Source organism: Schistocerca americana, chromosome 1 (genome assembly GCF_021461395.2).
Source record: "Schistocerca americana isolate TAMUIC-IGC-003095 chromosome 1, iqSchAmer2.1, whole genome shotgun sequence".
NCBI classification, from domain to species: Eukaryota; Metazoa; Arthropoda; class Insecta; order Orthoptera; family Acrididae; genus Schistocerca; species Schistocerca americana.
Genome location: NC_060119.1, coordinates 865,040,883 through 865,112,971, shown reverse-complemented (window position 1 = coordinate 865,112,971; position 72,089 = coordinate 865,040,883). Strand labels below are relative to the sequence as shown.

At 40.2% G+C, this 72,089-nt stretch overlaps 1 protein-coding gene across 1 annotated transcript; it reads left to right on the top strand.

The window, feature by feature from the left end:
- Window positions 1–19,387: 19,387 nt before the first annotated feature.
- LOC124547035 (glutathione S-transferase theta-1-like) lies at window positions 19,388–53,642 on the top strand. Its single transcript, XM_047125080.1, has 5 exons — window positions 19,388–19,499; window positions 41,647–41,734; window positions 41,822–41,972; window positions 52,574–52,754; window positions 53,479–53,642. The coding sequence occupies exons 1-5, from the start codon at window positions 19,388–19,390 to the stop codon at window positions 53,640–53,642; spliced, it is 696 nt and encodes a 231-aa protein (XP_046981036.1).
- Window positions 53,643–72,089: the final 18,447 nt, after the last annotated feature.

The following is a 72,089-nucleotide window of genomic DNA, read 5'->3' as shown; positions in this document are numbered from 1 at the left end:
ATTTTAAGACAGGTATTATTGCATACCGGTGCAAGGATTCTAAGAGCATAGCATGCTGTGGATAATTTCTTTGTCAAAATGTTGACATGGTTTGTCCATTTCAGTTGGCTGTCTACATTCATCCCTAAGAATTTGGTACTTGTTACACATTCTAATTCATTATTATTAACTTTTATTCTAGTGGCATTGTGTTTTTTGTTCAATTTGAAGTTAATATAGTTAGTTTTCTTTACATTTAGGGTTACTTTATTTTTTAATGACCAGTTGTGGACATCATTGAGAGCCTCGTTTGCTCTTTCTGACAGTTGTGTTGGATTTTCACCTGTTATTACTATGTTGCTGTCATCAGCAAAAAGTATTTTTTCGCCATGTCTGATACTTTGTGGGAAGTCGTTAATGTATATAAGAAACAATATTGGGCCTAATACACTTCCCTGTGGGACGCCTATATTCACATTTTCTGGGTCAGACAGGTGTTTTATAAGGGAATTGTTTGAAACTTGTGATATCTCAACTCGTTGAACTCTGTTTTCCAAGTACGATTTGAACCACTTCTTTGTCACACCTCTTATTCCTATTTGCCCTAATTTATGAAGTAAGATTTTGTGGTCAACTGTATCAAAGGCCTTGGACAAGTCTAAAAAGATACCACTTACATTTTCACCTTTGTCCAGTGCTTCTAAAATTACTTTAGTGAACTGTGCTATAGCATATTGTGTACCTTTTCCGGGCCTAAAACCAAATTGGTCATTGGGAAGAAGATTATATTTATTCAGGTAATTTAGCAGTCTCTTTTTGACTAGTATTTCTATTATTTTAGAAATGATAGACAGTATAGAGATCGGCCTGTAGTTCTCTACATTTTCCACATCTCCGTTTTTAAGGATAGGTATAACTTTTGCTTGTTTTAGGTACTCCGGAAAGTATCCATATTCGAAAGATTCATTAATTATGTTTGTTAATGGGCCCTTTATGGAGTCTATACAATCTTTAATTACGCAGACTGGGATTTCATCAAGTCCTACTGAAGTTTTATTTTTTAGTTGGTGTACTACTAGTGCCACTTCCCTTTCTGTAGTTGGCAAGAGCACCATTGAGTTTGTTGGCTGGTTCTGAGTAGGTAAATCATACGTATCTGGAAATTTCTGCTGTAATTTTTTTGCAATACTACTGAAATATAAGTTTACAAAATCAGCTAATTTTTTAGGGTTACCTACTGGTACATCTTAGTTTTTAATATGTGAATTGAGGTCCTTTTTAGCAGAGTTAGATGTTTCCTGTTTGACGATGTTCCAGGCTGCTTTGCTCTTGTTTTCAGCTTCAAGTAATATTTTGTTGTTTGAAAGTTTTTTTGCGGCTAGCAACACCTTTCTGTAAATTTTCCTGTACTTTTTGTAGGATTGCAGAACTTCTGGGTTAGATTGATTATTTTTTGTGGAGTTGAGATATCTAAGAGTTTCTGAGGATTTTTTGATACCTGTAGTCACCCACTGATTTCTCTTTGTAGTTTTAATTTGATAAAGAGTTTTGGGAAACATCTCTTCAAATCTGAGTTTAAAAATTGACATAAACTTGATAAATTTCTGATTTGCGTTGGTTTCTGCATAGACTTCCCTCCAATCTTTATATTCTAGCTGGGATTTAAACTGATGCAGGGCTGATTTGGAAAACATTCTTTTGTATGTGCAAAGTTTAGGAGGAGTTTCTACATGAATGTTAGTTTTTATGATCTGGCAGAGGTGGTCTGCTAGGCCCAGGTTTTGGACAACAATATGACATTTTTTGCTATCAATATCTGTAGCTACATGATCTATAGATGAGGAGGATTCTTTCGTTATTCTAGTTGGACAATTAACAAGGGAGGATATTCCATAACAGTTTAGAATATTAACATATATGTTGCTAGCCTTATCAGGCTTCATCATATTAATGTTTAAGTCACCACAGATAATTACATTTGCTTTTGGTCCAGAAACCTTGTCTACACTTTGATTCAGTTTCGAGAAGAATACATCAATGTCTCCACTGGGAGAGCGGTACACACAAAATATGACTAATTTTTTTGCTATGCCAGGTCCTATTATTTCAACAGCGGAAAGTTCGAAATGTTTGTCCTCACCTAGATCTAAAAGATCATATCTTACTTTAAATGACATACCTTTTTTTACATAGATACATGAACCTCCACCATTCATTGAGATTCTGCTATAGTAACATGCAAGGTCAAATGAGGCTAATGCAATGTGTTCAATTTGCTTCCCTTTGCACCAGTGTTCAGTGATACACAAAATTAGGCTATCAAATTTTTCCAATTCTACTTCTAGCTGTTGTGCTTTGTTCTTTGTGGCTTGAATGTTTTGGTGAAACACTGTTAGGCATTTGTTTTCACTTATCTTGGTGGCGCCTTTCCCTTTAGACCTGATGCTAAAAAATCCTTTAGATGAGCTGGTGGCATGGTTATTCTTCTGTTGATGACAGTGGAGGTGAGTCTGTTGCCAGTTTGACTTGGAAGTTGGTGTATCTGAAGGTATCTGCCTTATGTTAGTCTTGTAACTGAGGCCGGGTACCATATAAAGCAAAAGCTGTGACAACCACATTATAGCTGTTATAAAACCTTAGAAGATGGATAGCTATTGAATGGTTTTATTAAAAGCTATAATGTGTCCTTTTTGACATGGTTGTTTGAAAATAGGCTTCGCCTGAAACTAGTCACCACTTAAATAAATACCTTTTACCGCAATCCAGGCTACAATTTTCTACTAATATTCAGTAACAGATTGCTGTCATATTTTTCCAGGACACCGGATTTGTGAAAAAATTCTAGGCCTACACTTGGAAAGGGCGTCCGGCACACGTTGATCAGTTGCACACACTCACCCATTTCTGAAGCACAAAAGATCATTAGGAATTAAAGGTGATGTTTAATTAGGTAGTTTAGAAACTTGAGTATTTCCTTATCTAATTCTTAAACAAAAGTTATAAATCATTGTTTATTTCTATGGTACAATAACACTTGTGTCCCATATAAAAATAATTCAGAAATGTTGAATTTTTGATTTTGAAGTTTCCTTGGGGCTAATTTATTGGGTTAATGCTCTCAAAACATAGAGATTAGATTCAAAAGTGTGTCTCAGTATCCAGATGCTTCCCTCGAAGGTTGTTTGCAGGCGAATAATTGCGCTAGTACAGAAGAACATTAATATCTGGTCGTTACGGATTCTACAGCGTTTACATCGTAAGTTGCGTACAAAAATCTGATAATTAAGTGTCAGTATGCCAAATAAAACACAGATGTATACTGAGACCTTATGACGATTCTCAAGAACTAATTGCAAATGAAGGAAAGCCTTTGATGAGGAGTTAGCTGTTAGCAGCGTAAGCATTTTCAGTGTACATTAGGTCTGTCGAGCAATTCATATCCAGATTCAAAGCTGTGGGATAAGTATTCAGATATCCTGCATTTATTTGTAACATCTGCAATCACACTAACTGCGAGACTGTCATGACTGCCATGGTTCCAGAAATACTCAGGCCAGGGCGAGGACGCCTGAGCGGAGAGCTCAGGCACACGCAATAGTCCGCGGAAGTGGCTGCCAGTGCAGGTACATGGATTAGGTGGCCGCAAGGGCAGGCTTGACACGGCCAGTCATATGTGCCAGTGCAGCACTCAAAAGGTTAACTGCTTCCAGACAAGGGAAAGAAAGACAAGAAAGGCTTCTAGAAAACGATGTAGTTAAACAGTAGAAAGACATTTTTAAAGTACAGGGACTGTGTTACACAGAGCAAAAGTTAACAAGCTATTATTTGACCTTCACAAGCGTGTGGCTTTGCAAATGCAGAATTGTATCCACATGAGCCAAATAGTGCATAGTAAACTCAGTTGTGCCAGCATTGCAGACTGCACTGTGGCCACAATAAGGAAGAAACACAGTCCATCCATAATACTAAAGAATTCCAAGATCTCTGTATACATTGAATCTACATCCATGGCTTTACAGTTTCACTTGTGTATTTAAAGTAAAAAATTAGTGACTCTATTGTAAATACCTTCTTCTGGATTATCTCTGAACTTCTAAATACAGATGCAGAAGCAATAGGAGCTAAACTTCTAAGATGTTTCTCTAAGCATGGTATTCAAGTTATTTGAATGACTACAGATTGGAGCATGCAGTGATGGTGCTAGTGTAATGCTAGGTAAGAATTTATATGTTTGGGAATGACTTAAGAGCAAGCACAGCAAACTATTCAAATCACATTGTTTGAGAAACCAAATTGAATAAGGGGTTGCTGATGCAACTGAAGAGGTTCCTGGTGTGTGAATCATATTATCATTTTTATTAATAAGCTATATACATTGTACACTCTCCAAAGAATCAACGTGAACTGTCAACTGTTGCACAAGAGTAAGGTGCAGAACTTATGAAAATATCTATAGTGGTCTTGGCATGTTGGGTGGCCTGAGATTTTAGAGCAGTGCAGGCAGTATGAAAGTCCTACCAGGCTCTGAGTACTCATTTTAATAGATATTCAAACTGCATGACTAGAAAATCAAATGTATGGAAAGAATTCAAGGGACTGTAGAAAAAGCTACCAAGTCCCAAGTTTGTGTGCAACATTGCACTGTTTACTGACGTTCTTGAATAGATTAGTACCCTCTCACCAAATCTCCAAGGGAGTAGTGGTAATATTCCCTCATCATACAGGGCAGTTTTGAGGTTAGTAAGAGCGATTGAACAATAGAAGAAAATGTCAGGTGCTTGCATGAAGGAAGTAGACAGCCATTTGAGAAGGGTGCTAGAAGGGGAAGAAAATCCAAGAAAAATGTGTAATCATTTTCTTCTTTCTTTACCACATGTAAGAGAAGATTTCAGAGATCATGTAGACAGCAGTGGAGATAAAATTCCTGAAAACCTGAAACCAATTTTTGTTTGTGTTGGCGCACTCCATATGACGACACTGAACTGTGAAAAATGCTTCAGCACAATAAATTTAATTATGGCAACAAGGTGGAATTTGTTGTCTGTGTGCCATCACTCATATTTAATGTTTATTTCAATTGTGGTTCCTCTACTACATCTAGGAACCCCAAGGACTACATCAAAATATGGGTCAAAACATATACACATGCCTAGTACAACCAGGGCAAGAAGGCTAATCCACATGTACAGCAGTCTGAACAACATACCAATTAACTGGATCTTCTTTGGGTAAGTTCCCCACAATTTTTGTTAGGAATACAGCACTGACTGTATGTAAATTGATATTATTTATAAAGTCTGAGCTCTTGGGTAAAAATTGGTGGAAAAATTGAGCTATCACAACCTGCTAAGTGTAAGCTGTTACATTAAACCTGCTGAATGCACAGCAACCACCTGCAGAAAATACACTTACCACCTTGTTTCAACTACAAGCGGAATTTGTGATGCCTGATAGACATTAACAAATTTGGTCCATTGATGAAGGTCCAATGCATGAACGCGATGATCCCCAAGTTCCAGCACGGATGACAGTGGATTTTGTTGCACAGTCTGAGTGGGGCGACGCTTGCAGGCATCATCCCAGTGCCAATATTCAAAGCCATCAATTTATGTACATTTATACTGCTTCTCGAAGTTTCACCAGAAGTGGCTAACCAGTCCAGGGTTCTGCGAACATCATGTTTTCAGGAAGAGTTGACATCAGATCATCTGCATATGCAGTGCACGTAAAAACGAAGCCACCAAGAGACAAACCTGTGAGACAGTGTTGCAGACTTCACAACAAAGGTTAGAATGCTAAATGTTGTGACTCGCCGATCATTCAACGCGCCGCCGTGCAATTACGCGCTTCCTCTACGTGCGGCGCTGTCTGCCAGCCATGCAGCAGCTGCGCCACCTAAGCGGCCAGCCGAGCAGCGGCCGCTAGACTGGGACTCAGTGCTCATTCGAATGCTAACGTGTACACATGTCTTGCTTGTCAACTTACTCTGTGACTTATATGTGTTGTGTCGTTCTGAAATATATTTGTTAAACTTGACGTTATAACAATTGGCGACGAGGTAGTGGATTTTTCCTTTTCACCGTTGACCCACAGGGTTCCATGGCTACTGTCGAGCAACTACTGCAAAATCTCCTTGAACAGCAAACGCTTCTAACAGCGGCGATTCGCGATTTCGTCGCGGTGTCAAATGTGGGGCGTTTCTCGTCGTTGGCTGTACCTCCTTTTCCTCCTTACGACGAGACGGCAGAAGACTGGTCTGATTATGAAAAACGTCTTCGACAGCACTTCTTGGCATTTCATGTCACGGACGAACACGAACAACCATGTAAGTCTCTGTTCCTTTCCTGGATTTCACCTCAAATGTATCAGTTGTTGTCGCAATTGGCACCTTTGAAGGATCCTGCATCTTTGTCCTTTGCTGAAATGTGCTCACTTCTGTCTATTTTCAAAAGCAAACGCATGTGGTAGCCTCTCGTGTTGCCTTTTATCGTTGTCAAAAACAGCCACATCAATCCTATCGCGCTTGGGCTGCTGAACTTCACGGCCTCAGTCGAAAGTGTCAATTTGTTACTGACGTTCACAAAGAATCCTATGCCGATTCCATGGTACGGGATGCTATTATCCGGTCGGCGCCCGACAAAGAAGTTCGGCAACGTGCCCTTCAGTTGGCGATTCCGACTCTAGATGAAGTTCTCTCCATTGCGCAGTCTTCTGAAATTTCTCGCGCCGCTGGGGCGCAAATAGAGGCGTGGGGTGATGTCGAGGAAATACAACCTCTGTGTGCTGTTGACGACGCGTGCGGCGCGTCCCTGCCGGCCGACGTGGCCGCAGTGCGCTCCCACGCGCAGCCTCGGCCTTGCCGTAAACAACCCGCTAAGAAACTGCAGCAAAACCACCGGCAACTTCCTTCATGTCCGCGGTGTTTTACGAAACATTCACGCGAGGATTGTCCCCAACGTTGGGCTGTGTGTCACAATTGCAAAAAGAAAGGTCATGTGTCTTCCGTTTGCAAATCCGACCGCATACATGATGTTCATGAACATGACGCTGATTCTGATTCTGTGTTGTCTGTCAACTGCACTTCTTCCCTTTCAGGGAAGTTATTCCTCACTGTCCAAATCCTTGGTCGAGATATTCGCATGCAAGTGGATACCGGTTCTGCTGCCACCATAATTAATTCTCTGACGTATCTTCAGTTGGGTTCTCCACTCCTGTCACTCGGCAATTACGGACGTACAATAAACAGAAGATTTCTCTCTTGGGACAGTTTAATGCTGAGGTATCTTACAAATCCGTCGTTCGCACTGTTCCCATATTTGTGGTCGACCAGAGCAACGCAGAAAATCTTTTTGGTTTCGATGCCTTTCGCGTTTTTGGGTTCTCCATAGATGACTCTGTCAATATTGTGTCTGATGCTATTCCTTATGCTCAACTGGATTCCTTGTCGACGACATTTTCGTCCCTTTTTTCTCCTGGGTTAGGACGTTCAAACGACTTTGAAGCTCATATCACGCTCAAACCCACTGCTCGGCTTAAGTTTTTTCGGGCTCGGCCCATTCCTGTGGCCCTTCGTGATCGGGTAAAACGGGAGTTGGATCGTCTCACTACTTCAGGGGTCTTGCTTCCTGTCACTTCCAGTGAGTGGTCCTCTCCTGTCGTTGTCGTTGCTAAGCCAAATGGTGATATTCGTCTCTGTGGCGATTTCAAAGCCACTGTAAATGCTCAATGCCTCATCGACACTTACCCTACGCCCCGTCCTGAAGAACTGTTCACTAAACTTGCTGGAGACCAGTATTTTTCTAAAATTGACCTGTTAGAAGCTTATCATCAACTTCCTCTCGACGCTGCTTCCCTGCAGTTTCTGGTCCTTAACACGCCTTTCGGCCTTTATTAATACCAACGCTTGCCATTCGGGGTTGCTAGCGCCCCTGCTCTCTTTCAGCGATTCTTGGAACAATTATTACTCCCTGTCCCTGGGTGTATCAATTACGTGGACGACATTGTTGTCACTGGCTCCACCCCTGAAGAACATCTTCAAAATCTCCGCACACTTTTTCATGTATTACAGACTGCCGGTCTTAAGTGTAATCTTCAGAAATCACAATTTTTTCAGGCATCTATCACGTACTTGGGGTTTCAACTCTCTCAGGATGGTATTCGTCCACTTCAGCAAACTGTCGCTGCGATTGATGCCCTTCCTCGCCCTACATATGTTAAGGAACTGCATGCCTTCTTGGGGAAAATAGCATGCTATCACAAGTTTTTACCATCTGCGGCTTCGGTGGCTCAGCTGTTGCATCGCCTGTTGCATAAAAACGTGCCTTTTCACTGGTCCGCGTCATGCGATGCGGCTTTCCAGAAATTGAAGACTATGCTGAAACAGGCCCCGTGCCTGGCTACTTTTCGACCTGGCCAACATCTTGTTCTTACCACAGACACCTCTCAATACGGGGTCGGTGCAGTCCTTGCGCACCGTTTGTCTGACGGTTCGGAACAACCCATTGCTTATGCCTCCAAAACTCTCACGGATGCCCAACAAAAGTATTCTCAAATTGCAAAAGAAGCTTTGGCCATTATTTATGCTCTTCATAAGTTTGGTGTTTTTCTCTATGGCTCAAAATTTCATCTTGTTACGGATCACAAACCACTTGTTTCCTTGTTTCATCCATCAACGTCACTTCCCGACAGGGCTGCACACTGCCTCCAGCGTTGGGCTCTTTACTTGTCTCGTTTCAATTATGAGATTCATTTCCGGCCAACAGCTCAACATGCAAATGCTGATGCTCTGTCTCGCCTTCCCATGGGTCCTGATCAGGCATTTGATAGGGACGAACTTTTGTGTTTCCACCTGGATGTTGCCGAGCAGCGGGTTATGGACGGGTTCCCCATCACTGGGGACAGGCTGGCGGCTGCTACGGGTTCTGACCCTACCCTCTCCCGGGTTTTACGCTGTATTCAGAAGGGTTGGCCAGATCGCCCGTCTGCTAAGACTTCTGATCCATTGTGGAACTACTATGCTTTGCGCTACCACCTCACGGCTAGGGATGGTGTTATCCTCCTCTCCACTGACATTGCTTCGCCGCATGTTGTGGTACCTGCGTCTTTGCGTGCTTCGGTCTTGCACCTCCTTCACCAAGGGCACTGGGGTGTGTCTCGCACAAAATCTCTGGTGTGCCGTCATGTGTACTGGCCTGGTATCGACTCTGAAATAGCACACATGGTCGCTGCCTGCGGCCCTTGTGCGTCACAGGCTGCTGCCCCAAAGTCATCTTTGTCACCGTGGCCTTCGCCTGAGAAACCCTGGGAGCGCATTCATGCTGACTTTGCGGGACCCCTTTTAGGTACTTATTGGCTCCTCGTAATTGACTCCCACTCTAACTTTCCTTTCTTTGTCCGTTGCACGTCGCCTACCACTGCGGCAACCACCAGTGCTCTCGCCAGCATTTTTTCTTTGGAAGGCCTCCCCTCCACTCTTGTTACTGATAATGGTCAGCAATTTGCCTCTTCCGAATTTGCGGATTTTCATGCTCGTCACGGCGTTATGCACGTCACAGCCCTGCCGTTCCATCTACAATCCAACGGTGAGGCTGAACGACTGGTCCGCACATTTAAGGCTCAGATGCGGAAACTTCTGACTTCTTCTGCTGCTGATGATGCGCTTCTCCAGTTTCTGGCGTCTTACCGTTTCACCCCCATGGGCGACCACAGCCCGGCTGAGCTCTTACATGGCCGACAGCCCCGCACGCTACTTCATCTTCTGCAGCCTTCCACCTCACGGCCGCGGGTGCCTTCATTTGGCCGATTCACCGCCGACGACCTCGTCTGGGTATGGGGATATGGCAGGCGGCCAAAATGGAGCCCGGGCCGCATCTTAAGACACCGTGGCAGACGCCTGTATGAAATCCAGATGGACACGGGTGTTGCAGTGCGTCATTCGGACCAGCTTCGGCCTCGTGTGCCAGCAACGCCTGTTCCGAATGCCGCTACACTACTTTTGGCCCTACCTGACGCCCTCAATACTCACAACGCAGCCCTCTCACCGTCATCGCGATGCCAGCGCAAGAACGGACGCCACCAGGAGACGTGCCCATGCAGGAACTGGATGACCATCCTCTGTCAGAGCAAATCTACTCGCCTCCTCCTGCAACGGACGCCGACACATCTCCCATGTCTCCTGTTATATCAACTGGATTTGCCGCAACGGGCAGATTGGTGCAGGGGGCCCCAGCAGATTTGACCCCTACGTCTCCTGTCATCTCGACCCGTTATCATCGGGGACACTTCCGTCCGTACGGGAAGCCTCCTCCTCGAGACTTTACGGCGAGTCAAACAACGCCTATGAACATTAGCCATCTCCAGGACACCTCCATCAAGACCCATGCAACAATTTCAAAGGGGGGAAAAGTGTTGTGACTCGCTGATCATTCAACGCGCCGCCGCGCATTTACGCGCGTCCTCTACGTGCGGCCCTGTCTGCCAGCCATGCAGCAGCTGCGCCACCTAAGTGGCCAGCAGAGCAGCGGCCGCTAGACTGGGACTCAATGCTCATTCGAATGCTAACATGTACACATGTCTTGCTTGTCAACTTACTCCGTGACTTATATGTGTTGTGTCGTTCTGAAATATATTTGTTAAACTTGACGTTATAACACTAAAGCATACGGTATTGTTGATAATGGGCATCGCTGTCTAACAGAGCAGCGAATTTGCAAGGTGTTTGACAATCTACCATTGACAAGCACTTTCAGTTTTGCACCACGTCAGAGACAGAGTACCTCCTTGACAAAAGCATCCAGGTAATGCATATTCTGAAGAACAGCAGTTAAGTACATATGACTGACGCGATCAATTGCTTGACTGAAGTCTATCGCCACCAGCACTCCCAGTACGCGACACACCTTAGTGAGGACAATCAGTTCCCTGTAGCGGCACAGAGCAGTGTGGATGTTATGGATCCTACCTATTGATGCCTGATCCACTGATAGGACACACCAAATTGGAGATGCCAGTAGATGTGTGAAGATTTTCATGCCACAATTCAACAAAGTTAATGGTCAGTAGTCCATAATACGTGATCCTCTGGGAGATTTATGGATTGGGATGACGATACCGTTCACAAATGCAGACGGAAGTTGCATCTCTGGTGTCATGAGCTCCTGACATATAGTAGTCTAATAGGTACCAATAGTCTCTGGAACATCCTATAAAATTCCAAGGGTAACCCATCCGGTCCTGGTGACTTACTGGGTGCCCCTTTTCCTATGGTATCCAACACATCTTCAGTCACCAGTTCTAGCAGTTCCTGTTGGAGTTCTGAATTAATTGTTGCGTGTGTCAAACCAGCGAAAATAGTAATACAGTTGAGAATAATGGGTAAAACATGCACTGCTTATGTCTCTTTGCGTGATACGACAGACGCCGTCTTCTGTCATGGATCAATGTCCTGTGCCTGTGATTTCTTTCCATGGTTTTATGGTACATGGAGGGCTGTTCGTTGGTGGTTATGGCCATTTGATGTGTGTGAATGATGGTCCCTTCCAGGTATTGACATGTCGTCAAAATCTTGGCTTTTGCTTGGTTGACAGTCATCTGGCAGTCTGGTGATGGAGGCACAATGGAACACTCCCTGAAGATGGTGTAGCAGAACTCTGTAGTGCTGCACCTCCATGGCACAGCTTCCCTACTAAAAGTCTTGAAGGTATGTCAAAGGCTTGGCTTGGCAAAGTCCAGCCATAGCTGTAAAGCAGAGGTACATGCTCCTTTTTGTTGTAGGCACTGTCTCCACATGTCTCTGACTGCTGCTTGACATTCTGGTGAGGCCAGGTGAGCGGTGTTAAATTTCCATGGGCTGTGACTGGGCCACACTTGTTGGTGTCGAAGCATGATGGTACTGATGTGAGCAATGTGGTCAGTAAATGCTGCTGGCCATAACTCAGCTGCCGTTACTGCATCCCTGAGAGAGCAGGAGGTGTATATCCTATCAATTCTGCAAAACAAATGTTCCGTAAACTGTGTGAAACGCTGCCTATCAGCATAGATGATGTCTCAGATCTCTTCTACCAAAATGAGCTCATGAATGACAGTGCAAAGTGCTGGGCATGGTGAATGCTGAGGAATTTGGTTCTTGGGAGACTGTGTACAATTAAAACTGCCCCTGATCACCATATCACCCATCCTGCCTTGGCATAATTGTTTTAATTCCTCAGTAAAGAACAGTGAACCTTCACGCCTCTTGCTGGTAGTGTACAGTGCGTGAACGTTGATGAGGTGTATCCCTTGTACCATAAACGCCAAGCCTCTAGCATTCAGTAGGCAATGTATATCAGTGGCTGTTAACCTTTCTTTGAGAAGTATTGTGATGCCACTGCCTGTATCCGACGTGTGTGATATGCATGCCATGTATCTTAAGATGTCCTGGAAGCCAAGAATGTATACCTCCTGCAATAAGGCCACGTCAATGTCAGCCGCATGAAGTGTGTCACAAACTACTCGCGCAACCAGATGATATTTATGTTAATTGTTGTGAATTGATATGACTGTCATTTGCCTTCGAAGGCAGCAGCAGTCATTGGTGTATGCAATGGTGATGGGTTTGGTCACTTCCACGGCATCCTGTCATTTCTATTATCATGCTGTCTGCAGGAAATGGGGAGGATTGTGTAACTCCCACTCTCCCTGTAAGTGACCTGCCCGTCAAAGAGTTGTCTTCCACATTGTCAGCCCATGAGTTACAAGAGAGAGGCTGTTGGTGTGGCTCATTGGCTGCCAAAGAGGCCCTTGTTGTGATTCCTCATGTCTACGACGGTGTTCCTTCACCCCCTCCATCTCCGAATGGGTGTCTAGCAGGAGAAAAGTCCATTGCCTCAGTTCCTAAAGAGGTAGCAGTGTCGGTTGATGCCTCTGGAGCAGGGGCATCCATGACAATGTCAAAATCAGTACGATAGTGCGTATCTGTCTGCAAGAGACAGTTGTCAGATGGCATTCATCGGCATTTCTTGTGCTTGCGGGTCAAATGCTTCTTCCAGACATGCGTCCCTGAGTCAGAATGTGAATCTAGATCTGACTCCTCTGTGCCTTCTGAGCGGAAAACGTGGGTTGGCACAACTCTTGGATCAACATCCATCTGTTCATTGTGCAGTGGCAGCACAGGATTGTCTGGTGACTCCTTCTGCAGAGAGCAGATGGTGTGTGCCTCATCAATAACATGTCTGTCTGTCTGCGGTGGTAGACTATCCTGATCCCCACCGTCAAACGATGCAGGTGCTGCCACTTGTGCATCAGATGTCTTACGTGACATCATTTGTACATCAGATGTTGTAGGTGCCATCACTTTTGCAGGAGTAATTGGTAGAACTGATCGAGGAACATGTTGCACCACTTCTCCTGATGGATCTGGGTGATCTGCCACTGCAAACAGTGTAAACATGACCCTACTGTTCACATCCAGAGCACATGTGCAGTTGTCCACCATACATAATAATTGTGTGACAACTGCCAATGTTTAAGTATGAAGGAACATACTTCATCAGTTTGATTTTGACTTATCTTACTCCGTTGAATATGAGACACATTGTAAAAGTCTGCCACCTCTCAGCCAGGTGGCTAATGACTGTCCCGTATGGCTTAAGAGCGGAGATAACAGACTCGGGGTACCTCAAATGGTAGCTCGAATACCCGAAGGGTCCTCATGCCTAAGCCTGTGTGCTCAATGGTAACACCACCAATATGCCCATCTGAGTGCCTAAACTGGGGTTTGCTGGCATCCATGATTCTTAGTTAATCATGTTAACATTGACTACACTGGCCGTGACTGAAAAGTGAATACCAATTATGTCCTGTGAATCATGCAAGAACTTTTCTACTTCATATGCTCGCAGTCTTGGATATTTGGCTTGGAACGTAATCTTGATAGTCTTCTTCCTATATGAGTTCACCGTGTCACTGCAATGAGCTTGTAGTAAGTGACTTGTGCTCGCGGGAAGTAAAAAAACTAGTTTACACCACTAGACTGGTGGGACAGAAAGCACACATCCTCACCACACCATCAGTGACAGCCAACTGCGCATTCAAAAACAGGCAGCTGCTCTCTTCTCTGAGATGATCATTTTGTGGCTGACTGTCATTTCAGCACTCAACACCAGTTTCTAGCTATCATGAAAGACAGCATAACAAAATATGTTTTTGTTCACTTTACTTGCATCCTAGCATGCATCTGAAGAAAACTGGCGTTATTTTAGTGTGATTTCTAGATTGCATTTCAGTGGAAGTGACTTAATTTGAGTGCGATATTTACAGTATGCTGTAGCACATTGACACATGATCACCAGCTGCCACAGTGATCACCCTCAAGTTATGCTATCAGTAAAGAAATGAGGTGTTGTTATTTTGTTTGTTCAACAGAAACAAATCTTGTGCCATGGTTATTGCTGTTACTTCATTAAACATGACAGTTGGTGCAGTTTTTTTGGTGGCTCTGTGCAGCTGCTCAGCTGATTTTGTATTCTGCCACTCATCACATCAGTGTATCCATCGAGCACTGTTGTGACCTTTCTGGAATACAGACACATACTATGTAATTATGGAAAAAATAGTTCTTTTGTCTCCAATACCAATCTATGCAAAAGAAATCCTCCATCCATAATGAACTCTGCCTTTTCAAAGACAGTCATGCCTTTAGAGGCATCAAACAACTTGCAAAACACAGCTTTTTGTGTTTCCTGGACATCTATTGAAGATACTGAAGAACCAAACAAATATATGTGGACCAGCGTAACATACAAAAAAGACAGAAAGAAAAATTATAATAAGACAGAAAGTGAATTCTTTATTATAGGTGACACATTGTTGAAAAACATAGTTGTACCAAACTCCAAAATCGACGTTCGACCTGGAATCAGGATGCATCAATTGCATACACACCTAAACGTCTTAAACTCAAGAGAGAATGCAGCAGATAAGCATAGCAGAAATCCAAAAGGTGTTTCTATCCATGTGGGAACATATTCGCTTCAAAACAGTGAGGAAGAAATTGTAAACCACACAAGGAACCTCGTCTGAACGGCCAGGAGACTCCACCCAAATTCCAGTATAATAATAAGTGGCATTGTGTACAGAAGATCTGTGAGTGACAACTATGTGCAGAGAATAAATGGCAATATTAAAGAACAGTGCAATAAACTAGGAGTGCAAAGTGTCTTGCCAAAGATGGTCTACATCTGAATAGGTTAGGCTCAAAAATATTCAGTAAGATGTCCACAGATACTTGCCAGATCATAAAAAATAAGGGAACATTATAAGTAGTGATGGGGGTGAAAAAACTTGTTTAGCATTAAGAAAGACAGAACCAAACCAATATCTGGCAAGAAATATGCTAAAGCCTGTAAGTGATAGTCAAAGTAGGTATGTTATCCACTGGAATACAAATGGCTTAAACACTGATGCTTCTAACAATAAAAGCTCCAAAATAGATGAATTGGAAATCATTCTGTCAGAATGTGCAAATATTAAAGTTGTTTGTTTAAATGAGTACTGGTTTACTGAGGTCACAATTAAAATTCTAAACAAAATAGGGAACTTCAGATTAGCAAGTAGCTTTTGCAGAAGAAACAAGTCACGTGGAGGCTCATGTATACTTCTACATAGTGATATAAATTATAAGACCAGAAACTGTTTTAATTATTTAAATGAAGTATGTGTGTTCGAGAGCTGTTGTGTAGAAATAGTGGGCGCACTAGCAAATGTTATAATGATCTCAATATACAGAATTCCAGGGATGTCAACAACAGAACTAGTCTTATCTAAGCTTCAAATTATGCTAGAAGACCTTTGTAGAAAAAAAAGAAAAGTTGTAATAGATGCGGCTTTTAATACTGATATCACATGTGATAGTAGCAAAGAAATATGGTTTCAAATTGAATTTCTTTGAATCTACCAGAGACAATGGGCAATCAGCAACATACATTGACAATGTTCTAACTAATTATGTATATGAAGATGGGTATAAATTTTGTCTAGATCTAGGTATTTCAGATCATTGTGCATTGTTCATTGAGCTGCCACAGACAGACAGGAACACTTCATGTGTGAGAACCCATATCAGCAGGAACTTTAGCAAAGAAAACTTGCTAATATTTAGTGAAAAGCTAAGAGATAAAACATGGCCTTTTGATTATTGTAACTCAAGTGATGAAAACTTTGAGAAGTTCCTAAATAGTTTTCTTGGAGACTTTAATGAAACATTTCCACCTAGACTCTGCAGCAGTAAAATAAGAAATACAGTAAAGTGGAAAAGGCAACTGCACAGAGAACTAAAATATAATAAAGATATTGATTTCATTAAATATGTTAGACTCTATAAAACCATATTTAAAAGAGTCGTCAAGGCAGCAAAACAGCTGGCAAATAACAGGCTAATTTTAAATCATAAAAATAAGACAAAGGCTGTGTGGTCAGTCATTAAATCTGAGTTAGGTGTTTAAGCCTGTAACCAAGAAATTCCAAAAATTGACATTGAAGGAAATACTATTGTAAATCCAACTCAAATACCAGAGTACTTTAATGAATTATTTATTAATGTAGCAAAGTCTGATGTAGATGTAACAGATTATCACAACAAAGTAAATCCCTTTGGCCTAGGCGAAAAGTCTGAAAACTACAAAATTCTCAAAAGTTTCTGTGGAGGATGTAGAAAATGCTCTTCTAACATTAAGAAACAAAAAATCTACAGATTGGGATGGAATACCCACCAAAGTTATTAAAGTGGTACACAATAGAATTGCAAACCCACTAACTCAGATAATAAATCAATGTTTTGAAGAGAGATGGTTTCACATAGGTACTGAAATATGCTGAAGTCAAACCACTCTTCAAGAAGGGATCAAGAGAGATCATGGGAAATTATCATCCTATCTCGATTCTCCCAGTCCTACCTAAAATATCTGAAAAACTTGCTGTTGCACAAATCCAAAACTTCATTGCAAAATATTCTGTTGTTCTAAACAGTCAATTTGGTTTTCAGCAGGTGAAAAACACTATTGATGCAGTAAACAGTTTCATTGAGAAATGACAAGACAAGAGAAACAAGGTGTCAGGAATTTTCTGCAACCTCACAAAGGCGTTTGATTCTTTAAACCATGCATTGCTTGTTTACAAACTTGAAAAGTATGGCATTAGCGGCAGCGCCCTACAATGGCTTAAATCCTACTTATCCAACAGAAAGCAAAGAGTTAGCATTTCTTCATATGGCACATATTATTTTTCTGCCTGAAGAAAAAAAAAATCTCAGGGTGTTTCACAAGGCTCCCTCCATATTAGGCCCAGTCCCATTTCTCTTTTATGTTAACGACTTACCATTAAACATCAGCTCTCCATCAGTTCTGTTCGCAGATGATACTTCTGTGTTATTTGAAGCTCAGGACTCAGAAAAAAATTCCCAAATCTGTGATCAGTACCCTCAGTAGCTTAGAAACTTGGTTTCAACTAAATGCGTTGAGTCTAAACATATCTAAGACTCATGTGATGCAGTTCAAAACCAAACAGTCAAAATGTGAGCAGATTAAGATTGTACACAACAACCGAGGTATAGAAGAAGTTGACTCAATCAAATTCTTAAGTTTAAATGTAGATAAAAATTTGAGCTGGCAGGCACACTTTGAATACCTGGCAAACAAACTGAGCAGCTTTGCATTTGCAGTCCACATATTACCAACTGCAACTGACATGGACACACAGAAAGTAGCATATACAAGCTACTTCGAATCCATTATTAGATATGGTATTGTTTTTTGGGGTAACTTGACATACATATTGCGGACACTAAAAATACAGAAAAAAAATCATACAAAATATGTGCACTGAAAATCACAAAGAACCATGGCAACCATTATTTAGAAAACTTAAAATATTAACTCTGCGATCCTTATACATGTATGAGATTATTATATTTTTGTACACCGGACATGAATTATTTGAGGGAAACCATTTTGTCCATTCACATGATACCAGAAACAAAGAAAATTTTATGCTCCACACCCACTGCCTCAGACTGTATGCCCAGGATCTCAATACATGGGAATGAAAATTTGTAATAAATTAAAAGGGAAAAAGTTGATACAGATGAATTTAGGTTCACTTAAAAGAATGCTATATGAGGTACTGACACTGAAGTGTTATTACTCAGTGGGTGAATTCATGCGGGACAAACTGGAAATTTGAGCTGGGTACAATGTGTTACATATTCCTAGAAATATCCCTATAGTGTTGTTATTTATTATAGTGCTATTATTTATTAATGTAAAAATCATTGTAATTGTTTTATAAATTTTTGACATGTCTCCTGTACGCAAACCAAATGGATTGCAAATGTACGTCATAAGATGAATAAAACACAATTCTATATCATCAAACGTAGACAGAGGATATGGGGGTCAGCTTATATTCCAAATAGTGATGATGCTCTTGTTTGTTGGACTTGTTGTGGAAAGTGATTCTGTGAAAAATTGTTTCACCACTGGTAAGATGACCTCTTCGTGTGTTGTGACTTTAGATGTCATATACTTAGAGGTTGGCACCGATTTCTTCTTTGAAATTTCACAGTTTGATGCTCTGCAACTTTCCTTAGATAAAACTTTGTGTCAGTTCTTCTATGCTGCACATTTTATTATGACAAAATCAGTGTTTTTTGAAACGCATAAAAAATTACTGTTTTCTCACTTACCTTTTCTATAGGAAATTTTAATCAAATAAAAAAGTCTTGGTTCCCAATCGATGCAGAATTTAATGCTCTACATTTCTGGTAGATGAGGCTTTTTTGATTAAGAGATTAGTTTCGGAGTAATTTGAAATAACTGAAAATGTCCTAAATTTTTGTGGTTTTCTTTTCATCATAGCTGAAGCTCCACTCCGAAATTAGGGCAATCTTGGATAATTCATACCAGAGGCCTACTTGAGTGATTAAAACGGTTTCCAGATTTCCACTAATTTTTGGAAGACAGAACTCTAATTTTCATACCCAGTTTCAGATGGAAACTCATTAAGGGTTTAGATATTTTTGTGTGCTTAAAATAAAGATGTTGCATGCTAGGTATTTTTATGTTTGGGATTGGACAATGATTAGAGGCTCCAAATTCAGCCAAGTAAAGTATTTTTTTTGACTAGAAATTTTTGTGTGCTTAAAATGAAGATGCTTGCCAGGTATTGTTATGTTTTGGACTGGTCAACAGTAAGAGGCTTCAACTTCAGCCAAGTAAAATATTTGTTATGACAAACAGAACAGCTCCATAACATCTCAAGTTGTTTTTGTAATTTTTGCAGCAGTGGTGTTCTCTGTAACTAATGAAACTTTTTTTTTTAATTTTAGGATCACTGGTATCTATACATTTACGTGTACTGACAAAGGAGAAGTTTCAATATGTCACTGAAAGTTTACTATGATTTGATTTCACAACCATCAAGAGCACTTCTCTTGTTTTTGTTGACAAATGACATTCCTTTTGAGGCACGAGAGGTGAAACTCCTCCAAGGTTAGTATTCTAGAAATATGTAACATTATTGCATAGAAACTGGGATGGAATGGCAGAACGAATAACACCTGATTGGAAGATCTACTGAACAAGTGAAAAACATATTAGAAATGAAATATTCTTGTGTTTATTCAGGAGACTGTTAGAAAGGAATGCACTTGTTTTGTCACTGTCAGATCTTCTCAGCAAATGAAATGTGTGCTTTCATTTGTCATATTTCCATAGTCTGACATGTAGGCGTAGTGGTTTAGCACTGATATTTTTAACTTGAGAATATTCATAGTTATTCAATGTACAAGGTATTCCATAGGTGTGGAAGCACCTCTCCAAACCAAAATAAGAGGATAAACAGAGTCTGACATGTGAGAGGAAGAAAACATCTGAGGACATGTCATCGTCCGCAGCTCGTGGTTGTGTGGTAGCGTTCTCGCTTCCTGCGCCCGGGTTCCTGGGTTCGATTCCCGGCGGGGTCAGGGATTTTCTCTGCCTCGTGATGACTGGGTGTTGTGTGCTGTCCTTAGGTTAGTTAGGTGTAAGTAGTTCTAAGTTCTAGGGGACTGATGACCATAGATGTTAAGTTCCATAGTTCTCAGAGCCATCTGAACCATTTTTGAGGACATGTCATCAACATGGTGGCCATTTGGAAGCTGCCATCTTGAATGCAACTCATAATTTTCAAATGGAAAGAGGGTCAGGTGACACATCTGACAGACAGAGAATTATTTGAGAGAGATAAGGTTTTCATTTGAGCATAACTTTATTCATTTTTGAGTTATGATTGACATTTCTCCCATGTAGGTGATGTGAAAGTTGATAGCAGTAACACAAATCGAACACTGTCCTGATTTCAGGAGAGAGCTGCACCATTGTTATCACAGAGGATTTCAACCACTGTCATCCAGATAGACTTTCCATTATCTGTGGTGCAGAGGTGAATCTTTTTGTGAACTTCTGTGAAACTCTCTGTACCAAACAAATTGCTTCAACGATGCTATACACGAAGAAACATCATCTGCTGTCCTGGCATTGTTCAGGAAGGATCCAGAGCACAGACTTGCTGCGTCTTGCAGGAAACTGGGGTCGGTCATACATCAATAATGAGAATTTTGACCACATATAAATGGTACCTTTACAGAATTCAACTGTTACAATATCTCACAGAGGATGGTCCAGACCATCAGGTTAACTTTGCTTACACAACCTGGACAAAGGCCATCATTTTCCCTGTGATGTACTATTTGGAGATGGAGCTTATTTCTACATGCTCATAGAGGCAAATAAAAAGAGTAACAGATACTGGTCAGATGTCAGCCCTTGGGATGAATCCACCAAAGATAGTGTGCTGAAAGTGATGGTTTGGTGTGGAATATCAAGTTTTTGTATTGTTGGGCTCATCTTGATTCAGCTTACAGTAACAGCAGCCCATTATCTGCAGTTATTAAACGAATATGTGCAGCTGTCACTATTGACTAAAACAGGACATCTCCCACTTTCTTTCAGCATGATGGTGCCTCAGCTTATTATGAGCAAGCTGTCTGGGTATATCCAGTTCCCCTGGAGATGGGTAGGTCACAGAGACCCAGTGGAGTGGTCACCCAGATGTAAATCCATTAGAGTTCTATCTGTGGAGATAAGTGAAGGCAGTTCTGTAAGTGGTGAAGTTTAATAACTTTGCACACCTCAGGTAATGGATGATTGTTTATGCTTAGTCTCACATTCTGGTACAAGAGGAACGGATGAAACAGTTAAAAATCATCTTACCACTTGCTGGACAACATATTAAGCACTTTCTTAGCCTTTGTTTTATACCAGCATTTGCCTTCTACACAAAATGCAACATAGTATGAGAAGGAATAAAGCTATGCTCAAATGAAAGACACCATTGGTTTACTTGTGAAATTCTCTATCAGCTTGATTTACCAAATGACTCATTTCCCATATGAAAATTATGAATTGGATCCAATATGGTGGCTTCTAAAATGGCTGCCATGTTGGTAACATAGCCTTTCAGGTGTCACCCCACTCCCATCTCATACAATTTTACTTTAAATTTTTATATACCGACCTCTTTTTGTCTAAGAAAAGTAGTTCCACAGATGTAGGCCACCCAGTAGGTTTAAGATTAGTAGATATTTGTGACAGTCATAACAGCTTCAAAGTGAGAAAATGTTGTGCTAAAATGGCAAATTTAATACATTCAAAAAATGAAACACTGCCCATGCAAATCAAAGACCTGATGATCAGAGATAATGGATGTCACCAGCCGGGTTGTGAATGGTAGTGTCTGTTCTTAGATGGACTCGAGCACATATTTTATACAACTGAGGTAGCAACATTGCACTAATTTTCAGTCATAAAATACATTTCCTAACAAAAAAAGTGAAGTGTCCAGAAGAGGAGGAGAAAATACAATTAAGCTTCACAGCTGGGGAGAGTATGTGATATTATTGCAGTATTACAAAATAAAATTTACAAAGAACTTGGCACTTTGAGTCCACTTATCAGTGTGCCATTTTCCCCCTATAGCTTCGATGCATAAACTGATTCAGCTGGGGAGACTGTCATAAAGCCATTCTATCTCTTCTGAGGCAAGATGGTACACAACTGTTGTAATTGGTCCTTGATATCCCATTTACTGACACTGGGGAGGAATTGATAGCTGAGGCAGTCCCACACATGAGCTATCAGGGAGAGATCTGGGGATCTCACTAGCCATAGGAGTACCTCAACATCACACAGACAGTGCCATGTGTAGATGAGCAGTGTCCTGTTGATAAATGGCACCACGATACTGTCACATGAGAGGTAACACATGAGGATGCAATGTGTCCATGACATACCATTATGCCATCAGAGTTCCCTCAAACACTACTAGCCATGACATGAAGTTATACCCAATGACTCTCCATTTCGTGAAGCCAGGACTAAGACTGCTGTGCCTCTCAAAAACAGTTGAAAAATAAGACCTTCTCTCCAGGTCACTGTTGACCCAGTGGCAATGGTCACCCACAGTATGGCAGAACTGTGATTCATTGCTGAACAAAATATGATGGCATTTGTCAGCAGTCCATGCTTCCTGGTCACAGTGTCACTCTAAATGCAGCCTTTGACGTTGTGGTGTTAATGGAGCCTATGCATAGGATGGTAATTCTCTAGTCCATCTGCAGCTAGTCCATTACTTCTTCATGGATGATGGAGCAGATCTGAAGGGGTTTTGATGGGCTGGGCACACAACTGATGATCCTCCCTTTTGTGGTCAGATATGGTTGATTGGAACCTTGGTGAGAGATATCCCTGCTCTCACTTTCCCATGCTGTCCAACACTGGGCCACTGTCATAGCTGAATGCCCCAGAAATCTGGATATTGCATGATTTGAGAAGCTGGCACAAAAGAAGACCCACAGTGACGCTCCTTGTAAATTCTGTCAGTTGCTGATAATACTGTCTCACATGAATATGTGGCACCTCTGTGTCCTTCATTGACAACACAACATCTGACACTGTTCACTCCCCTTATGTAACCTACCAGGTCTAGTAACACCACCAGATATAAACAACTATAATGCAATCTGGTGGTTCTTCTGCTTGTCAGAGACAATTGAAATTCTAATCATTTTCATAACCCCTGATAGTGCGTAAATGTACAAATTTACATTGTCATCTGACCATGTCTTCTTGGTGCTTTACTATTTTTGTCAGGCAGCATAAATAGACTTCAAGTTATTAAAATAAAATTGCATGCAGTCTTTGCAATGAGGAAAAATGTTCTTCAGACAAGACATTTGTCAGGGATCATTGCAGGTATGAGGAGACAGGTTAGGGAGAAAAATCTCATAATTCAAACAACGCTGTTTTTCACAATAAGAGAGATTGAGAACTAGGAACTGGTGTAATAAACCGAGGATGCAAGACTTTTTGTCATGTTTTTGTTTGCTGTTTATTGTGTAAGGGTAATAAAAAAACTGCAGCTACCGGAAGAATGAGGATTTTTTTAATGCATTTCATTATTCTCTGGTAGAGTATCATCTAGATGCCAAAATATACTGTAGTACTGCTTTAATGTTTGTTTATTATACAGAGTGAATGTGAATTAGACTGACAAAAATTTGGATGTCATTAAGAGATATTTTCTGAGTATTTTGGTATAAGGATGCAAGGTCTCTGGTGACTCATTGAAGAGTAATAATGTAATTATGGTTTATTTACTTTTGTTGCCCTATTTACCTTTGTTTTTGTGAAAACACCTTCACAACAATGAAAAATCTAGTAATAGGCAATTTCCAAAAGCTAAAACATAAAACATAGAGTTATGGGAAACGGAAATACAGATAACTGTATATGCAACCAACTGTTCCCATAAATGTCTATACATACATATATTTCAGCACAAAGAAAGATACACGTGTACACCATACAAGGTACAAAGGCTGACTGGAACATTAACAGGTTGGCTCATCAGAGCAGTTCGAGTTCAAAGATCATGCTTTATGTGGTCAATACAACCTATCGACGCCACCCCCCCCCCTCCCCCGCTCCTCGTAGCGTGGAGTATGGCCTGTGAGACCTGAGGGAGGGGAGGTCATATGGGTTTCGGCTTCGGAGTGAGTAGTGTGAGGCAGCAGGCGCATGACTGGATGCTCCATCTCAGTCAGGGCAGCATGTGAAGGCACAGTGACAGGCTGCAGGTCCACATAATAATCAGACAGCCAGCAGGAGCGGACAATGCATCGGCCGGAGGTGTGGGGAGGGGTGCGAGTGTGCCTGCCCCTAATGCAGATCGAGCCATCCGAGGAGATCTCTTGATGGATCACACTCTCGGGGGAGGGACAGGCTATGCACTATCTTGACATCTAGTTACTCATTGAGTGTCAAGTCTGCAGTGTCTGTAAGGAGCACGAGCACACGGTCGTCGAAAGCGACAATTGACATGTCGTCGACGTGGTTAGGTGGTACACTGCAGCGCAAGTTGAAAGTCGGGGAGCAAATCTCGCCAGTAGATGAAACGTCATAACCTGCACATGGGGTTGATGACGACATGCTTGGGAAACCCATAAACTGCTGTGAAGAATCATCAGAAGAAGAAGGCCCTACCATGGGATGAGCCAACTCATTACCGGTCTCAGAAATGGAAAATTCTGGATGTTCTGACTGGGACGGCAGAGGGGAGTCGGAGTCCACAAAAGCAGGCTTGAGCCTGTGTAGTGGAATGGTCTGCAGGCAATCTTCAACCATAATGTCGAATGTCATCTCGCCCCTCTGGAGTACTTCAAAGGGGCCGAGGTATGGGGGTTGCAGGGGTTGTCTAACAGAATCGTCCCTGAGCATCACGTGGGAGCATATGTTGAGTGTGGTTGGCACGTAACTGACCGGCAGGGAATGGCTAACAGGCGAGTGTAGCTGTGCATGTCTAAAGTAGGTGCGCATTCTACTAATAAAGTCTGGGGAGGTGGGGAAATCCTTGGGTGCTTAAGGCAGGATAAGTTCTCCAGGTAGAACCAGGTTCTCGCTGAAAATGAATTCGGAGATGATTCCCTGTAAGTCAGGTTTAAAGGTCGAATGGAGACTGAGTGACACCCAAGGAAGTGCCTCACAGCAGAGGCAGTCATGGCAACTGAGTGCTGTTTTAAGGGTGCGGTGCCGTTGTTCCACTAAACTGTTGCTTTGCAGGTGGTAGGCTGTTGTATGAATTTTTTTAATACCGCAAAGGTTAACATAGAATCTTGAAAAACGCAGACTCGAACTGTCGTCCCTGGTCGGTGGTGATGGTGGACGGGCAACCAAACCTAGCGATCCATGATGAGACAGATCCCTTGGCCACGGTTTCTGCTGTGATGTTGGGTAAATGAACAGCTTCCACCCAACGAGATATGTGGTCGATTGTGGAGAGGATATATCTGTGGCCCGCTGACAGTGGCAGAGGGCCGATAAGGTCTATATGTACATGACAAAAACATCCTTGCGGAATGTCAAATTTGCCAAGGGGGGAAGAGGTGTGGCATCCGATTTTGTTGCATTGGCAGGAAATGCAGCTGTGTGCCCAGGTTTGACAGTCCTACTTAACATTTTTCCAAACAAGACACATGGTGGCGAGGCATGTGGTGGCGCAGACGCAAGGGGGGGGGGGCGAGATTATGCAAGCCATCGTAGGCTTGTCGGCACAACGTGGGAGGGATTAACAGCCACAGAGTGCCAGTAGAAGAGTTGTCCAAAATGCCGGGGAACTTGGCTTTGGTAAACACAAACGATGTCTGAGGATCTGTGAGGATAGCTTGAGATTCCTCGTCAGAGGCCTGGAGAATGTCGAGATTGGATAAATTGATGATGTGTGAGACAGTATTGATATGCGAAAACAAATCAGTGGGGATGTTTTCTGTGCCTTTGATGTAGCATACGTCTGTAGTAAATTGAGAGACCAGGTCAAAGTGGCGGAAACGCCGAGGTGGTGGGTCCTCGGGAGGGTTGCAGAAGGCATCCGCCAGTGGTTTGTGGTCAGTAAGGATGAAGAAAGAATGGCCCTCGATGTCAGAGTGAAAGTATTTGACTGCTTCATGGACTGCCAGAAGTTCTCTATCAAAAGCGGAATATTTCTTCTGTGCTGTAGACAGTTTTTTAGGGAAGAAATGAAGGGGTGAAACTGTCGCCTTTGCGTTGCTCTAACACTGCCCTGAGTACGATGTCAATGGTGTCCGTAGTGATGAACAACTCGGCAGATGGATCGGGCTGGGCGACTACCACAGCATGAGTCAACACTGTCTTTAGGGCCCTGAAGGCCTCTAGCATAGGTTCAGTCCAATGGACTGGCTTAAGGCCCGAAGTCTGTTTGCCAGACAGCGATTCCGTCACCGGGCCTGCACGTTGGCGGCAGAAGGTAAATGTTGGTGGTAGTAATTTGTAGTACCCAGGAAACGTCGGAGTTCTTTGTACGTAGCTGGGTGTGGCAATGACGTGATAGCCTGCACGCGGGATTTGGGGTGCTGTATTCCACCTGCGGAGACGGTGTAGCCCAGCAATGTAACAGAAGGCTGGCGCAATTGGAATTTATCTTTGTTGACCTCGACACCATTGGAGTTCAAGGTCTGGAGGACCTGGGATAAATAATCTTCGTGGTCCTCAGTCGACTTGCTGAAAATCAGGATGTCATCCAGGTATGCAAACCAGAACTCGAACTGTTGTAAGATTGAGTCACTGAAACATTGCCACATTTGTGCCGCATTCTTTAAGGGGCTCCGGAACGCCCTATACTTGCAATGTTAAAATAACGCTTATAAATTACATCTTTTCTCACAAAGTATTTGAGGTAGGAAGTTGAACTTTTTACAGATTATTTATTGGAATATGGGCTACAACTTAATACAGGGATTTTACAAAATTTTAGTTCAGTTATTAAAGATGATTTTTTTTCAATTGTAATGAAAATTCACAACATTTTTTTGCAATTTTTTATTTATATATTCAAAAATATACAGTTTTTTGGAAAAAGGCTGTGTTAAATTATGCAGAAGGTACTGTGTAACATTTACTGAAAGTTTGAAACAAATATGTTTGGAAGATCCTTAGAAAACATGTAATTAGTATGAGAAAATAAAAGTTTTGGGAATCGAGCGACAAAGATTGGATTAACTTTTTAGTGCATTCCAGGTCCATAGGATGGATTATCTTCATCCTCTGCAAACTCCTCCTCCAGCTTCCTCTTGTTCCTCCTCCTGTTTACTCTTGCTTGTATTTCTAGACTCTTTACAGCCCTGTCTGCAGCCCGAAGGCGTTCCTTGTCTAAAGCAAGCATCGCTCGTTGTTGTGTTTGTAGATTTTGCTACCATTTTCTTGAGTTGCAGTTACTGCAACACTGTTCCAAAAGGTGGTCATGTATGAACACTTATCACATTTCAGTTGTATTTCACTAGCAAGTCCTACGTGCTTTATTATGGAGAGTTCCAGACCAACTTCACTACAATGAATACATCTTACACAGTTTGAAAAAATTCCTTTGAGAACCGACATATCAAAATATTCCTTTGAGAACTGACATATCAAATATTTCATTCACATCCGATTCGACCATAAAACATTCATAGTTTTCACTCATTGAACCAAGCTTCTTCTGTGAAGTATTTTCTTTCCCACTTTGACTGCTATGGGCAGGTGTACTTGAGAGGTTAGGTTCACTCACTTGGTTATCGTCTTTATTGTTTACAGTAATAACACATACCTTTGGCTTTCCAACATTTCTCCTTTTCTTAAAAGCCTTCAGAGGATTTCTAATAACTTTACTTTTACTCATTACTATACTTCAACAAAACAGAGACTCAAGAAACAGAGTTAATTACGAATATTTTCGAGATAACGACTGACTAAAGAAACATGAAACAATCAACAATCACACCAGCGATATATATTGAACCATCACAGGTTAGCCACAACACACACTTTATCTCACATCACTAAAATGTACCTGATGAACACGGACATTAATAATAACACCATTTGACAGCAGTTTAACAGCGCCACAGTGGGTCACGCCCATGTAGAACACATTTCAAAAAAAATTTAAAAATAGTTGTAGTCTTCGGAATTGAATAAATTATATATCTATTAAAAGGTAATAGTCTGCAGATTTAGAAAACGCAAAAAAGTAAAAATTGAACTTTTCATGATTTTGAGCCTTTCCGGAGCCCCTTAAACCAAATGGCATGAAGTTGTATTGGAACAAACCGAGCGGCGTGATGATCACTCTTTGGAATGTCTTCTGGCACTATGGGGATCTGGTGATAGGCACGTTTACAGCCAATCACACTGAAGATTGTGGCGCTCGATAACATGGGTGAAATTATTTATGTTCAGCACTGGGTAATTGTCCATGACAGTATGAGCGTTTAAGCATCTGTAATCACCACACATTCGAAAAGAACCGTCATGTTTGGTGACGAGGTGAATCGGTGAAGACCAATTCCTGTCGGATGGCTGTAGAATGCCCGACTCCAGAAGTTCAATAATTTGCTGCCGGGCTGCACGCAGGTTAATGGGGTTGAGGCATCTAACCTTGTGCCTAATAGGAGGGCCGGCAGTGGTAGTTATCTTGTGTGTCATTCTGTCACTGATGAAAGAGACTGAGAACTGCACACGAGGCTGAGTAATGTCCTGACGTGAAGTTTTAGGATGAGTGGGGCGCAATGAGGTGTAGCCGTTAACACGAGTGGGAAAAGGCAGCATGAAAGTCACATGCCTATTATGTGAGCGCGGCGTGCACTTGTATGGAGATGTCAGTTGCATGCACAGCACGGAGCGGATGGGGGCGCACAGTGACTGTCTGTTGTTAGCTTTGCCTTGAGTAACCGGCGCGTGTGAGAGAGGCATTGGCGTCGTGCAGGGAACGGCGATGGCTGCCGAATCACGTGGTTGGCATGCGAGAGAGGGGGAATGTTTACCAACACCCGGGGCGGCTGCCTGTGCGGTGGGCACATTTCCATCGCACTTGCAACTGTCATTAGAAGCACTGTTTGAAACACATGGCACTGCACGTAGCAGGCATGTGGTGGGTGCAGAGATCACTGAATGCAAATCGTCAAATGCAATGAATGTTTTTGAACTAACCTGCTGAGTGTCCATGCTGGTGTCTGCTGATGAAAGTCAATTGGGTGAAGGAACTGTGGATTGCAGATGCAGCAGCAAGGTACGAGCTGCGGTGAGATCATCGAAAGTGTGAGCAATGCGTTATTTCAACTTGTCATTTTGCCGACGGAGTTGCGCCGCTCCGTCGTACTCTTACAGTAGATTATTGGTGCAGGTCACAATTTTGTCCATGAGGTTGGAGCACTCATGAACCAAATCACATGTTGCAACAGAAACGGAATGACAATCAGAAGTGCCTGAGCACGGTATCTGAGTGTCAGAAGGGTGGTGTAGCACTGAACCTTGGACTATGTTTGGGGAGAGTTTGTAATGGGACAAGAAATCCGTACCGAGAATTGGTTCATCAATGTCAGCGATGTAAAAAGTCCAAGGGAAATGTAGAGAAGGAGATAGATGCACCATAACTTTAGCAGAGCTGACAGATTGTATTGTTGATTCATTGACAGCACATAGAAGCGACTTCGTCAGTGAAAAAAATGGGACAAGCCAACGATGTAGGTATGATGGACATGTCAGTGCCTGTGTCAACTAGGAAAAGAAGCCACGATGAAATGTCAGTCATGTATAAACAACTGCTCGGCTGAGAGGATGAGTGGATGGAGTACAATGTTTGAAGACACCTCTGAAGTTCCCCACAGGACTCAGTGTCTTTTAGATCCTGCATAAGGCATTTGGGTGCTGGCAAGGTAATCTACACTTCTTGGCCTCATCCCTGAATGTCTTGTGGTACCAACAGTATGGATGAGCCGGATGTGGTGGTGGCGGTGATTGTGACAGCGGAGGAGGTTTGTCCTCGTTGATCTGTACTGGAATGTCAACTGGGACCTATGGTGCGTGTGCGATTCTTGAGTGCTTGGAAAGGGGAGAGAGTGAACGAGTACTGCCAGGTGGTGTAGATGGCGTGGAGGCAGAACGAGCCCTGCCTCTGCCTGCAGACAGCCGGTAAACAGGCAGCGTAGTGCTCACCAGCGGTGAGAGGTGTGCTGGTTGATTTTGTCGCAGTAGTGCATACAGCAGACATGCGATGTGAAGGCGAGAGCGGATAGACTCGAAGGAGTGTGGTAGAAGGTGTATCTGCAGGTCGGTAGGTAACTTGGCAGACCATACTGCCCACAGGGTAACGTCTGGTATCATGTGTTCACTCATGAGTAGCCGAAGGCGGCACCAGTGTTCTGACGGAGTGCGGGCCCCCAGGTGTTCCTCGTAAAGGATTTTCATTATTAATTCCTGTGGTGAGCAGGTAAGTCAGTCCAATATTGTCTTCTTGGCAAACTCATATTTTTGCGGCGGTGGTGACGAAAGAAGGAGGTCACAAATGAAATCTGAGTGGTCACGGAGGTGCATGACAAGACATGGAAATTTATAGTTGTCGTCGGTCACCTGATATAATTCAAAAAGGTGCTCCACAAGCGCGAACCATGAAACGGGATTGTCCTCGTATAAAGGAGGTAGCTTCAGCAGACGGCCGGGGGGAGGGGGGTGGGGGGGCAGTGGCTTTGGGCTTTGGCGTATCTTGGAAGGCCTGCTGTCCCCTAATAGGATAGGCTGTCCTGCAGTAACCCAGCACTACTGGCGTGGGCATGTTACTAGCAAACACGTCCTGAACAATGGCCAGTTGCAATGTCCATGATGAGTCACAGAAGCACGACATGGCGGGCACCCTCCACCTCAGAAATGACGCGGAAGGCCGGCGCGGCAGGTGCAGACGGTAGTGCAGAAGGAGCGTGTGGCTGTATGGTCGGAATTGGGGCCCCCCGTGAGTGAGGGGGGGGGATGGTTTGGTACTTGGTGAGGCAACAGTGAGAGTTTTCTGTGCAAATCAGGAATGCACCCCATGTGGTAGGACCATAAATCACTGGTGCACCCCATGTGGTAGGACCATAAATCATTGGTGAAACCTGCTGGTGGTCACGTTGACATGGTACAATGTTCCTGGATGGACCATAAATCATTGGTGAAACCTGCTGGTGGTCACATTGACATGGTACAATGTTACTGGATGGCAAAGTGCTGTCGGGTGTGCTGGATCTGGTGGTTGAGCCTGGCGAACTTGATGTACTGGCATAGCTTGATAGCAGTTGACTGGGTGGGTGTGAGTTTTGCATGAATGGCGGCGCTGCACACAGCACTACTGGAACTGACCTTGTGGCACATAGAGGATCAAAACACGTGTGTGAATTTGGGTCTCTTTGAACACTACACGAGCGATCGACTGTTACACAATTCTGGAAATCGTCCACCTCACCTTTCACATGTTGGTGTGCACAGTCCGGTGACACGAAACATGAGTCCATTGTTTGAGGTAACTGTGTAACACTCGGCTGTTGTAGAGCTGAAAAGTTTGAGGTTAACTTTGTTGGAGATCGCGAATCACTGTCCGTTAATGGCAAAACAGCCATTGGCAGGGGATTGGATTGGCCTGGTAGTAGTAGTTGAGCCTCCCAATCCTCATACAAAATGTTGGGTGAGGCATCCATGGGGTCAAACGTAAAACCTGTTAATTCCACACAGCCGTCGCAGAAGTCATGGAAGACGTAGAAACTTTGGGGTCACAAATATGGGAAATGGGAATACAGATAACGGTATATGCAACAAACTGTTCCCATAAATGTCTATACCTACATATATTTCAGCACAAAGAAAGATACACATGTACACTGTACAAGGTACAGATGCTGTTTTGAACATTAACATGGCAGTTCGTCAGAGCAGTTAGAGTTCAAAAATCATGCTTTACGTGGTCGATGTGACCAATTGATGCCACAGAATAGTGCAACAACCCTCTGATGCAAAAGCCTGCTCAGTATAGTGTCATTGTGCCACTCTTCCACTGCTTTCAGTGAACCCACTTACACTGAGATGCCAAAATTGTGTTGGGACTTCCTTCTGCCCAGGCGCAGTACAGCAACTCAATGTGGCATGGACTAAACAAGCCCCCTGCAGAAATATTAAGCCAGGCTGCCCCTTTAGCCACCCATAATTGTAGAAATGTTGCCAGTATAGAATTTTGTGCACAAACTGACCTCTTGATTACGTCCCATAAATGTTCGATGGGCTTCATGTCAGGCAATCTAGGTGGCCAAATCATTGGCTTAGATTGTCCAGAATGCTCTTCAATCCAATTGCAAACAATTGTGGCCCATTAACATTGTGCATTGTCATCCATAATAATGCCATTTTTGTTTGGAAACGCGAAGTCCATGAATGGCTGCAAATGGTCTCCAAGTAGCTGAACACAGCCCACACCATTATGAAGCCACCAGAAGCTTAGAAAAGAACCTTGTTGACAACTTGGGACCATGATTTCAGGGGTCTGTGCCACAGTCAAACCCCATCATCTGCACTTAACAACTGAAATTGGGACTCAACTGACCAGGCCATGGTCTTACAATCATCTGGGGTGCAAGCAATATGGTCATAAGCCCAGGAGAGGGGCTACAGGTGATGCCATGCTGGTAGCAAAGGCACAAGCATCAGTTGTCAGCTGCCATAGCCAGTTAATGACAAATTTCACTGCAATGTCTTAATAAATATGTTTGTCAAGTCCCACAACAAGTCTGTGAATATTTCATGCAGTGTTGCTTGTTTCTGATCACAGAAAACTCTTCACCAACACCACTGTCTTCGGTCATTAGGCAAAGGCCATTGGCCACTTTGTTGTCCATGGTGAGAGGTAATGCCTGAAATTTGGTATTTTCGACATGCTCTTGACACTGTGGATCTTGGAATATTTAATCCCTAACGATTTCCAAAATGGAATGTCCCATGCATCTAGCTCCAACATGAATCACCTGAGTACAAATGAAAAATGATGTTAATTCCTGTCGTGTGCCCATAATCACATCAGAAACATTTTCACGTGAATCATCTGCATACAAATGACAGCTCCACCATGCACTGCCCTTTTATACTTTGTGTATCAATACTACTGCCATCTGTATATGTGCCTATCACTATCCCAGTACTTTTGTCACATCAGTGCGTATCAACCAACTGTTCCTCAGTAAACCTATCCACACAGCTGTGTATCACTGTTAACTTACAGTTAATATTGACAAGAACCAACCAAGCCATTCTGAGCTTGAGGGCGGAAAGTAACGAGGGCATTACTGTTGTCAACAGCAAGTATCTTGTTTTCAAACAATACACGTGCCACATATTGTTAAAATTTGCTCTGTTGTGTAGATATTTTCAGTGTATTCCTGATACAGAGATAGATGGGGGCAAGAAATCAAATGAAAAGTAATTACTCTGTATTAAGCCACTGGAGACTGTAGATCATTATACCAAAATACTCAGAAAATGTCCCTAAACAAAATCCAAAATGTAATTTGGTTTAGTTCTGGTTCAGCCTGTGATTTACATGTTTATAGTTTTAACAGTTCTATTTTCACCACATGTACCAGTTCTTGTGAATATGTAGCCTCACATAAGACAGGTTTTTATTCCTACCACAACAGGGCAGGCCCCTGCATTCTGTCTTGTATATGAAGCTATCAAGGCTTTAACAATGTATGTATCAGTAGGAACCTTGAATAATTAGTACAGTTGAAATTATGATTCAAACTATTGTGGTATCATTTACAACATAATATGGTTGGAAATATGAAACAATAGCAAAATTTCAGTAAATACGCAAAAATTTTCACTTATTTGACATTGGAGATATTGAAACAGTAAATAAGTAGCAGCCATTAAGAGAGAGGATTCGTTATTTCATTCTAAATATTGAATTTCCTATGTATAGTATCTGCCAATGTCTCTCAGAGTTCCATTTGATTTTATCACAGTAATGGTGTCCATGGCACAGACAACTGTTGGCTTCAAATGTTAATGTCATCAGTAAGTGAAATTTTGGTAGTTCCTTCCCTTTATTGTGTATCATTTCTTTTACAGTTATCTGGGGTTGACATAACCCATCACTTTATCCATTTGATACATTTAATATCTTCTGATGAGATCAATATTATTACTGCATACTATAAATTACCTCTTGGACTTTCAGACACATTTTACAATGTGCCATGCGGAGTGGCCACATGGGTTGAGGTGCCACGTCATGGATTGCACGGCCCCTCCTGTTGGAGGTTCGAGTCGTACCTCTGGCAAAGATGTGTGTGTTGTTCTTAGCATAAGTTAGTTTAAGTAGTAAGTAAGTCTAGGGATTGATGACCTCAGCAGTTTGGTCCCTTAGGAATTCACACCCATTTGAACTTTTTTACAGTGCTGCGTTGTGCCATATCTTATGAAAAGCAGCATGCAGGTATTCTCATCCAGCAAGTGATTGATTAAAGACTTTGTTTATGCACTACAGCAGTAAGTGTCATAATGTGGCTGTTGCTCAGCGATTTCTGCACGGTGTGACCTGTCTTTACGTCACACAGTGAGGTACTAGAGACACAAACATTAGACTCTCCATTAAGCTTAGCTCCACATCCACATTAATATGCAGACACTGGAACAAATAACTTGCTTGAAGCTGGTGGTAACTGCTGCAAATAGTGATGGCACAATCCTATCCCCAGGTATGAATGTAACACACACATCAGATGGTGGGAATGACATGCCAACTGCGACAATGAAACATGGAGAGAGAACTAATAGAAACTGTTGATGACGTTCTTGCAGACTTCCAAGCTGAATTAAAACAAAAAAGCATAACCTCAACAATCACAGTACCTTTTAGACAAAAAATTTGGTCACCTGCTCTTGTTCAGGTCAAACTTGCAGGTAACAATGCAGAATTAAGAGTGGAAAATGAAAGACTAAGAAAGGAACTTGCAATAGCCAATGCTCATATGTATCATTCAGAATTGCCAAAATACAAGCATAAATCAAGGCACTCAAGGAAGAGAATTACAAACTCTGAAAGGAAATACTGAATGTTCCAACATATGCTGCTGTAGGTTCTACTCCTAGTGTCACAAAACTGAAAAATGAAATGGCTAGTAAACTTGAGAAAGTAAAGGCAGACAAAACAGTGTTCTGTTTTTTAAGCCAACAAACAATCAGGACACAAGGGCAAAGTGATTAATCCATGTCAGGATAAAATCAAAATAAAGGGGATCAGATCAACTAGAAACACAATCGGTCGGGCACACAGTTTTAATCTGCCAGGAAGTTTCATAGAAACACAATGATTATCAAAATGGAGATGAAGACAGAGGCCATGAAAATTGCAGAGAAAGCATTGCAGCTAAAGGACATCAAATGCAAAGAGGATCAAAAAAACAGACCACTAGTGACCATATACAACGTCCCCATGTTCATTTCGGACAAGGATTTCATAGAGAAACTGTACGAGGTTAACCTCAGTGAGGATGTCACCAGAGAAATGGTTGATGAAGAAGTGAAGCTTAAGTTTAAAACAGCCCCAGAGAACAAGTGTACGGTGAACAACAGTATTGAGGTTAGCCCTCAAATATGGTATGTCCTTATGCAATGATAATGGGTATACATCAATTTCAAAGCACTTAGAATAAATAACTTCATAAGGGTTCAGAAATGCTACACTTACCATGACTTAGGGCACCAAGTTAAGTGCTGTAGGCAAGGTACAGCAGTCTGCTACAAATTTGTCAAACTGGGACACTACCAAACCAATTGTACTGAAAAGGCGGTTGGTTACATACCATGTATGTACAGACACTGTACTTGTAATAAAGCTGGCAGTCCAGAATGCCCCACATACAAACAGTTACTTGAAACACTGATCGCTAACACAGACTACACTTACCAAAACTATGTCTACTAAGACCACTACCTGTCAAGAGACCCTTCATTCCACATATCACAACAGTGCATACAAAGACATTCACCACTGGGAACACAAGTCTCCAGCTACTAGGGTGAGGCCAGGGCGCCACGCAATTGCACAGCAGCAACAAATGGGCTTCCTCTTGGAGACATTCGATGATACTGAAAATCTCCTGTCATCGGTTTCCAGTGACATGGTTCAGCATCATTACTTACAGGCAACGGAACACATAGCCAGGCACCTAAAATGTGAAATATATCTATGGGCTACCATGCACACATGCTTATTGTTAAGAACAGAAGAATTAGAAACAGCATTAGTAAAGATTGTGGAAAGCATATACATCACAAACAAGAACAATACGAAATTAATGATGAAATGTGCACCAACAACTACACATCTCATGAAACTTGACAGACACACAAGGATACAACCAAAATGCAGACATAGGAAAAATCACTATGACAGAACACAAACATGACACACAGAAACACAACAGGGTCTACAATATTGAAAAGTGCAAAACCTATATTGAACCAGTGATGCTCATTTCAGGGGGGTTCATGAACATAAATAACACAGTACAAAATATCATAATGCATGATGATGAACTGCATGGAAGGAAAAAAAGTGAAAACTTGAGGATTCCAAAAGAATGCAAACAGACAACTCAGTACAACTTCAACCAAATAAGCTCAAACGTAAACATGAATACAACAAAAAACAGGAAATACAGACACCTGCAACACACTCACAGCCTGAGCTGACAGTGAGGGAATGTCAGACCCATACAAAGAACACGGAACTTGGAGAATAGACAACATTTTAATTCTGGAAGAAAATATATGCCTTTAGGGGCTAGAAAACAGTGGCAACTTCCAAACATCACTGCGACTTGTGACTAAAATTGGCAACTCAAAAGGTGCCACAATTTGGTATCTGACATTTCAGTCAAAGTGTTTGTATGCTTCTCAACAACAGATTCAGTGACCGATGGATTGGTAGATGCGGACCAATTCCATGGCCTCCATGCTCTCCTGACCTCAACCCTCTTGACTTTCATTTATGGGGGCATTTGAAAGCTCTTGTCTACGCAACCCCGGAACCAAATGTAGAGACTCTTCGTGCTCGTATTGTGGACGGTTGTGATACAATACGCCATTTTCCAGGGCTGCATCACCGCATCAGGGATTCCATGCGACGGAGGGTGGATGCATGTATCCTCGCTAATGGAGGACATTTTGAACATTTCCTGTAACAAAGTGTTTGAAGTCATGCTGGTACGTTCTGTTGCTGTGTGTTTCCATTCCATGATTAATGTGATTTGAAGAGAAATAATAAAATGAGCTCTAATATGGAAAGTAAGCGTTTCCGGACACATGTCCACATAACATATTTTCTTTCTTTGTGTGTGAGGAATGTTTCCTGAAAGTTTGGCCATACCTTTTTGTAACACCCTGTATATTCTAGAAAATGTGTCCATAACTGTGAAGGGCATTTCATATGCCTCTGGCATTAACCTCAAGCAATAATTCACTCTCTGTTGAAATTAGACCAGAAAACTTCATTTTAATATTGACATTATCCAGATCCAAGAAGCTGCAAATTTTCTACAGGGAACTGGCAGCTGATTTTCTTCTAGAGCTGAAGTTTCCATGTGTTAAGATTTTAAAATTAAGTTCGCTTTGCACAGAATTCATCCTAAATAACATGCAGTGATATCTCACTCATCTCTATCATCTATCAATAATTTGTTCTTTTTTTCTTCTTTTTTTAGTTATACAATTAGTCACACTCTGTGTAACTTTCAGCTTAGGCTTTGCAGTCTGGCCTCAGTGGACCATGAGCTGGCCCTTTTGACCTGTTGGCCTGGCAATGTGGATGCAGCCCACTGGGCCAGAGACAATGGGATAGCAGAACAGTCTTCCAGTCTATCAGATTGCCACTCCAGTGCACTATACATTTTGCTCACAGTACTAACCACTACAGCCCTTCTAATGTGCTAAGGGATGCCTTGCATGTATCTGTATTGTCCTAAACTTATGGGGAGAAAATATGACTCATTAATATTTTGTTGACTGATAAGGGATATTTTCTTGTTGATAATCAGCCCTGCTGAGCTAAAATTTCTTTTTGCCAATGCACTTATTGAGTGGACTATTAGCATAGTTAGTGCTGATCTGAAGAGCCTCAGAAACTTTTTGTTGCGGACTCCCCACCATACCAGCAACTACACTGGATCCCCATTTTCAGAGTATCCTGTTCTAAGTAAAGTGAAATTTCATCTTATACTGCTGCTCGTCCTCTTGTAAGGGTCCTCTAGTTCATCTACCCATTCCCAAATCTGATTGTCTTTGTTTTCACTGAAACTGAAAGTAATTTATAAAGTAAAAAATACTGTTTTTGTATTTCCAGATGTTTGCAACAATTAATTTACAGAGAATGACTAAATAAACAGAGGCAAACAGTAAATTAAAAGACAGAGAGCAAGGGAGAAGTTTGAGATTGGGTGGGAGGGAGAGAAAAATTTCAACAAATGGAGAGACACTGAGAAACAGAAGAAAAGGTGGGAAAATGAGTAAGAGAAGAGGACACAGAGAGGCAGATATTTGCTTGCACTGATGCTAGAACACCACACTGACAGCACATTTAAGTTGCACATTCCTCTAATGCATCAGACAAGCTATACTTAGTACTGTGCACTTCCTTCTTTCTTCTGGCTTCAAATTTGTATGATTTTGAATGTTTGAACACTCAAGTGTTGAAACAAGATGCTCTTCACAAATCTCTACTTCCTCTTTCAGGGAAGATTCTGCTCTTCACTTGAGAGCTATGATGTCTGTCTCAAATGGACAATAAGACATTAATAATGATGTCCTTTGGCATCAATGAATGCACATGAACAATGAATTCATTTGGATATCTTCTGAGTATACTTTTTTCAATGATGCATTGTGGTTCCTGAAAGGGTGCAATGAGCAAGCATATTGTAGTACCTTGTTAAAATAAAATGAAGTGTTGAGTGCTTCTTTGCTTGAAGCTCATTAGCAATATCTTGAAACTTCAATAGGAGGCCTTAACTCCCTTCCTATCAAAGTTTCAAGACATCACTAATGAGCTTCAAGCAAAGACACACTCAACACTTCCACTTTGTTTTGTCAAGGTATTAAGATATGCTTGCTTCTGTTCTGTCACCACAACACTAATCTTGTCAATGGCATTTACCACAGTCTCTTATCGTATTAACAATAATATTCCAGGGTGTGTCTATCAGGAGCTGTACTGATTTGGTGAGAAGCTTACTTAAACAAGTTTATTTAAAAATGTAATTCATATTCATCTTTCAAGTTGTTATTAATTTAAGTATCCAAGGTGCATTTTCTTTGAGAAATTTCTGTGTATCTAACTTGTGTCATAACATAATGCAGTAGAATTTGCTTAAATGGTTGAAGTGTCATCTTGATGTTGGTTGACTGGTTTGTTACAAATGTTGCACCTTCCACATCTGTGACAAAAATTTCGTAACTTTGTAATTCAAACAAACTTTCTCTCTGAATATTGAGACCAGGTGTAGCATCTTCATCAGGAAACTTCATGATGCACAATATGTACAGTTTCATCTGCATTTTGGGAGCAATATAGTGACCAATGGTGGTGAAATGCTTAGTTTTACTATATTAATCGGACCATAAACCATCTCAAAAGCACATAAATTGGTTGCTGCACAAGCTTTGGTTTTCTATTGGACATACCTTCTCTGATTTATTCAGCAGTATCAGAAATCGTATGGCAGTTGAGGAAGGACTTCATTAACATTAATGCAGCCAGATTTTGCATTTTATGCATCTATGTCTATAAGTTTTGAAATAAATTCATTAACACAACATCTTAAACAGTTTATAAGAATGTAGATCCTGGGTGCATGTGAAATGCAACTACCAGTAACAATGCATTTTTTTCTTGATGGGATGCCTCAGTTTATCAAGAGTTTCTCACTATTAACTCATTTTTATCTGATTAAAGATGAAATTGCTGCCACTTTCGTGAAGCAATAAACAAAATGACATAAGTTGCAATCTACAAAATCAACATAGTCAGTTGATTGTGTACGGTGTACAGCCAAAAACGTTTCCATATTGCTAACAAGAAAAAATTCTTTTTGAATTAATGTTTCCTTCACTAACTGCTTGGTAAGAATACCCTGTGGTGCTGGTGATGTTAACACATAAGATGAAGGTGGGAGTGACAACTGTAACTTAAGCCCCATATTTAAAATTTACAAAAGCTCCATATCTGTTCTTGAGATGTGTGAGCCAAGTTCCAAATCTGCTCTGTGAGATACGGCACCTCCACCAACTGATGCAGCTCCACAGTTGGGAAGTCAATTGGCAGGTGGATGGTCTCACTTCAGCATGTGACTGTTAAGGTACTGGAGTCACTTGTGGCCCAGAGAGATGTTGACTGACGCTACTATAGCATAACCAAATACAGGTTACAACAGCATGAGGTAGAGAAGGACTCCAGGCTGTGCTGGCAGTGAGGATGATGGATTCCAGCCATTGTGCTGCTGTTGCTTGAACATGGTCTATGTGAGAGCTCCACATAAGGTGCCTGTTTGAAGTTACACCAGAAAATTTGGCTGTCTTCATCAATGGGAGAGGGATGCCCTGATTTGTGTCTGCTGGTGTCTTCTGGGATCAATTCCCTGCAAAGGGCATTCACTTTTGTCATAGGGGCATTAAAGGACAGGCACTATTTCGTCCATAGTGGGTGGTGGGGTTGCATGTCCACTGGAGACAGCATCCACTGGAGGTGCCCAGCACTCATGCCATGTGAGCACCACTCGTACTGTCAGCAAAACAGCATGGTGCTCATTCTGGACTCAAATATTCCCAGTACTGGTTGTTGATTCTGTTGTAAAGGGTTCTGCTGTTCACATCATGCTGATTACATATCTTGTAAAGTATGGTATATAAATAAATCTTCAGTACACTGCATTCATGAATTACAAATTATTTTATTTGAAAATGGAAGTCATTGATGTTTTAAGTCATGAGATGGCAATAAAACTTATATCAGTCGGTAAATGTTGCAAGCATCACCTTGAGGTTTTATAAATGGTTTTGAGATACAGAGTTTGAACATTCATTCAAACTTCTGGCAACCTTTGCCCAATTAATTGAAATAACTATAGAGCTGGATAAACGCAGGGCTTTATAGACAGATACAAAATGAAATCTAGCAAAGGCAACAGGCTGGCCCAGTGAGTAGCCTCAGCATGTAACCCACTGGGCTGGAAAAGCATCAGGCCATTGGGGCATGTTAACACAGCATGGCTGTGTAACACTCCAGATTGACCCCTCTCAGCAGTTTTGCACCAACTGCCTTTCCATTTCTTGATTGTCTCGTTTAGGTACAAAAAAATTTAGCTGTTAAAAATTTAGCTGTTGTGGCTAATGTTGGGAGCTTTTGTTTTGCAGTGATTTTCATCACAAGGCAGATAATCCTTCCATATGTTGGGAAATATAACTGTTTTTCTTTTTATTGTTGTTGTACATCTCACCTTTCATTCTTATTTTCTTGTTTGTAATTTTTCTGTTCAGTTTCCACATATTTGTTAGCATTTTAAAATCAAATGTTTACAATACAACTCTTTAAAATATGGGGATTTAAATTTATTTGAAAAAAAAATCCTTTGGTACATCCATAGTTTTATCATATCTACAGGCATAATTAAAATTTTCTGTTGAAACTTTCTGATAGGTGAGCAATTTGGTGAAGAATTTTCAAAACTGAATCCTATGAAAAAGGTTCCTATGATCATAGATGGAGATTTCACATTGACTGAAAGGTAACACACAGTAAATTCTGAGCTTTGGCACCATAACTTTGCTGCCAACAGCAATTCATTTAGACTGTGAATGGATTTTTGTTTCAGTGTAGGAATTTTAAGATACTTGAGTCGGGAGAGAAATGTTCCTGACCATTGGTATCCTGCTGACAGCAAAAGACAGGCAAGAGTTGATGAATATCTGGAGTGGCAACATACAAATACAAGGAGTAACTGTTCACTGTATTTTACTAGCAAGGTTAGTAAGATAAGTGATATGTGCACTTTAGTAATGTTTTAGTTCATGGATTTACAATGTTCTACATCCTGTTTGTCCTTTTTTTTAGTGAAAGAACTTCTGAAGAATATAGAGGTTGATGTACAAGTCTACATTTTTTAAAGCTAAGGTGGTAGTAGTGGTGGTGGTGGTGATTAGAGGTTTTGGGTGCTAAATTTCATGGTGATCAGTGCTTGTTTAAAACTAATGATGAGCATTTAATCACCTATAGGTGCACTAATGGTAGGACACAAAGATGCTGTACCTACTATAATACAAGTCCAGTGTAAATCAAATCAAAGACACCAAGGTGATCACTGGGAAACCTCTCACCTAAAACATAACGTTCGCTTGCAGCTTTAGAACTTAGTTAAAGAAAACAGCATAATAATGGAAAAAATAAATAACACACACACAAAAGAGGAAAAGGGGCCATAGCAAGCAATAAAATACTAGATTTATTCAAGGAAAATAGCCCAAAATGGCACTCTTTCAACTGTGCTTGATCGTAGTTGAAAAACTGCTAGTTCATACTACAGTAACAGGCTTACAGGTCATCAAAGCAGCATTACATAACACCAAAGACCTCAGCGGGTGGAACAACTATACTATACTTTAAAAAACAAAATTCTGTTTAAAATTTGACAGGAAACAGTCTAGAATGAATATCATGAAAAATACAAACATGCTAAGAATATGGGAAAACAGTTGCAATATCGAAAGATAAAGCTGACAGGATTCTTGTGAATATCTAGAACATGCAAGATTTAAAAATAATAATAGCAACAATTTCAGAACAACTAAATACATAAAGAATGAGGAGGACATGTTATCTTACAATCAGATAAAGCTATACATAGGCAATGGTATGGCTATTACAAACAGTGACACAAGAAAGAATTCTGGATTAGACTAGAAGTCAAGTTTTACATTAGCAGATGGAGACAATCACTGCATGCTATTTATGTAACCTGTACTTCACTGCTCTTCCACTTACACTACTCAGCAGCCATGTTGCCTGATATGTGAAACAAAACATTTAAGGAACTTTACGTAGAGCATTATCAGCTATCTATAACCTGGCAAAGTAAATACTTACTTATTAGGAACATCAGAATAGTGGAATTTACATCCCCAAATTGAAACGTCCAGAAAAATTGTGGAAGTAGTGGCTAATAAGGTATTCTTTTAGTTTGTCCTGCCCAATGTCTAACCACAATTTGATACAGGCTTTTGTGCTACAATATAGAACACCATTCTAAATCATAGATAGTGACATAAGGTCTACACGGAAATTAGTTTTGTGGTTACAAATTTCACAATTCATCCTAAACCCACTCTTGCTATTAATTACAATTACCATTAGGGAGAGCATGAACTGCCACTTGAAAGAACCTCAAGGTTTTTTTTCATGCGGCTTCTGCAAGAATACGGCTATGAACTTTGTACAATATTCTTACTGCATTCTGCTGTAGAAATAATAAATCTTGACCTTAGCTACATTACCCCAGAAGATTATACTATTTATTTATTTGAATTTCATAGATCTATATTGTGATGAATCACAAGGATGTGGAATGAGTCAGGTTTACATTATTACATAGGTACAATAAACTGTCTACAATAAAATAATGTACACTATTGAGAATATTTTAGGGTACAAAAAGAAAAGTATGTATATTTATAAATTGACCATCATATATCAGAAAGACAAATAATGGTTAGCACATTAGAGATAGAGTCTCAAAACATAAATAGAAATTGCAATACTAGTTTACAAAAACAATCATTGATTAATCTTCATATTCTCATCAAGAGAGTAAAATGACTTAGCCATGGATATTTTCTTAATTTAGATTTAAATGTAGATGGGTCATTAAAGTGGACTTTAATATCTGACAGAAGATAATTGAAAACTTTTTTAGCAGAATAGTGAACACCTTTTGTGCAAGACTTAGATGTTTTATAGCCCTATTTAAATCATTTTTAGACCTTGTATTGTGATGATGGTATGCACTATTAGATGTTAAGAGAGAGTGCTTATTATAGCCAAATTCCATCAGAGAAAATAAGTATTGAGAAGTGGTCATTAATATTCAGAGCTTATGGAACTGGTTTCTGCAAGAACATCTTGGGTGAATGACACTCATGATTCTAAGTGCTCTCTTTTTCACAAAAGAGATTATTTGGCTAAAAGTTGTTTACCCAAAAAAAATATTGTATGATATGACAGTATATTACAAAGACAGTACTGACTGAAACTACTTAAGCAACCATTGTGCAGCTTAACTCAGTAAGAGTGATTTCTATAAGCAAAGAAGGCAGAATTGAGGTTTTTGGTTTATGTTCTGTGTGCTGGCATCAGCTCAATTTATCATGCATTCATATGAGTTGGAACTTCATATATGGAGTCTCATCCAGTGTGTGCTAGTTGGATCATTACTTCTGATTCATGTCATTTTTATTTGTGTGTAACTGCAAAATATGAGTCATTGTATGATTAAGAGTTAAGCTATTTGCTGTCAACCAATTGTAAGACTGAGCCATCTCTCTCAGCTGTGTCTGGCACAGATATTGTATCATCAAGCAACACAGTTTTTGAAGACTCCTCCAATGTCCCAGTCATTTAAATAAGCCAAGAATGGGAGTGGACTTAGCACCTGAACGTTGTGGAACACCATTTTTTATGTTTCTCACACTGAATTTAGTATTATTCCTGTTATATGATTTGACATGACTCTTTTTCTGTTGTAATGATTCCATCCATGCACCATTTTCCAAGTTTCTATAGTAGAATTTTATGATGTTCAGGGTGAAAGAACTAGACAAAAGTCAGACAAAGTCAGAATATTTAGCACTGAAGGACGTGCAGATCAGGTCTTGCAAGATCCAGGATGATGAGCTGAAATCGGTCTGAAAATTTAAATACCTGGGGTCATACATACAGAGGGATGGAGGACTGGAAAGTGAGATACAACACCGAATAAATTGTGGTTGGAACAACTGGAGGAAAATGAGTGGAGTGTTGTGTGACAAGAAAGTGAGTATTGGTTTGAAAGGGAAAGTGTACAAGTCAGTGGTAAGGCCTGCTATGATATACGGGGCAGAGACCTGGACAACCACAGTAGCCCAGGAAAGGAAGATGGAAGTGGTGGAAATGAGGATGCTGAGGTGGATGTGTGGGGTAACAAGGAAGGACAGGATTAGAAATGAATTTATTAGAAGAGCTGTGAAAGTAGGACCCATGGGGAAAAAGATACAAGAGAGCAGACTAAGGTGGTACGGACACTTACAGAGAAAAGGGGAAGAGTATAACGGAAACAGAGTTGACGATATAAAGATTGAAGGAGCGAGAAGGAGAGGAAGACCGAAGATGAGGTGGAAGGATAAGATATCTGGGGACCTAAGGGAGAAAGGATGGAAGAAGGAAGAGGCAATGGATAGAGAACTATGGAGGAGAACGATGCAGAAGAGCAACACCGACACTACGTGACGTGGGACAAGCCGACGATAAAGAAGAAGAAGAAGAAGAAGAAGAAGAGTGAAAGAACTAGACAAGATCACAGAAAACACCAACAGCGTAATTTTTCTTTTTTATCGCTACCAAAGCTGAATACATTGCTTTCTTAGTAGAGAAGCTCTTATGGAAGCCAGACTGAGCTGTTAAAGGTGAAACCATCTCCTGTAAGCTACCTTCTGAAATACTTTTCGTAACATGGGAAGGAGGGAGATTGGTATATAGTTAGAGGTCATCTGTTTTCTCAATTTTTACAAATTGGGCTCACTGCTGCATACTTCATCTTTCATGAAATACAACTTTACTTGTCAACTGTCTGATATCTTGTGGTGGAGTAAGTGTTGCCTATGTAAGTAATTTTTAGTTACCTGCTTTCAGTTACAGTTAGGCAGAATTATTTGAATTTAGTGCCCAACAACTTGACTTTAACATCATATGTCTCACTGCTACTGTCATCTGGGAATTTAGTACCAGCTGCATTACATACGTTGTTCATTTCATGCCTAATAATGCACCAAATGACCTTTGCTTTATTGTAAGAATTTTAAATTTTTTGTACATAACACAAAGTTTTGCTTTTTTGATGACAGTGAAGAATTTTGCATGCTGTTTGTAGTGCGACAAATGTCCAACTTTTAACATTTTTCATTTTTGAGTCCTTTTCTACAACGCATTACACATATGTAACATTGAGATTCAAGGTAATGGTATTGGCATGGGTACGATAAATGTATAATCATAGTTTTACATTCTGAAATCAGATTATTACAAAAACTCATATAATAATGTAACAAGAATTGTATTTACATACATTTCTTTTAGTAGTGGAATCTTCTGAAGCAGTTTCTGTCTTTGTTCAAGCACAGAAAAACTTTGAATTTTGGCATTGAACAGAAGTGTTCTGTTTCCTGCAAATTTTGCACCTTCCTCTTGTGTTATTCCACTGAGGAAAGTGGTCAATTTTGCCCTTCTGGCATTCTAGCACTGGAGTTACTGTAGTAGCTGGTTTCTTGAATTTTTTGGAGATATCTTCAGTGCTTGAATTTTAATTGTTCAGCAGATATCAATGCACTTGCAACATTAGCTTGAAACAGTCTGAGAGAAACATGTTTTTCAGGCAGGACCTTGCAGTCTTCTCTGTATTTCTGCCAGCTATTGACAATAGCTATTGTTACTGTGTGCCAGAAGGTATACAAATACCATCTTCTGGATTTTATGGGATATTTGTACAGTGATGTCAACATATCATAAAGATCTACTCCTCCCATATTACAATTGTACATTAGAACAATGTTTGGTCTTGAGACAAGAATATGTTCTTTATTAGTCCTATCCCATCTTTTTGCCATGTCCTTTGGCTCTACACCTGTTAGCAAAGATAACAATGTAACGCATTTGTTATCATACCATTTTGCAACCATGAAATTTATTTTTATTTTTTTTATTTATTGTATTTTTTTGCATGGAGACACCAACTGGTGTCTTTTGCAAACGTCATAGCATTTTTTTACAAGTTTAGTACAGTCATACATACATATGTGATTACATATACATGATACAAATGTACCATTGTACCTAATAAGGCACAATATTTGGTGTTACATCGAACCTATTATAAATATTCAGATTTTACACAACTCATATATATATAATCTGTGTGTGTGTGTGTGTGTGTGTGTGTATATATACAATATTTTATTTTAGTTTAATATTAATATTCACTTAAAGAATATAAACACTTGTCAATCAAGAAATATTTCAGTTTCACTTTGAATAAGTTCCCTTTGTGGCACCTTACAGAGCTCGGTAATCTGTTGTACCATATTTGACCACTAATGCATGGACTATGGTCTGTTGTTTTCAATTTTGTTCTTTGTCTGTAGTAGCAGTCTTTATTTCTTGTATTATAGGCATGCGTATCAGAGCACTTTGTTGCTTTGTTTTGATGTGTCACAAAAAATATAATTAATTTGTAAAGATACAGAGAGTAGACTGTGAGGTATTTATGATGGACAAAGATTTCCCTGCATGAATCTCTATACCCTAATCCATGGATAATTCTGATTGCTCTTTTCTGTAGGGTTAATATTCTGTTCATATGTATGTCGGCAGCACAACCCCATCTCTCTATCCCGTAATTAATCTGTGCAAAAATGGTTCCATAATAAATTGTTTTTAATGTCTGATGTGGAACTACTTTTGATAACTGGCTGATTAGATGTAATGAATTGCTGATTTTATTGCATAAAAATTTGATATGGTTTACCCATCTTAGATTTTCATCTTCCACTACTTCAATTCCACCTATGTTACTGATAGAGGTTTGGTGTGAGTTTGTAAGTTTAATTGGCAATAACTGAGATTTACTGATATTAACTTTCAAACCTTGATCTTGGAAATAAGTAGTTATTTGACTTAGTCCCTCAGTTGCTACCAACGTTAACTCATCATTTTGTTTACCAAGAAATAACAGTGAGGTATTGTCTGCAATTGCCCGTTGTGTCAACTTATGAAGCTATAGTACCGCGTCCTTGCACTTTCATCTGCTTTTCTTCAGGAAGAGTACATTGCTTGAATCTTCCAGCTCTTATGGTGCCTGTATAATAAATACCCCTCTTCAGGAGACTCTCAGCAACATGATACAATTTGAATAAATTGTCTGGATAAACCATAAAAAAGCAATTGTCTTCCAATGCTGCAGTTAGCTTCATCACAACTTTATAACCAAGATCCTTTACAGGCACATGCTTTGTTGCCTTAGAAGCCGCACCTTGGTAAACATCAAAATCACACAAATATCCTAACGAACAAGCTCTAGCCCACATTTTGAATCCCCATCTTGTTGGCTTGTTTTGTATATATTGTTGAAGACTACTGAATCCTCTGAAAAGGATCATTATTTTGTCAACACACTGATCCTGCTCTGGCAGTTTTCTCAGGTAAGCTTGTGGGAACAAAATAAGCCAAGGTCAAATTTTCCATAACTTATCTTCTCTCTGTGTTAGTCTAGTAACAATAAGTTTCTGAAAGCGGCTTCAAGCAGAAACCAGATTATACACCACATTTTTCCCAATAACATCGCACACTAGGCATCTGAGCCAAGCCCATTCACAAATAAATATCTAAAAGCTGCTCCAGCTCAGCTAGGGCAATGTCAATAGTTGTACCAAATTTCTGAATACTATAAATATTAGTTTGTTGAACACAGAGTTCCAGCATTTCATGTGTCACAAGAGATTGAAGTACTGCAAAGGGGTAAGCACTTCTTCAGGTTTGTCTTCTGGAAGCTGCACAAATGGATGAATTTCTGGAGTAAGGCCACCATCGATACACAACAACTCTGTATCTTCTGGAACATCCTCAGGATTTACTGAATCAAAAACAGACAACTCTTGCAACACCTTTGGAGTTGAAGTTTCTCCACTGCCATGATACGTGCTACCATTAGTTGAAATTTTATCATCATCCTCATCATCAAGTTAAAAAAAAATCACTTTCATCAGGATTATTTAGACTCTCAAGAATGTCATCAATAATTAACTGGAAGTAAAAGAAAATGCCTAAGCATCACAATATGAACATTAATAAACACAACCCTAAATGCCCACATGCTGTTACACATACGTAACATGAGTTCATTTCAACAATCCTATGGTATTTCAAAATGCAGAGCCAAAAGAATACAAATAATTGGTCCACTAGTACTTATTTAAAGAGACAATACTTAATATATACTAATTAAAACATATTATCTACACAAACAGAGGATCCCAAATACCTTCCACGACATGATTGTGACCAACTTCTGCTCTGGAGCAGAAATTACAAAGATGGTCAAAGATAATATTTCTACAGTAGTTCCAATTATTCCTGGCAGAATGCACTGCAAGGCTTGTGCAAATGTGTAAACAATAGGCATTGGTGAAATAGCATTAACTAAAGACCAGTAAAACCCATATAAAACTTACGTTACATACACTCCTGGAAATGGAAAAAAGAACACATTGACACCGGTGTGTCAGACCCACCATACTTGCTCCGGACACTGCGAGAGGGCTGTACAAGCAATGATCACACGCACGGCACAGCGGACACACCAGGAACCGCGGTGTTGGCCGTCGAATGGCGCTAGCTGCGCAGCATTTGTGCACCGCCGCCGTCAGTGTCAGCCAGTTTGCCGTGGCATACGGAGCTCCATCGCAGTCTTTAACACTGGTAGCATGCCGCGACAGCGTGGACGTGAACCGTATGTGCAGTTGACGGACTTTGAGCGAGGGCGTATAGTGGGCATGCGGGAGGCCGGGTGGACGTACCGCCGAATTGCTCAACACGTGGGGCGTGAGGTCTCCACAGTACATCGATGTTGTCGCCAGTGGTCGGCGGAAGGTGCACGTGCCCGTCGACCTGGGACCGGACCGCAGCGACGCACGGATGCACGCCAAGACCGTAGGATCCTACGCAGTGCCGTAGGGGACCGCACCGCCACTTCCCAGCAAATTAGGGACACTGTTGCTCCTGGGGTATCGGCGAGGACCATTCGCAACCGTCTCCATGAAGCTGGGCTACGGTCCCGCACACCGTTAGGCCGTCTTCCGCTCACGCCCCAACATCGTGCAGCCCGCCTCCAGTGGTGTCGCGACAGGCGTGAATGGAGGGACGAATGGAGACGTGTCGTCTTCAGCGATGAGAGTCGCTTCTGCCTTGGTGCCAATGATGGTTGTATGCGTGTTTGGCGCCGTGCAGGTGAGCACCACAATCAGGACTGCATACGACCGAGGCACACAGGGCCAACACCCGGCATCATGGTGTGGGGAGCGATCTCCTACACTGGCCGTACACCACTGGTGATCGTCGAGGGGACACTGAATAGTGCACGGTACATCCAAACCGTCATCGAACCCATCGTTCTACCATTCCTAGACCAGCAAGGGAACTTGCTGTTCCAACAGGACAATGCACGTCCGCATGTATCCCGTGCCACTCAACGTGCTCTAGAAGGTGTAAGTCAACTACCCTGGCCAGCAAGATCTCCGGATCTGTCCCCCATTGAGCATGTTTGGGACTGGATGAAGCGTTGTCTCACGCGGTCTGCACGTCCAGCACGAACGCTGGTCCAACTGAGGCGCCAGGTGGAAATGGCATGGCAAGCCGTTCCACAGGACTACATCCAGCATCTCTACGATCGTCTCCATGGGAGAATAGCAGCCTGCATTGCTGCGAAAGGTGGATATACACTGTACTAGTGCCGACATTGTGCATGCTCTGTTGCCTGTGTCTATGTGCCTGTGGTTCTGTCAGTGTGATCATGTGATGTATCTGACCCCAGGAATGTGTCAATAAAGTTTCCCCTTCCTGGGACAATGAATTCACGGTGTTCTTATTTCAATTTCCAGGAGTGTATATGTAACTGGGGGTACTAAGCAATGGCATTTAAAACATTTGCTTCTGAGGCTTTGTACACTGTAAGAACTCCTGTCTGTTAGTGAAGAACAGTATTCAAAGCGCTATATGATGTATTACTCATTCACGTCCATGATGTGGAACTTTATTCCACTTATAAGAACTACTCCCCCTCTCTTCATGTTATCCCTACAGTAATGTACCCCTGGATCTGTGAAGTTGCTGATCTTTTGTGCACTCATTAATTTCTTGGCATATTTTCCATGAGATTTAGTAGAGTAACCGAGACACACAAGGACAATACTTTAAGGGGGTAAAGCTATAAACATGATTTAGAATCAGCAGTGCAGTGACAGGGTGGAAGCCAGCCACCAACAAAACTAGTCAGTGTTGGCCAGCAGGCTACATAGTCAGTAGCTTTGCATCTGCCTCTTTGGCAACAGAGTACACATGCTGATGCTGTGCAACCCTCAGGGAGGTATTACAGCCTGATTATAACAACTACGTCATTGGTCCCATCCCAGAACTTTCTGTGCAACCCATTGACTCTGAAATTACAGTAATATCAGCATGGAGCTGCAGGAGGCCCTACTTAAGGATGCATGAACCGGCTCATCATCGTCGAACACACGGGCAGCAATGCAACATTGTGCCTGTGCTACTCCATGCTGCACCAATGATGCAGACACTCTTGCCTCTGCCGGGACACGAGCTGCTGCTTGACACCTAAGCATCTGGGCACCAGTGGCAGCCTTGCACTTGGCTGCTATCCCAAGAGAACAACAAGAGTATCTAGCCATCTCTGGCCTTGCCAGAGTACCAAAACTATGTTCTGAACCCTGGAGTGGGATGCATCCTGATGTCCTCACAGCAACAGGTGACACCACACCGTCACCATGAGCATGGCAATGCAACAGTGGTGGCGGGCAGTCAGCAGCTGTAGGCTACTGCACCAGATAAATACTCTTGTATTCACTGCACTGCCCACTAATGGCTGTTAAAAAAAATCCCCAATACAGAAGGTGCTGTAACCATCATCAGTTATTCTTCAGCTGCACAACATCCTTCCTTGGCAGAGAATCGTAGCCCACGCTCAGCAATAACAATCACCCTGTTGTAACACATTTGGTAGTGAAAGATGGCTGCTGACACTTGATGTCATCATCTGAAAAAATGATTCTGGCTTTAGAAAAGGATATATCAGCTGGCATTGCAAAAAGTGATTTAAGTGTGTAATGAAATAACTCTGTGTTAGACCACAGTGTCACTGTCAGTGAACATGCAGCACAAAAGAAATTGACACTGATGTGAATTAAATAAATCAACTTCTTTGTTGTGTCTCCTGAATGTAGTTAAAAGGGGTTATATTTATTACAGAGGACACATTCTGGATATGGCAATATCAGTACATTATGTCAGGTGATATACTTGCCTGTTATCACATTATAGGCCAATTTATGGTGAAAAAACTCATTCATAAATCATGACAAGAAACGTATTAGAAAATTTATATAAACAGAAATGTTTTTTTTTTATATTCTGAGACATTCATGGCCCTCTTTTAGTTGTCAGCAACACACTTAAAAATTAGCATATCATGGCTGAAATACACTAACTCTTTTAGCATGTCTTATTGATCAGCAAATTATGCCTGTTTTTTCAACAGTTTCTGTTTCCAGCAATGAAAGGAAAACAGCCTAATCTTGAAACAGTTGCTAGACGAGAACAAATAATGGCAGCAACATTGAATGAAGTGGAAATTATCTGGTTGAACAAAAAACCATATCTGGCTGGAGACGAAATCAGTATTGCTGATCTCCTTGGGGCATGTGAGATTGAACAAACTAGTGAGTATTACATCATTGGGAAACACCATTAAGGAACTTGCTTCATCCTCTTCCTGCTCTTGCTGAAAAAAAAATTGTGAACCATACAGCAAATATAAAAGGTTTTTCTATCACAGACTGCATATATTTTTACTCCTTTGTTTCCATTTCTCTTCTTAACAGAGTGTTTCTTAAAATCCCAAAAGAAATTATGAGGAATATAACTTCAAGGAGATAAAATAGATACAAAGACTTTTGTCCATTAGTGTGTAAAATGAGAGCTTACAAGTAAGTGCTTCATTTGGAACAAGAAAGGAAGATATAAAGAAAGAAAGGTGTATAGACTTTTTAACACATTTCTTCCTAGTGTTGCATATGACATGCAATAAAAAGTTTAACTTCACAAAATGCAGTCAAATTGAACTCACACAAAACTCATCATGCATGTGTTAAATCAGTCACAAGTTCTCTGGCAATGTTCTTATGGTTCACTATTAGTCTAACACTTCATGAAAAAAATAAATGACTGAAAACTTTGTGTTGCACCACTGGGAAGAAATAGGGAAGAAATAGTTGTTTAACAACTAAATGGGAAAGTTTGAACTGCCTTTTACCATTAATTCATTCATTGCATATTACTTGGGATGTGACTCACCACTGTGTAAGCTTTATAGCAGGCTTAAGATTGCCTTTTCTAATTCAGAGTGGAGAGGTTGTATTAGCTTTTTAATAATTATGTTTCCAGGAATGGCAGGCTACAATCCCTGTGATGGATTTCCAAAACTCTCAGCTTGGTTAGAGCGAGTTCATCGTGACACACTACCACATTATGACAAAGTTCATGCGATGGTAAGAAAGATAACAGAGAAGTATGGAGGTGTACCACATCCTTCACTCACAAAGCTGTGATACTGAACAACAAATGCAGATGTTGGAAAGGCTTGGTACATGGATTTATATTTATCTTTAAATTGAACAGCCTTTCCTTTGTTGAGTGCTGTACATAACAACGTACAATTTAAAATGTTAAAACATTATGTGCAGAGGTTTATTTTAAAGCCACATGAAAAATAATTAGTGTCTTATTATAACGTTACTTCAACATGTATAGCATTTTTTATAAGAATATGTGCTTCATTCCAGAGGTGTCATCACCCAGTGAGCTATTCAAGATACACAAACAGAAAATATATTCAGCTGAAGCAATAACAAAAGTTTTCATTTAATACTTATTTGAGACTGCACCTTATATTCCCTTTCACTGCCTATAGCATTAAGGGCAACTGTGCAAAATCTAATGATTTAAGCAGTAAAGGCAACAACTCACTGAACAGCTGAAGCAATGAGCCCTTGATTGACACATAAACAAGACAGAGAACATTGGTAGCTTAGCTGACTACATTGTGCAATCACTGTAGCTCCACTTGCTTAAGGCATTGTATTGTGTGGAGTGGGGGGTGGGGGGTAGGAGAAGGCTGGGTCTTGGAGGGAGGGTTGGCCAAAGGTGGCTGGCAGTTGAGAGCGAGAGGCAGCTGGCACATGGATTAGTGAGCTTGTTCTGACTACAGGCAGGGGGTTGCATGCACTGCACAATGACATGGAAGAGTGGACTGGGTGGAGAGGAAGACATTGTAGGTACAAAGAGAGCAAAGAAAACAAAAATCTCGCATGAAATGTGACAGCTATTTATGAAAAGGTGAGAATTTCAAGCAAACACTAACACAAAAATGCTAGAATGTGCTGAATTAAACAAATCTGTTCAGAAGATACAATGAAAATTTGGTTAAAAAACAACTGAAAATAATAAAAGTATGAAAATATAAAATAGTAATTTGTTGAGTAAATGTCACATTTCATCAGTTAAGATGGCAGATGGGACAGTAATTGACAACATAGAGAAAAATTGTATTACAAGCTTTCCAAGATTTCTTTAAATGTTTGTATAGTTCAAGAGATGACTCAGAAATACAGGAGGCCACTAATAAAAATAATTACATTTCAGAACTAATGCTAGATAAACTATGCAAAACCATTAAATGTTTGAAGAATGGAAAAGGGCCCAGAAAATAATGGATTTTTAAAATAACAACATTATGAAAAGGATATTTGCAACTCACCATATAGCAGAAATGCTGAGTTGCAGATAGGCACAACAAGAAGGCTATCACAAAATGAGCTTTTGGCCAACAAGGCCTTTATCAAAGATATACAAAACACACACACATACACCCACAAAAGCAATTCACACAAACATGACCACTGTCTCTTGCAGCTGAAGCCAGACTGGCTCCCACAGAATGTGGTCAGGTTTGTGTGAATTGCGTTTGTGTGTGTGTGTGTGTGTGTGTGTGTGTGTGTGTGTGTGTGTGTGTGTGTGTGTGTGTGTGTTTTTTTTGTCTTTTACATTACATTACATTTATCATTCTCCATGGATTCCTTGGAGAGGAGCATCGGGTATGTGATAAGAGTGAAAGTCTTTATTTTTATTTTTTTTAATAGTCAGATACATGGATATTGTACAATTCTAATGCAGACAGAGTTATGAGCTTAATCCTTGTTAAGATATTCATCGATGGAGTAGAAGGAGTTGGCCAACAGGAAGTTCTTTAATTCACTCTGAAACCGATCTTTATCCCTTACAACACCTTTGATATGCTCTGGTTAGTTATTGAATATATGAGTACCCATGGATTTGACTCCTTTTTGTACTAATGTTAAGCTTTTATAGTCCTTATACAGATTGTTTTTGGTTCTGATATTATAATCATGCTTTGCACTATGTTGTGTAGAAAGAGACATGTTGGAAATGACAAAGGACATCAATGAGTATATGTACCAAGAAGTAGTAGTTAGAATACCAAATTTCTTAAAGAGGTCTCTGCATGAAGCTCTAGGACTGACACCAGATATAATCCTAATGACTCATTTCTCAATTTTGAAAATGTTCACTTTGTGAGAGGAGCTTCCCCAAAAGATGATTCCATAACTCATTGTTGTTGTTGTTGTGGTCTTCAGTCCTCAGACTGGTTTGATGCAGCTCTCCATGCTACTCTATCTTGTGCAAGCTTCTTCATCTCCCAGTACCTACTGCAACCTACATCTTTCTGAATCTGTTTAGTGTATTCATCTCTTGGTCTCCCCCTACGATTTTTACCCTCCACGCTGCCCTCCAATACCAAACTGGTGATCCCTTGATGCCTCAGAACATGTCCTACCAACCTATCCCTTCTTCTAGTTAAGTTGTGCCACAAACTTCTCTTCTCCCCAATCCTATTCAATACCTCCTCATTAGTTATATGATCTACCCATCTAATCTTCAGCATTCTTCTGTAGCACCACATTTCGAAAGCTTCTATTCTCTTCTTGTCCAAACTAGTTATCATCCATGTTTCACTTCCGTACATGACTATGCTCCATACAAATACTTTCAGAAACGACTTCCTGACACTTAAATCAATACCTCATTAGTGAATGGAAATAGGCTGAATAAATTAACTTCTTCATTTTTAAATCACGTATTTCTGCTATCAGGCATACTGCAAATGTAGCTGAACTAAGTCGTTTCATTAAGTCTAGAGTGTGAGTGTTCCAATTTTTGACAAAGGCATTGTTGGCCAAAAGCTCATTTTGTGACAGTCTTTTTTTGTGCCTATCTGCAACTCAGCATCTCTGCTATATGGTGAGTAGTAACTATCCTTTTCGTAATATTGTTACGTTCCGTCCTGGATTTTCAATTGTTTGGTGTTTTAAAATAAAAAGTCAGTCTAAAATTATCTCCGACAACAGAGGAGTATCATTAGATTTTAATCAGGCATGCAAATGTGCTGGCCTTAGAAGGGGATATAGCACACCAGAATATCCGCAAATTGATCATATTTACAGAATGGAGCAACAAGTATGAATTACCACTCTCTCTGCAAGTCATAGATTCTCGCAATGCTTTTGACACAGTTTCAACAAAATCTGTAACAACAGCACTGAACAAAAGGCATTAGTGGATATCAAGTAGATTATTGTGATGAGGACCATTAAGAATTTAATGTATGGGGATATTTAATAATTCCACAGCCTCTGCAGGATGATCATTTAATTAGTTTACTCAGTATTGCTCACTTTTGCTGAATGAATGCATTCCATATTTTAAGACAGAAGAGAATATATATTTGTTTGGTACATCTGCTTAATATTAGTTGCACTCTGATACTTATCACTTAGAACATAATTATCGAAGAGAAAGCATTATTCTATGAAAATTGCAGTAGTATCTGGTGACTTAATTTAATTACTCACTAGAGAACCTGGCAATATTTCACAATTGCTAAATATGTGTGGGAATTGGATACATGTCCTTCTCCCCATCTCTCTGTCCATCTCCTCCTCTCCCTCTCTTTGTCCTGTTCCCTCCCTCTGCCCAAAACCTCCCTTTCTCCATCTACTCCTTCTCCCTTTCTCTGTCATCTCCTCCTTCTCCCCTGTCTCAGACCTTGAGCCTTGTTTATTGTTATTGCAAATTAAAATTCCACAATTGTATTATAATCATAAGCCAATAAGTGATCAATACAACTTTCCTGTTTTCTGTGACAGCCGACTGCAAGGAAGAAAGAAAAACAGCATTTTGTCTGTGTATACAACTTTTGTTTAAAATTATATATAACAAGAAAGAACATATATGGAAGAAACAATCTGTTCACCATATCTTATGGAGTATAAGATACTACAGAATCTAAGACACACTTTAATTTTAAGCAATTTTTAATAAATGACATTTTTACCATTTCTATTATTAGATTGCAAAGCCAGAAGAAGAAAAAATTCTTAGCTTATAAAATTGAACTGAGCTTTAAAATCCCTCAAAATCATCATCCAAACTTTCTCCTTCATTTTCTTCTTCTCCTTATTCATCATCGTTGTCTTCTTCATGTATAAGGTGGTCTTCACTGCCATTGACAGTGTTACTTATGCCTCACTTCTTGAAATATTAACAATAATGTCTTCTCTCAGTCTAGACCATGACTGTTTTATCCACTGGCACACTTGTTTGATTGTATGTAACTTTAAAGCTCCCTCCAGCATGAACTCATGTTGGGTTTCATCCATCATCCATATGCTCCGTTGCGCTCTAATACACACTTTAAATGGTTTATTTATCGAGACATAAAGAGGTTGCAATGGTGAAGTATGTTCTACCAGAATAACAGTGAGCTCTTTATTTCCCTGTCTCATTTTCTCTTTCAATAAAGCATCTTTCCTTCTCTCCCACGCTCTGTTAATCCAGAATTTCATACCAGCATCGTCCGCCCCTGGTAGATGAGTGGTCAGCGCAACAGAATGTCAATCCTAAGGGCCTGGGTTTGATTCCCAGCTGAGTCGGAGATTTTCTCCACTCAGGGACTGGGTGTTGTGTTGTCCTAGTCATCCGCATTTGATCCCCACTGATGCACAAGTCGCCGAAGTGGCGTCAAATCGAAAGATTTGCACCCAGTGAACAGTCTGCTCAACAGGAGGCCCTAGTCACATGACATTTCAATACCAGCATCGTCCACCCAACCCTTGTCATGTACATGAACAACAACACCTGGCAGTATTACAGAAGGTTTGGGTATTGTTTTGCACTTGGAAATGATCATTGGGCCACCACAACATGAAAGGACAACACTGTGGTGCATTTTTTGGTGTCCTACAGTTTTTATAGTTACAGTTTTAACACCTTTCATGGCAACAGTTCTGTTACCTGGCACATCAGATATTCAGAGGAGTTTCGTCCATATTTGCTATTTGACTTTGTTTCACATTGGTTTTCTTTTGAAGTTGAATAATAAAGTGATGGAGAGATAACATTTCCAATTCATACTCTTGTGGTATTTTCCAAGATATTTTGGTTTTGGTTTGCATACTAGGTCCATGTGGTTCATAAACCTGTAGCACCAACCAGCTCCACCCTTAAAGTCATTTAAGTTCCACTGTGGCACTAGCTTATGAGCATGTATTTAAATCATTTTTTTTATTAATTCCAATGCCATTTTGATGGCGTCCTCAAGTCCATTTCAATACGACGTATTCTAGTTTTGGCCATTTTGCATTCAGATCTTTATTTGCACATTTAGTCTTTCTCATTTTTTCAGTTCCTCTTTACCAGCCCGCCATTTGCAAATGGTTTTATCTGTTGGTGGAGGGTCAAAATGCCACTCAGCTCTCTGTTTCCATGTTCTTCTGCATATGCTGTTACTTTCGATTTATAGCATGCATCATATGAATACCTTTTATTTTTTTCCATTATGAAACTAGCTACTAATAAAAATATTGTACTGTTACCAATAACACAAATCACTTTCACATGAAGTTCACTGGCGCCGTTAACTGCAATGATGCATCATTCGCTAGACAGTGTTCTTGGTTTGTGATGGCAGGGTGGGAGGGAGAAAGTGTTAGCAGGCTTGTGAATTGCCACAACTCATTTTTGTGACATTGATGCACTGCTGCTGGTAGTTGAATCCACTGTTGCCAGACAGACAGATCAAACACTAGACATTTCTATGTTAATTTTGAGTATAAGAAGCACCTCAATTTTGGAGACAGTTTTTCAAAGAAAAAAGTGTGCCTTGTAATGCATTAAATACAGTAATGTTTTAAATGCCCTACTATCGTAGTTAAAACGGAGTGTGAGAAAGAAAACAAACCACACATTTTCACAGCAGAGTACAGCACAACGTTTTATTTCTCACAGTCACTTTTAGCAGAAAACATCTAAACTTTTGTTAAAAAAAGTAGGCTATGTTTATCTGAGTATTCATTAGAGTACTGTGTAAAAATTTGAGGTAAATCAGTCAAGAAATTTTCCTTATTGTAGACTACATATATATATTAAAATTATATAACCATTGTGTGTCTGAATGTTCATTAGAGTACCATGTAAAAATTTGAAATAAGTCAGTCAGTAACTTTCCGAGATTTTTGGTAACAAGATTTTCCATTTATACATTACATATTCATACATTATTTGTGTATTAAAATATATAATCCACATCAACCTGAACATTTATTAGAGTAACAAATTAAAATTTGAAGTCTGTCCCCTCCAACAGGTATACAAATAAACCACATGAATATTCAAATGCAATGTTGTGTCAAAATTTGAAAGCACTCAATTCAGAACTTTCGTAGATTTAAGATTTTGAATGAAATATTATTGAGGTTTTTTGAAAGACTACATCTGTGTTGTTAATAATTTAAATAATGAAATACTACACCAGTTGTACTTTTATTTTTACTGGTTCAGAATTTTATATTTAATTCATTAACACCTGGTGAGATATGACAAAATTTGAGTCTGGTGCAACGACTGGCAATAAGCCTTTAATGCAGAGAAATGTAATGTCGTGTACCTCATAAACAGCAAAAAAACTAGTGGCCTTTGATTACAGGATTAATTAGTACAATTGTGACTTGTATAGTTTGATTGTGTGTTGTACAATTTCAGCAAGATTTCAATAAACCTAGTTACTTATTGTTATTGTAACATGAGATTTTATTTAATCACTGCTTTTCCTGGCTAATGATCGCTATTTTGTTAAAGAAATCTCCACCTGGGAACGTGTAGCAATGTTGTATATCAAGCAGTGTAAATGACACTAAGGTCATGAACAAAAGTAATCATACGTAGCCAGCAAACAAGCTAGATGTATGATAAGTGATCTGACCTAAACAAGAGTAATAATTTTTAGTAATTTTCAGTGCTGTTGTATAATAGTCTCTTTACTAGTTGCAGATTGTTTATCGAATTTAAAGCTACTGTTATTTGAGGTGGCAACACTTTTCCTTGAGCAAAATGAACAGTTTTGTCACGCAGTACCACACGCACACAACACTAATGTATTTTTTCCTGTCAAAACATTTCATAAAAGTTGTTGCAAAATAACCAGGCTTCATACATCAGCGGATAAGAATTTATGTCATGGAAGATACTGTTTGCATTCATAGATGTTCACTGTACTCACAATCTAACTGGAATTTTATTACCTCAGAGTGGGTTCTGGGCCACCAATACACAATTATTATAGCAGTTATGACCAACAACATTTATGTTTGAATAGAAAAGCAACTTAAAACTGCCGCTGCAATATTATACTAAGATGGCAGCTGACATAAGAAAATCGACTCTGCTGCAGGTCCTGTTTTTACTACTAACAAATAATATATATTAAATCTTTTTGTACCTTCACGATATGCATTAACATTTGAAAATATTTCTTAATGTTAATCGCTTCTTTTTCAGCATTTGCCAATAAACATCGCCATAGACCAATAGCTCTAACGGCTGTGCTCTTTTGTAGCTGAGCAGAAAACAACATTTATATAGGATGAGAATTACAATGAAATAAAACTCCAAACAAAGAAGATTCATTTCAATAGCACATAAACTCCATTTTTTTAATATTCAATTGGCAACATAATACTGTTTTTTTACAGACCTCTGTGTTATGAGACATCATTCACAGCCTATCAGTATAACACTTAGAACAAGAAGAAGGACTTTTCTAGAAGAATCTTAGATAACAACAGATTGAGATTTTCATTATCTTTTTCCATGGGTATTGTCTGGGATACAATTTTTTACAAAATGTTAAATTATGTCACTGACAATAATTATTTATTACTTTATTAACGATGAAGTCCTTTTTTATTAATATAACGAGAATGCAATTAATGTTCATTCACATTCCACACATAATGCTGTCTCGAATATTATTCTGAATAAAATATAGGTGTGGATATTACAACATGTGGCATGGATCTCAAATAAACTCAGTTCTGCATAATGCAAGTGGCAGAGTTTATTGGTAAAATACTGATATACCGCAGTTTGTGTATGAAGGAAACACACAAATGTGATATCAGTACGAGGTCAAACAAAAAGGACATCAAAAACTGTAATGCAGATGATGACAAGCTTCTTTACAGGAAAGAGTAAAGGAAAGCCTGAAAAAATTGCAGCTGTGAAATATCTCACAAATACTATTTAGAAAATCCCTGAACCCATTTTGAGGGTGGAGTTTATGCACATTCTTCATCCCTCAACCAGTTGATTCTGTTGAGAACACAAAGTGACAAAGCTGTACTAATAACAGCAAGAATAAGATTCACATAAGTAATTATTTTTCCTGTATATGTTCCATGAACAGAACTGAAAGATATCTGAATATATGATACAGGAAAGTATCCCCAGTCTACAGTTCTTATTGATTTTGCACTACAGACGACCTAATTTCAGCTCTATCTTAAAGCACCTTAAAATTCATTGCTGCATTGTCCTATGCATATGGTAAATATACAGGATGTTTCACAGTTCCTATTACAGGCTTCTAGGGGTAGTAGAGGGGACACAGTAGATAAAGTTTTGATAAGGAGTCCATGTTCCTAAATGAACTGTTTGGACATAAAATAACTTTGAAGACTGGATCACTTTCAACTCTCCCATTTCACAGCACACCTACAGACTGATGAGAATCCCCTCCCCCCCCCCCCCCCCCCCCCTACATAGAAGAGCAACAGGTCAGAAAGTGATCTAATATTCAGAATAATTATACGTCTAAGCAGTACACTTCCAGACACAGTTTCTTCATCAAACTTCATCTACATACCCCTCTGTAACCCCTAAAAGCCTGTAATATGAATTGTGAAACATCCTGTATAATTGACCAAACACAGGATAAGATTATTTGGTATCTCGCTCAGTGTTCTTCTTGACTTGGTATTAATGGAATGTGGAATTCAGGCAAAACACCCACATAGAAGATAACCAAAGACACATCCAGTGCCTCATTGGTAATATTTTATGTTATACAAAGTCATTGTCACTCCAAAAAATACTGCCCTCATACCAATAATGTGGCTGCATTGAGCAAAAACTTATTCTCTTGACATAGAGATGTTAATTGTCCAGAATAAGTATCAAACTTTTTATGATCCCATTACACATTGCCAAAATCAGTTCAGATGTGAAGAATAGGATAATCATTATACATTGTTGCAAACTAGTGATTCGTGGATTAACAAATGCATAATTATTATGGGATGGTTAAAAAGTCTTTTGAACTCAAAAACTGTCAAAACACATATTTGCACTTGTCAAGACAATGTTATGGTAATCTTAGTAACTGGATACTTGGAAAGAGAAGCACAATACATTTTTAATGTATTATACAAGCACAAAGTGTTACTTTCTTTCTCTCATGATGTATTTACATTAATTTTCCCACATTGTTTGGCACATCTTTAAAAATACACTGCCTCACAAAAAAAGTGAAGCACCCAGAACACACATCTACATCTACATCTCTACTCTGCAAGTCACCTTAAGGTGCCTGGTGGAGGGTACTTTGTGTAACACTGTCACTTTGCCCTTTCCCTGTTCCAGTCGCATATCGTTTGCAGAAAGACCAACAACTGATAAGTTTCCACGTAGGCTCGAAACTCTCCAATTTTATCTTCATGGTCTTTTCAAGGAATACATGAAATGGGACTACCTTCCCATCCCTATCTGAAATTCCTTCCTCATGTCAACATTCTCTGAAGAGGTCATTTTTGGCTTGAATTGTTAACTCTCTGGATTTTATACTGTTATATGTATACCCAGTTCCAGAAGCAAATTGCCCTTTAAAATGAGTTTATCATCTCAGATTAAATTTCACATTAATATACTACACAATTTATATTAGCAACTAAGGGGTATAACCCATTTGTTAATAATCCAAGTTTGAAATTTTGTGATATCAATTGTGCAGTCATGCTGCACCAGCCATTCTTGAAAATTTACCTCTCCCTTATTTCTGAAAAGCTATGATGTTTAGTTATTATGATCACTTAAACTGATAGCTCTACTTGATAGCAAATCGAAATACTGTTAGTAATTTTTATTCAAAGTAATTTGTTTATAATTAACTAAAATGTAACTTAAATTGTTGTACTGTAAATTCACTGAAATTATATATGAATTTTAGTAACCTTTTCCAAATTTAATATCGGAACATGTAGCGCAATAGTGACCCATTTTTTGATCCAAGTAACTAAAATTATCTCGTGACTTTTGTCACACAGGTGCATTAAGCTGTGCGGCCTCAATCAGCTAGAAACTGTGGAACGTGGACAGTAATTGACTGGCATACTTGTAATGTGGTCTGACATATCAAGTTTTTGCCTATATTCAAGTGATGCGCATCGCTGAGTGCACAGAAGGCCAAATGAAACATTTCACCCCAAATGTAAGGTCAGATTCAAGCCAGAGGAGGGACTGTGATATTTTGGGGGTGTTTTTCTTATGAATTGGGGCTACTCACTGAAATTACCGGTAACATGAACCAGCACATTTTTTTAAACATTCTGAATGACCAGGTGTTGCCATTCAATCCACACCAGCTTGTCAATTACACTATTTATATCCCAGTTTTTCAAGACAATAACAGCAGAATTCATTGAGCTGGAAGAATATGTGACTGGTTTCCTCACAATATAATCTAATTGGATAGATAAGAACACTAACTCACTGAGTGTTGGCAGGAGAACACACGTAAAAAAGGTTTTACTTGTGCAAGTTTTCGGAGCCCGTTGCTGCTTCTCTTCTGGCAGAAGTGGTGAAGGGGAAGGAAGAGGGGGCAAAGGAAAAGGAACTGGAGAGGTTTAGGACGAAGGGTAGAATTTGGAAAAGTCACCCAGACCTCTAGGTCATGGGAGACTTAGCATACAGGATGAGAAAGAAAGACTGGTTTTCTGATCATTCCCCACTCTATTACATCTTGACGGGCCAATAAAATCACCTGACTTGAACCCCATAGAAACTCTGTGGAACATGTTGGAACAGTGAGTAAAGTGCCAGCATCAATAACCCTGCAGTTTAGTGGAATTGTGTAATCAAACTCTTAGTGAATGGCTTACCCTGGATACAGCATACCTGCACAATGTTACGGACACACTTCCTATCCTAATCCAGGAAGGTATCACGTCCATGGGTGGAATTACATGGTATTAATGGTGTAATGATTTCTTTAGGGATGACTTAATTTTTTGTATGGCAAGCTTACTTTGTTTCATACAAAACTGTACTGAACTTCTGTCATGCAAAGACTTTAGCATCTGCACAACTGGCTAGCTTTATATGAAGTGCACTGTTGAATGGAAATGTAATAGTTGTATGCTACTTCACTTATCATATATAATGCTTGAAGTGGAGTATGCAGATTATATTGTGCTAATAAACTGCATATACTACGCACACTGACATACAGCCACTTTATCTTGACACTGCCACCTAATTCTTAATTCTATGTTTTGTTTTTCTCTCTCATGTCACAACACACAGTTTCTCACTATAAGTTTATGAAACAAATGATACACATAATCCATCTAATCTAATGTAAAGCTTGGCTACAGTAGTTTTTAGTTGTTTGTGGCAATGAAGCCAAGAAGGACCTCAATTTAAAAATTTGGCTGCATAACTTGTGGCATCATCTTACTCCATATTTACTTTCATTGATTTATGTTTTAAATTTTCCCATTAATTAATTTATGAAGCCATATGGGTTAACAAGTCACGGCTGCAAAATACTAACACAAATTCTTTACAGACGAATGGAAAAGCTGGCAGAAGCCGACCTCGGTGAAGATCAGTTTGAATTCCGTAGAAATGTTGGGAACACATGAGGGAATACTGACCCTATGACTTATCTTAGAAGAAAGATTAAGAAAAGGCAAAACTGTGTTTCTAGCATTTGTAGACTTACAAGGGGAGGCCGCCAATTGTGAAATTCAGATTCGATTCATACTGCGCATAATAAAAGCTCATGGCCAGAGGTGTAATGTGGCAAAGCACCAAGATGCACTTCTCAGCCGTTGTCGAGACAATGGACAGTTAAAAGAAACCGTTGTCGTGAAATACTCTCTATGATTAATAATTTTCTACAGCGTCGTGGCGCAGCGGTAAGCGCTCGGGTTCGTAATCCGAAGGTCGCCGGATCGAATCTCACGCCATGCAACCCTTTTTTTTGTATTTGTTCTGAGGCATCAAGGGATCACCAATTTAGAGTGTGTGTGTGTATATATATATATATATATCTCCCTTAAAACCCGCTTCCTTTTGTCTTCCCCTCTCCTTCCCTCTTTCCTGGTGGGGCGGCGGTTTGTTGCGAAAGCTTGAATTTTGTGTGTGTGTTTGTGTTTGTTTGTGTGTCTGTCGACCTGCCAGCGCTTTTGTTCGGTGGGTCGCCTCATCTTTGTTTTTTTATATATATATATATATATATATATATATATATATATATATATATATATATATATATATATATATATATATATATATATATATATATATATGGAAGGAAACATTCCACGTGGGAAAAATTATATATAAAAACAAAGATGAGGTGACTTACCGAACAAAAGCGCTGGCAGGTCGATAGACACACAAACAAACACAAACATACACACAAAATTCAAGCTTTCGCAACAAACTGTTGCCTCATCAGGAAAGAGGGAAGGAGAGGGGAAGACGAAAGGAAGTGGGTTTTAAGGGAGAGGGTAAGGAGTCATTCCAATCCCGGGAGCGGAAAGACTTACCTTAGGGGGAAAAAAGGACAGGTATACACCCGCACACACGCACATATCCATCCATACATACAGACTCAAGCAGACAATATGCTTGAGTCATTCCAATCCCGGGAGCGGAAAGACTTACCTTAGGGGGAAAAAAGGACAGGTATACACCCGCACACACGCACATATCCATCCATACATACAGACTCAAGCAGACATATTGTCTGCTTGAGTCTGTATGTATGGATGGATATGTGCGTGTGTGCGGGTGTATACCTGTCCTTTTTTCCCCCTAAGGTAAGTCTTTCCGCTCCCGGGATTGGAATGACTCCTTACCCTCTCCCTTAAAACCCACTTCCTTTCGTCTTCCCCTCTCCTTCCCTCTTTCCTGATGAGGCAACAGTTTGTTGCGAAAGCTTGAATTTTGTGTGTATGTTTGTGTTTGTTTGTGTGTCTATCGACCTGCCAGCGCTTTTGTTCGGTAAGTCACCTCATCTTTGTTTTTTATATATATATATATATAAAAAATCAGTTGCAACAATTATGCATATAATAAGTTGTTGAAAGTCGTTTGTCGTGCAAAAACTGGTGACTTCGAACATCATTATGTTTTCCGCAAACAAAGTTCTATTTCACAAATGTTATTAATTGTCTTCATAATGTTAACCACGTATAGTTAACGGAAGACGTACAAACGGTATTCCGAAACGAATACGTGTAGCGTAAGTCAAATGTTAGAATTAGAATAGAGACCCCACAAACACAAATTTGCTGCGGCATGTATGAAATATAAACTCCGTTACTCGCTCGTTACACTTGAAGGACAGATGTTGAATGGGCCGAAACGAGCCGCCGCATAACAGCGTAGTTGCCTGCTAACTTCGAAAGAAGGTAGATGCGGTCCCTAGCGCAATTTATAACATCGTCGAAAATCAGTGCGGACGGGAGAGCTTTGGTACACCCTGTTAAAAAAATGGAAAAATGGAGGCGGTACAATTGGAGAGCGATCCGCCTTCACCAGTATGCATGAGCAATTCATTAATAGTGTGTGTGTCTATATATATATATATATATATATATATAAAAAATTACAAAAAACTAATAATAAAATTTGCATGGTGCGAGATTCGATCCGGCGACCGGATTACGAACCCGAGCGCTTACCGCTGCGCCACGACGCTGTAGAAAATTGTTGATCGTAGAGAGTATTTCACCGCAACGGTTTCTTTTAACTGTCGATTTTCTCAACAACGGCTGAGAAGCGCATCTTGGTGCTTTGCCACATTACACCTCTGGCCATGAGCTTTTATTACGCGCAGTATGAATCGAATCTGAATTTCACAATTGGCGGCCTCCCCTTGTTAGAGAAAGCTTTTGACAATGTTGACCGGAATACTCTCTTTCACATTTTGAGGGTGGCAGGGGTCAAATACTGGGAGCGAAAGGCTATTTACACTTTGTACAGAAATCAGATGGCAGTTATAAGAGCCAAGTAGCATGAAAGTGAAGTAGTGGTTGGGAAGGGAGTGAGACAGGGTTGTAGCCTACCCCAATGTTATTCAATCTGTATATTGAGCAAGCAGCAAAGGAAACAAAAGGAAAATTTGGAGTAGGAATTAAATCCAGGAAGAAGAAATAAAAACTTTGAGGTTTGCCAGTGACATTGCAATTTTGTCAGAGACAGCAAAGGACCTGGAAGAGCAGCTGAACAGAATGGACAGTATCTTGAAAGGAGGACACGAGATGAACATCAACAAAAGCAAAACGAGGATAATGGAATATAGTCGAATTAAATCAGGTGATGCTGAGGGAATTAGAGTAAGAAACGAGAGACTTAAAGTAGTAGATGAGTTTTGCTATTTGGGAAGCAAAATAACAAATGATGGTCAAAGTAGGGAGGATAAAAAATGCAGACTGGCGATGGCAAGGAAAATGTTTCTGAAGAAGAGAAATTTGCTAACACTAAGTAGAGATTTAAGTGTCAGAAAGTCTTTTCTGAAACATGGCTGATAAATAGTTTAGACAGGAAGAGAATAGAAGCTTTCGAAATGTGGTGCAACAGAAGAATGCTGAAGATTAGATGGATAGATGATGTAGCTAATGAGGAGGTACTGAATAAAATTGGGGAGAAGAGGAATTTGTGGCACAACTTGACTAGAAGAAGGGATCGGTTGGTAGGACATGTTCTGAGGCATCAAGGGATCACCAATTTAGTACTGGAGGGCAGTGTGGAGGGTAAAAATTGTAGAGGGAGACCAAGAGCTGAATACACTTAGCAGATTCAGAAGTATGTAGGTTGCATAGGTATTTGGAGATGAAGAAGCTTGCACAGGATAGAGTAGCATGGAGAGCTGCATTAAACCAGTCTCTGGACTGAAGCCCACCACCACCACCACCACCACCAACAACAACAACAACAATTGGCTAATTAGACTAAATCTTTGAGGGAGTGACTGTCGCACACTACTAAACTAATTTGGACAAACCTTCAAGTTTTGTTAATAAATTGGATAGCTCTTAGTGTTCTGGTTTATTCTTCTTTAGAAGTGTTTATTCATTAAAATGACCTTTTGCGATACTGCCATATTTTTCAAGCAGACAATAGAATAGAATCTTCAGCTGTGAAACCACTGACATCACCAGCCTGAATACACCGTACAAAACATATCTTCGTTCATTGGTTGGACTGGTGCTTTGAAGTCTTTTTTGTTGTGCCTGTCTGTAACTCAAAATCTCCACTGTATGGTGAGTTGCAATCTATACTTTTCACAAGACGGTCATTATTCCATCCTGGATTTTCCATTGCTTGATTCTTTTAATCCTTTTTTTCTCATCCCATTAGCATGTGTCAGGGATTCAGTCTTTCTCAAGTGCAGCTTGTGACTTTTGTATTGGGGAAGGCTATGACATTTATTGAATGGAACTAAATGGGACCTTGGATTCTGCTATATATCCGCGTCACCACAATTGATTTCAGGGTATCATGTTCCCTCACACTATCACAACAAATCATACAAAATGTAATGTTTTAGAGATATCTTTAATGCGTTATATGTTAACTTTACTGCATGCTCAATGTTTGCATCTTTAGCTCTAAGCTTTAGACATTTAATGTTTTGTGCATGTTCAGGCTGCAGTTTTAGTTCGCATGATTAAACAGTGATGTTTCCATGGTGTCATGGATCTTGTGCTGTGAATGACTGAGAAAAACATACTCAGCAGGTGCCATGTTGATCTAAGCATCTATGAAACTACCATACAGTATTTAATGGTTTTCAAATTTATGCTTGTGTACTATGGAAATGCGCAGTTTGAATGATACACCACATTAATGAATTCTCCAAAACACAATTTTTTGTACAGTTTGCAGTGGTAAAATGTTAGAAAATGTGACATTGGTGGATAAACTTGTTACAACCCTTTTTTATGCACTTCATTTAGTAGGCTAAATAGGTAGTAACAACAAAGGAATTACTTCTATCACCTATTAATGCATGTTTTTCTTACCTTAATTCATTTCCTCACAGATGAAATCAGTTCATCTCGACTTCTGTGCTGCAAAATCATCTGACCGTTTCACCAAAATTTGTATGGTTCAATAGAGCTTTTTGAAGTTAAAAAACACATCACAAATGCACAAAGTCTGTCCTCATTCATGGTGTTTTGTATGAATGTTTTCACCAATTCTAATGTAATGACGCAGTGTTTTGCTTCTCCAATTATCACTGGGAAGGTCAAAATTATACGCATTTGTTTAACACTTTCAAGAGAAGCATTAGTCAAGTTGCATCTATAAAAAATGTTTAATAAGGTCAAAGCACCTGATGCTTTCATGAAGTCCCTCATCTTTTAATATCTTTAGGATGCAAGTCTGACGACTTTAAGTGAAATAAATTAACAGCTACTTTCAGTTCTTTTTCTGGGGAAAAAAATTGTTTCAAAAATGGCAGTCAAAACAGCTGTGCATCTGACAATTGATCATTAAAACTGTATCACTCACTGATCAAAGTCATAATGTGGCTACAGACATCTCATGCACACACCTTTCTTGATTATGTGAAATGTCTCTGTTATGAAGGTTGTCCTTCTTGCTCCCAGCGGTGGACTATGTCACGTGAGGCCCTGAAATGCTGGACAGATGCTTGCAAAGTAGCAGGATGGGATGACCCTGGACGAAAATTGAAATTCTGATTGTGTTAAGTACCCAATACTATCCCACGATGTTTACACATACTAGTGCATGCACTAAACAATACAAATTCGATATACTAATGTGATTAGAATACCTGGAACGTAATTATCATAAAATACAACGAAAATGTGACAAAACAGAGCTACTACTCAAAAATCAGTACAATAGATGTAAACAAACGTTAAAACCTGTACTTACAAAATTTGTACACACAAACTTCATTATAATTATTGTTCAGCTACATGTAAGGGTGCAGGATTCATGTTAGTATCAAATTCAAACCTGTACTTAAAAAGTTATTAAGAATTCTACATAAAACATTACTGTAAGAAGATATTTCATGTACAGGGTGTTTCAAAAATGACCGATATATTTGAAACGGCAATAAAAACTAAACGAGAAGCGATAGAAATACACCGTTTGTTGCAATATGCTTGGGACAACAGTACATTTTCAGGCAGACAAACTTTCGAAATTACAGTAGTTACAATTTTCAACAACAGATGGCGCTGCAAGTGATGTGAAAGATATAGAAGACAACGCAGTCTGTGCGTGCGCCATTCTGTACGTCGTCTTTCTGCTGTAAGCGTGTGCTGTTCACAACATGCAAGTGTGCTGTAGACAACATGGTTTATTCCTTAGAACAGAGGATTTTTCTGGTGTTGGAATTCCACCGCCTAGAACACAGTGTTGTTGCAACAAGACGAAGTTTTCAACGGAGGTTTAATGTAACCAAAGGACCGAAAAGCGATACAATAAAGGATCTGTTTGAAAAATTTCAACGGACTGGGAACGTGACGGATGAACGTGCTGGAAAGGTAGGGCGACCGCATACGGCAACAACAGAGGGCAACGCACAGCTAGTGCAGCAGGTGATCCAACAGCGGCCTCGGGTTTCCGTTCGCCGTGTTGCAGCTGCGGTCCAAATGACGCCAACGTCCACGTATCGTCTCATGCGCCAGAGTTTACACCTCTATCCATACAAAATTCAAACGCGGCAACCCCTCAGCGCCGCTACCATTGCTGCACGAAAGACATTCGCTAACGATATAGTGCACAGGACTGATGACGGCGATATGCATGTGGGCAGCATTTGGTTTACTGATGAAGCTTATTTTTACCTGGACGGCTTCATCAATAAACAGAACTGGCGCATATGGGGAACCGAAAAGCCCCATGTTGCAGTCCCATCGTCCCTGCATCCTCAAAAAGTACTGGTCTGGGCCGCCATTTCTTCCAAAGGAATCATTGGCCCATTTTTCAGATCCGAAACGATTACTGTATCACGCTATCTGGACATTCTTCGTGAATTTGTGGCGGTCCAAACTGCCTTAGACGACACTGCGAACACCTCGTGGTTTATGCAAGATGGTGCCCGGCCACATTGCACGGCCGACGTCTTTAATTTCCTGAATGAATATTTCGATGATCGTGTGATTGCTTTGGGCTATCCGAAACATACAGGAGGCGGCGTGGATTGGCCTCCCTATTCGCCAGACATGAACCCCTGTGACTTCTTTCTGTGGGACACTTGAAAGACCAGGTGTACCGCCAGAATCCAGAAACAATTGAACAGCTGAAGC

Excerpts from the sequence above, each read along its gene's own strand:
- LOC124547035 (XM_047125080.1), top strand. The coding sequence starts at position 19,388 with ATGTCACTGAAAGTTTACTATGATTTGATTTCACAACCATCAAGAGCA. Across the intron at positions 41,735-41,821 it reads GATTTCACATTGACTGAAAG|TGTAGGAATTTTAAGATACT; the intron begins GTAACACACAGT and ends TTTTTGTTTCAG. Across the intron at positions 41,973-52,573 it reads CACTGTATTTTACTAGCAAG|TTTCTGTTTCCAGCAATGAA; the intron begins GTTAGTAAGATA and ends TTTTTTCAACAG.